General features: G+C 43.2%; 1 protein-coding gene across 1 annotated transcript; it reads right to left on the bottom strand.

Moving 5' to 3' along the window:
• Window positions 1–36,181: 36,181 nt before the first annotated feature.
• LOC124590025 (facilitated trehalose transporter Tret1-like) lies at window positions 36,182–67,786 on the bottom strand. Its single transcript, XM_047131620.1, has 3 exons — window positions 67,234–67,786; window positions 49,385–50,415; window positions 36,182–36,523 (listed from the first exon to the last, which is right to left on the bottom strand). The coding sequence occupies exons 1-3, from the start codon at window positions 67,784–67,786 to the stop codon at window positions 36,182–36,184; spliced, it is 1,926 nt and encodes a 641-aa protein (XP_046987576.1).
• Between the last annotated feature and the right edge of the window lie 4,303 nt (window positions 67,787–72,089).

Raw genomic sequence — 72,089 nt, 5'->3', positions numbered from 1 at the left:
CTGGCATTGTCTCCTCTTTCATCTAGTGTCACTGTCCTCCTGCTTAGCTGAGTGGTAATGTGCTAGCCTCCAATGCAGCGGGCCCGTGTTCTATTCCCGGCCTGGTTGGAGCTTTTCTTCGCTCGTGAGCTGGATGTTGTGTCGCCCTCATCATCATTTCATTCTCATCACGGGCACGCAAGTCGCCCAATTGTGGCGTCGACTGCACCAAGACTTCCACTCGGCGGCCGAACTTCCCCGGATGGGGCCTCCTGGCCAACAGTGCCATATGATCATTTCATTTCATTTCTACCGTCACTGTCTCTCTTGTACTTGTTATTCTCTTTCAGCACAAATATGTTCACACGACAAACATTTTTGTGAGGTATGCGGAATGATGCCTGAGGCACTGGTTCCCCAATTTCCTGTCAGTCTTTTTCCGCTGACTCTCTTCTTTTGCTTGCTATTGCAGCATATAAAGCTTATATAAAACGAATCCTAAAGAACAGTGAAATTTTGACAGTTTATGTAAATACTTCGACACATGTAAACAACAAATAAGTAGGCCTACGCGTAACAGAAGGTTATCATATAATAGTTTGTTGTTCTTATTCTCAATGGTTTGCTTATCGATTGGAATTCATTGAAAATGTTCGGCTTATACTTTGTGTCATAAAAGAGTAAAAATGTCGTTACAAATGTTTTACCGAATTTCCAGTCTTTCCTGTTTTACACAATTTTTAGCTGTCACGCTCTTTCCAGGTACATTAAGACTATGTTTAGCCTATTTTTTGTTATTGCCGTACCTCTTTGGGTATATTTGTGAAATGCCTATTACACAGAGAAAGTGCATCGTAAAGTTTTATTGGTGAAAAATGCTGACCAAAAACATAGTTTGGTGACCTCAGAACCCGTCAATGACCCTACAACTCTTACCACGGGTCCACAACATCTGTTAAAATTACATTTACACGTCAGTTCTGTTATTTTAGTGCACACATACAACAACTTTAAGCCTCTTGATTTTGGTAATGTATAATGTTACTGATAAGAATTTCGACATTCCCCTAAAGTATTATCTTAAGAACATCTGGTAACATTTTCGACGATCTGCCATGAATAGGAAAACGTCGTACTTTTCGTATCGTGGTTTTTGAGGTTTTCTCAGGAATCGCTCAACTCTAGACCACATCTAGTACGGAGGAACCAACCGATTTTCTCAACTTGCCTGGGTTGGAGACAGCGTGAAATGCTTAAATTTTGACACTGTACTGTATGACAGCTGCAGTCTGTCACCAGTTCTTCCGATAGGTGTACAAATGGTCGCTAGATAGAGGGCTATCCAAAACAGTTGACCCCTTATTTCTGTGATCAATATAACCCCAAATATGAACCCTTGAAAATTTGCATTTGCGCGCGTGTTATTTGAACATAGAAAGTGCACAAAGTGCATGGAGCGATTGCATTTGTGAAGATATGTTTTGTGTTTTATAAGAAACTATACTTATTCAATACTCTATCTCAGTGAGTATTTTTTGAGTGTCCCCAGTATTCCCCTGAACTGTGTTGGGTTTAAATCATGCCAAACTTCTTTAAAATAAAAATGAAGTTGGGTTGCTAGATTTGGAGATGGGGCTCAGTCGCACATTTTGTCCTGGGCCCAGATCTGGCTCTCAGCGGTACTGACTACAAAACTGTAAATGCCAGGACAGTGCAGTATAGATATTCCATTCCGCATTTGATGGGCTTGAGCAAAATTGCGAAAGCACAGGTATTTAGCGTCAATTATTGTGAGAGAGCTTACTCGCAAATACTGGTAGCTTAAGAAGATGTCAAAAAGACAGCCATCATTACCACATTTGCTGTGTTCGAATATACGAGGGCAGTTCAATAAGTAATGCAACACATTTTTTTTTTCTCGGCCAATTTTGGTTGAAAAAATTTCTTGTGGAATATTTTCAAACATTCCCGCTTCGTCTCGTATAGTTTCATTGACTTCCGACAGGTGGCAGCGCTATACGGAGCTGTTAAAATGGCGTCTGTAACAGACCTGCATTGCAAACAACGGGCAGTGATCGAGTTTCTTTTGGCGGAAAACCAGGGCATCTCAGATATTCATAGGCGCTTGCAGAATGTCTACAGTGATCTGGCAGTGGACAAAAGCATGGTGAGTCGTTGGGGAAAGCGTGTGTCATCATCGCCGCAAGGTCAAGCAAGACTGTCTGATCTCCCGCGTGCGGGCCGGCCGTGCACAGTTGTGACTCCTGCAATGGCGGAGCGTGCGAACACACTCGTTCAAGATGATCGACGGATCACCATCAAACAACTCAGTGCTCAACTTGACATCTCTGTTGGTAGTGCTGTCACAATTGTTCACCAGTTGGGATATTCAAAGGTTTGTTCCCGCTGGGTCCCTCGTTGTCTAACCGAACACCATAAAGAGCAAAGGAGAACCATCTGTGCGGAATTGCTTGCTCGTCATGTGACTGAGGGTGACAATTTCTTGTCAAAGATTGTTACAGGCGATGAAACATGGGTTCATCACTTCGAACCTGAAACAAAACGGCAATCAATGGAGTGGCGCCACACCCACTCCCCTACCAAGAAAAAGTTTAAAGCCATACCCTCAGCCGGTAAAGTCATGGTTACAGTCTTCTGGGGCGCTGAAGGGGTTATTCTGTTCGATGTCCTTCCCCATGGTCAAACGACCAACTCTGAACTGTATTGTGCTACTCTTCAGAAATTGAAGAAACGACTTCAGCGTGTTCATAGGCACAAAAATCAGAACGAACTTCTCCTTCTTCATGACAACGCAAGACCTCACACAAGTCTTCGCACCCGAGAGGAGCTCACAAAACTTCAGTGGACTGTGCTTCCTCATGCACCCTACAGCCCCGGTCTCGCACCGTCGGATTTCCATATGTTTAGCCCAATGAAGGGCGCAATCCGTGGGACGCACTACGCGGATGATGAAGAAGTTATTGATGCAGTACGACGTTGGCTCCGACATCGACCAGTGGAATGGTACCGTGCAGGCATACAGGCCCTCATTTCAAGGTGGCGTAAGGCCGTAGCATTGAATGAAGATTACGTTGAAAAATAGTGTTGTGTAGCTAAAAGATTGGGGAATAACCTGGTGTATTTCAATGCTGAATAAAACAACCCCTGTTTCAGAAAAAAATGTGTTGCATTACTTATTGAACTGCCCTCGTACTTACATGCTATACGAACTGAAGAACACAGCAAACTAGTCAATGATCATCCAACAAGTCCCCTGTGGCTCTTTTTTGTGTTCTGTTACATGGATGATATTTTGGTATTCTCTGCTTCGCCAGAACAACACGGAACTCATCTAAGGCAGCTTTTCCAATGCCTACGATTATATGGAGTTGTCACCAACAAGGAAAAATGCATCTTGGGTAGATACAATGTGAATTTTCTTGATTTGAACGTGTCTGCAGTGGGCATAGCTCCTATGTCAGAGGAAGCGTCAAACATACGAAACATGCCAGTGTCACAGACATAAAAGGACCTGAGGCCTTTTTTTTTTTTTAGGAATACTTAATTATTATAGACGACATACGCCTAAGTGCACAGAACTTCAAGCGCCGCTCACTGACATTTTAAAAGGCAAATATACAGGGTGTCCATTATTAAAGTTCCAGTTTCCAAACACTTAAAAAGACACCCATTGCTCACAATGGCGCCAAATTTGAACAGCATATTATTGATGCAGGGGGAAACATAACAGGGAAAAGAAAAGAAAATTATTGCAAATTTGACCAATAGATGGCACTGTAAGTGTCAGAATATGTACATCAACAGACGCGTTGCACCTGGATATTCCTCATTTTGCATCCGAGATGCCTAACGTGACTGTATCCATGAAGGATCACTCGTACCGCTGATAAAGCTTTTTGTTTTTACAAGAACAGTGACTGTGCGCCAGTAGCCCTGCAGAAGCACTGGACACTCAAGGGTATGAAAAACGGCGTCGGTCTGATGTCTGCTTATGACCTGAAGAAAAAGATTACAAAATTCGAAAAGACAGTGTAGTACGGCGGAGGGAAGAAAGCAGTTGACACGACGTCTGTTGAAGATGTGGCCAAGCAATGCAGGAGGGGTCGAGCAGCGTTGTGCAAAATTGCAGTGCGTGGGGAATTGCCAAAACGTTGGACATGCCTGCGAGCATGGTGCATTGCTATAGATACAAAATCATCCATCTTAGGAGTTATTTCCTGCTGATCTGCCAGCAAGACAAACGTTAACTCTGGGATTTCTTGCTCGCATGGAAGTAGACAACGAATGGCCATGAAACTTTCTGTGGACAGACGAAGCCCATTTCCATCTCCAAGGATATGTCAATGGGCAGAATTGCAGAATATGGGTAACGGAAAATCTGCAAAGGTGAATGTGTGGTGCGGGTTGACAGCATCATTTATAGTATAGCCATCACTGGTAAATACTAAGCACCAACGTCATTCCAACCTTCCAACAGTGTGGATGTATGGGTAGGTTCATTTTTATGCAAGATGGAGCACTTCCGCACATTGCACAGCTGGTGAAGCGGCTGCTGCAGAGACATTTCGTAAATGTCATAATTATCAGCCGTCATTTCCCTACAGCCTGGCCATCCAGATAACCGGATGTTAATCAGTGTGACTTCTTGCTGTGGGGTTATCTGAAAGATGTTGTGTTCAGTGCTCCAGTTACAAACGTAGCTGAACTGAAGGCACGCATTCTGAACGTGACCCCAAGACAGTCCGATCTGTTGTGGAACATGCCGTCTCTCTGTTCCGATTTATGGCAGAAAACAGTGGACAGCATATTCAACGTGTCTTGTGACAATTAGAAACGGATGCCATTTTGCTTTTTATGCAGTTTTTGGCCCAAGGACAGTTAAAAACCGATTTTTTCTATCTGATGTGGTACGACCTTGCCGTGGTGGATGGACTTACCTACTAACAGTGCATAACTTTTGACTGCCGAACTTGTGCAGTCATTTAGATTGAGCAGTACAGATAGTGAAAAGTGCAACTGAAACCATATCCTCTGTAATGCGATTCGTCTGTCAGTTGTAGCCGACAACATTAAGACGCTTGCAGTGCCTTCTATTGGTAAAATTTTCGTTTTTTTCCCATGATGTTTCCTTCTGCTTCAGTAATATGGTTGCCGAACCTGGGCTCAATCGTGCAAGAGATGTCGATGGTGCAAGATTGGCAGGCGCGTGTCGATGTCACAGGCACCATCAAAACATCAATAGCACATTTCGTGCATGTACATTTGTATCTCGTGGGACCATTTCCGAGTTCCAGGTAGTATAATTACTTTCTTTATTCACTCTCCAGAATCCATCCACATAGTAGCAGAAACAGTGGCCAGAGCCTTTTGCAATGGCTGGTTCACAAGATGATAACAACAGATCATAGAGGGAAGATCGTGTCACTGTTGTTCAGCGTGCTTGTACACCTGTGCGGCTGGCCACATATCGGAACCACCAGCTACCACACCGCAAATAATTGTGGAATTGCAGTTTATTCATCTCATGATGTACATTTCCAATTAATTTTGTTTGTGTAAGGGAGACATGTCAGAATTGAGTGGTAAAAAGTTTCCGAAGAACTTTAAAGGCAGCTATAATGTACATCAGAGAGCAGTGGATCGATTCTTTACCATTGGTACTATTTGAATTGTGAAAGGTGTTGTAGTCCATGGAGAACAGCTATGACTTCCGGCTGAGCTCATTTCTCACAAACAAAGGCATTTTCCTACTGATGACTCCACAACGGACTTCAGTAAACATCTTTAGAGAAGAATGGGTGAAATTTGGCCAACAGCACCAAAAATACGAGGAGATAGATCAGTCTTCGTCCACAAGGATCTGCTGACAATGACACGCATCTGACTGAGGGATGACACTATGTGGGCACTTTTACGACCTCCGTAGACAGGACCTTACAAAGTTCTCCAACGAGGCGTCAACACATTCAAAACTGAATTCTAAGGACGAGACTGTTTCTATTGAATACCTGAACCCGGCCCACTCAGAAGAAGACATGATAGCCCAGCGGCCACCGGTCGCGGCGTGTACACCCACGTGAATGAAAAAACAAGATTTCCTCTCCGCCTCACAAGCCACCAGCCGCAGATCTGGAGGCTCTTCGGCCTTTTCTCAGATCTACCAATGGACATAGACACCATCCATACCATGACTAGCCGTGGTTACAAGGACTGGAAGAACTGTGAAACGCCAGTTCCCTGATATCCCCTGACTGTGTAGTGACCTCAGCGATCGACCTACCATTTATGGATGGTGAAACATAGGTAGTATGTGATATTTTTTAGAGCATTTTCTTTTGTTCTAACTGCTGGATACGTGCTTCTTGGTTGTGACATGCTTTTCTAGATATTAAGTTACTGTGAAACAAATGTGGCTTGTTCAAGAAAGTCTTTGATTCAGTTAGAATAGGTGCCTACTTACATTAGAACTTAAAAATCCTACAATGGTTTCTACACTGGAAGAAGAACCTTAGAGTTTTCCGAACACATTCTCGATATGTGTATAGTGTAATGTTTTGAGGCCTGCAAATTACGATTTTTCAATATTTCGTTTACAATCTCTCGCCAGTCAAACAAGCGTGTGGCTATTCGCACCACCTTTTCATAGTATTTACAAACTGTACAACTATTCCTGACTCTCTGTGAAGCAAAAGTACTTACAAGAAAAAAATTAGCTTGGAAAATGAACGCTCAGCTTTTGCAACGTCTGTGGGTTTTGTTAGAAACATCAGGACAGCTTTAAACAAAGTTCTCACCAACATCAGCTGTGCTGAAAATGGAGAAGAAATGTCACTGAAAAACTTTAGTGCTTCATTTTTGAGACATCCGTTACAGACGGTAGATATGAAGAAAGATTAGTTATTTGGTACGCAGGTGTCTATAACAAACTTCGTTCTTTAAAACCAGGCAGCGGTACTTAGTAGCGAATGAGTGTTTTCAATCATCCGATAGAAAAAAAAAATGTTACTTTACGCCCCCTTATGGGGCTTTGTCCTCAAATATCTCGTCAAAATGATTCTGTACGTTGTAATTCATGTGTTAGGCACTTTAAATGAGCTACCTTTCACAGATGCTGAAAATATCCTCAAGTACTTTGTCGCATGATCCTTTGATGGCAATCATTTCTGAGTGCAATCGAAAGATATGCCGCAGCTGTAAGACACAACACTTGCACTCAGGAGGACAGGAATTCAAATTTCTGTCCGCCTATCCAGACAAATTTTCCTTGATTTCCGCCGGCCCCGCTCCCCTCATCCCCCCCCCCCCTCCCATCCTCCTTCGCTCTCAAACTGGATGAGGTAAATGCCAAGGTGGCTCGTTTGAAAGTGCCCTGCTGTTTTCCTTCGCAACCCTTCTTTAATCCGAGCTCGTGCTCTGTCTGTAATGACCCCGCTGTCGATGGGACATTAAACGCCAATTCTCCTCCCTTTTTCTTTTTCGCCGTCGATGGGCGTTAAACCCTAATCTTCCGTCTTCGTTTATGACGGCGTTCGTGAGAAGTCATTTGCAGCTGCAACATCCGTACTCTTACACTGCAATGTATTACGCGGTGTATTAATTTTTTGTAGTTGTAGTTAACCTGAAAAGGGTGAGTTTATGTTTTTGAGACCTTAGCTTAGTACATTTTTTACCTTTACGAATTATGTTTGTCAGAGCCTTAAGAACGTCAGTGAATCACTAAGTGTGTACATCGAGTTAGATTTGGTGTCTTTAACATTGCCTTGGAAGTAGTCACGGAAAAGTTTTTACATATATCGCCGTAGCATGCTGTGATCAGAAAATTTGTGTAAGGGACGATCAAAAAGATACCCATTCGAAGGCTGTTCAGTCTAGAATCGGTGTGCCATTCAGGAAAAGTCGCCTGAGCATTGAGGTAATTATCGTACTGACGCACCAGGTTGAAGATATCCGTTTGTTAAAAAACCTTGTGTTCTGCTGAGTGAGGAAGGTGAAACACTGAATCATGTAATCTTATTTATCTCTAACCGAAAAGACAAATACCAATTTGCGTTGATGTAGCTTTAAAAATGCTTCAACAGTCCTTTAATAATGATTTATTTCCAAAACAAATTTTCTCTCACTATTTCACCCCATTAGTGATTAATGACTATATTTCCAGAAATGTTGAAGCATGTATTTTAATTTCTGAGCGAGAAACAAAATACCAATTTTTGTAGTTCTAGCTTAAAAACTGCGTTAATAGAAACATATTTTGAGAAAAATCTTTCATCTCCTACTTTCCCTTAGGGATGGAATTTCAAAACAATTCCTACATCCTCTTCAAATTTCAAGCTTCTGTCCTTTGCGGTTCTGAGTGTACGGTGATGAGTCAGTCAGGACACTGCGCTTTTTATATACATTGGAGTCGCGCTATATTGCATATACGCTGCCGTAACGTCCTCAGATGGAAACTTTTTGATCGACCCTTAAGGACTAAATTTAAATTGTGACTTTATTCTTTTTTGTCCAGCTTTTTATACGCCACTCACGATGACAGATGCGCCCTCATAACATTGACCGAAATACTTGTTCATATATAATTCCTTTCGTTAATTATATGCAGTTAATTGACGTTCATGTCATATTGCAGACTGATCTATGAACTTGTTAAAGGACATAAATAATTTGTGTGTATTTACGTCAGAATGATTTTCAAAACAATCTTTTATCGATTTAAATTAGTGAAAGACTTCTTCTGACAGATGAATTTCACTAAATATTCTATTTTTCCATCATATTTTAATATTTCCTCATTTCTTTCCTTTTTTTCATAAATTCCAGAGGCACCTACTCATCAGGGACATTGCCACGGTCATCCCAATCTACTTACATCTGTACTATAATCATTTCATTCTGCAACTGGTGTTTCTTATCTTGATGCACTAGAACTATGGCTCTTTCCTCAATTGGAAGAAGGTGTGCAACAGAAATTTATAACTCAGCAAGATGGTGCGCCGCCTCACTAGCATAACTCAGTACACGACAGGTTAAATAGCCTTGTACCTGACCTCTTGGTTGGTTGCAAGTGGGTGGGTGACAGCTTTTTTCGCATAGTCTCCATGTTCATCCGATCTGACACCATGCGAATTTTGCATTTGGGGCTCCGAAAAGGATCGTGTATATATGCCTCCGCTACCAGCTGATCTACCCGACTTAAGGAACAGGACTGAGGCAGTTGTTGCAACAATTACTCCAGACACACGGATCAAGATTTGGGATGAACTTCACTGCAGACTTGATGTGTGTCCTTGAAATAAAAGGTGCTCGCATTGAACACTTGTAAGGAAAAGTGTTTGAGTTGCTCTTTCATTTGATGTATTATTTATAATTGTAAGTAATGTAATAAATGTTACGAAGCCTTAACACCCCGATATTCATTTTAAAATACACGGTATATCGTGAACTAAAGCAGTTTTCTGCAGCAGCCCATGCCGTTGCTTGGCATCAACTTAAAATGAGATAAATAGGGAGCAACATGAGTGTTCACATCCCAAGTCTCTAAAATCTTAAGAAAACAATGGTATGCAGTAAAAGCACGCAGCAACATCATCGGTCAGAACGTAAGCTATTAATCGACATCTGACTTCCAACAATCCGTGGCACTCAAAACACAGACGTCGTTTGTACCCTTTTGCTGACACAAAAAATATATTCTCACAGGCACGTATATTTAATGAATGTGACGACCTTCGACACTGCAATTATATTTGGAATGATTTTGTTTCACGAATTAGTCATCCAGACTGTTTATCGAGGTCTGGGTGAAAGTGTTCGTGTTGGAGGAACATCAATGTAATAAATCTTGCAATTACAGCAAAATTCCAATATTACAAATTATATATTATCCTATGAAGTTTCTGTGCTAAATGATCTCTGTATTTGCTCGAACAGACGTTGTTCGACAAGCTGAGTGTGTTAGTGCGGTGTCTTAAGACGCACATATTTCTTGCACATATAATAAGAAATAATTTATTTTTATAACGATTTCTAACGATTATAGATGAACTTCAAATATTTAGATGTAGTTTTGTCAGGAAAAAAAAATTGCCTTTTAAATTGTAGGTGTTTAACTCTGTGACACCGTGCAGTTCATATTCTCAATCATAGTTACAGCGCATCCGCATTTTCTTGGCTTCTCGTCTCCCTGGCACTGAATCGGTAAAGGACGCTGGAATTGGAAGTTCTAATGAGTTAATTGTTCTCACTGCCAACTTTGGCGATCGGTTGATAATTTGCGCAATAAGCCTGACGTTATAATCGTCATTATTTAATGTGTGTTTCGTTTCGGTGCTATGCAGTTTTTAGGGGTATCGTTTGTACATTACTTCTTAACGTCACTGTGTAGCCCCTGATCTGACACGAGTATTATTCGTTCACTCTGAAAACTTCTCGGAGCAGGGGTTGATGAGAGTCGTCGTTTCATACAAATCGGAAAAGAGCGTTAAGACTTCGGACTGATAGTCACTTGTTTCTTGCCTCTGTCAACTTGGCTTCCAATAGTATCTTATCAACTAACTTAAACCATTTCACATTCAATTACAATAACATTTCCGCCATCTTGAACACTTCATTTTTCGTTGGCTTTTATTTATGAGTACGTAGACCGAATGTATGCAGCGTCATCTCATAGTTAAAGTTAACTAAATGATTTGCATTTCCCTACATAAGAATAATTTTCAAAGCCAACTTTGATTATTTCATTACAAGATGAGATTTCACTTGACTTTACGATTTAATTATTTTTTCCACTTTAATTTTTACTTGTATGTTTTTTCTGTTTCTTTCTTTCGGGCATAAGGGCCACTCATCTTCGTGGGCAATGCCCCGGCAGCTGAAATGAGAATATATTAGCTGTAATGGCAACGAAGAGACCTGTCCTCTTTGAGGACGTTCACATTTAAACTGGTGTCAGTGATCACGAGGCAGTTGTAGTAAGAACGATAACGAAAGTAAAAAGGGCACGTAAATTAGGTGTAAACAACACTATTGTTTGGAACAAGTGAACTGCCAAGACCGAGAGATGTGATCACACCGAAATTTGCCGGCCGGAGTGGCCGTGCGGTTCTAGGTGCTACAGTCTGGAGCCGAGCGACCGCTACGGTCGCAGGTTCGAATCCTGCCTCGGGCATGGATGTGTGTGATGTCCTTCGGTTAATTAGGTTTAATTAGTTCTAAGTTCTAGGCGACTGATGACCTCAGAAGTTAAGTCGCATAGTGCTCAGAGCCATTTGAACCACAACGAAATTTGTTCCACCGGTTAGGGACATGACATTATGCAAATCATTAGCATTACAGACATGTACAAGCACTGTGACTGTGGAAATTCAGTGCGGAGTAGCGCCAGCACACTCTGTAATCAGAGCCGCTAGGCGTCAAGGTGTGGAATCAAAGAGCTTCTGAATATGCTGAATATGCTCTGCCACACGGTTTGAGGTGCGTCCACAAAGCATCAATTATGGTTGCAGGAGGCCCTGAGCGAAGAAGTTGCCGACTGACCACATTCCAGACATGTTCGATGGGCGACATGTTAGTCAAATGGGCAGGCAAAGTGAGCAGTGGTACCCGTCGTTCTTGGAGAAGGCTTGTTAGATGCTGCTGGGTGTACTTCTGCTGAAATACGGCACGTGGAACGACCTGCAGGAGGAGCAGTGAGAAACAGCTGAAGTTTCTTTAAACCTCTTGATGTGGTGGTAGCTGTTCAGATTGCCCTCTAGCCACAGAATGCGAGATCGCGTGTTACAGGTAATGGTACCCAAAACCTTCACACTTGGCATTTGTCTGCTATGCTGCTCAACAATACAGTCTGTCGGACTGAGTTCACCACGACGGCGTCGAACGTATTTGTGGGGAACACTGTAGGACAGGTTGCAGTGGGACTCGTCCGAAAACACTACATTTGGCCACTCAGCACATCATGCCGGCATTGACGTGCCCATTTCGGTCTGCAGCGTTGGTGGTTGTCAGTGGAACCAGACACAATGCCGTGCGTGCCAGCAGTCCAGCCCGCAGAAGAGTCGAACCATCGATGCAGACATGTCCACACACGTTGCAGTGCTCCAGCGTCGTGCCAACTTTGTGGACGAAGCTGTTATGTCCGTTACGGATGAACGCACAAGATGGCGGTCATCTCACATTGCGTTGTCCAGTACGCTGTCGACGCTGTGTTCTACCCTTATCTTTTCGTTGGTTACACATACGTCTCACTGTTGAAGCGACGTGCCCTGTACGAGCCGCAGTGTCACAGAACGACAGACCAATCTCCTGGAGACCAATCATTTACTCACGATCAAACGCACTCGCATGCCGACATTCCATCCTGTCATGTCGGCGAGCCATAGTACCACTTGGTTACACGTTTCCACTTCACATGGCGGCTCCGCACTGACTGAGTGTTGCGTAATAATTATCTAACTGGTCACACAAAAGAGGACGCTGTTGGACCCATGTGCACGCCACCTCTCTGCCATTTACATCACTTATTATGGTTCCACTGTTTTACATATTCTCTTATTGTGGCGTGTTGCAGACCATCGCATCTGAGTGTTTCACTATTTGCAAATAATAGTGTATATCCAGTAAACTATGCACAGGGACAATAATTTCATATCACAATGAAAAACTTGCAACCCTTAGTTCACGACAAGAGCAAGTAGAGGAACTACGGCTCAAGTTTAGAGGAATAGTTGATCATGCACTGGGTACATATGAACCAAGTAGAGAAGTTCGTGATGAAAGGGATCCTTGGTGGTACTTTATCACTGTAAATAAAATTCTAAAGGAACGGAGACCAGACTACAACATAACAACAATAAAACAAAACACAGGGCTATGGGTAGATAGGTGCTGCATGAAACTCTGAGTATTGGCTGCCAAGAGGGCAATGTTGAAGCCTCCAATGACTACCATAGCAGAATATTATCGAAAGATTTCTCACAAAATCCAAAGAAATTCTTGTGTAAAGTCTGTTAATAGCACCCAAGTTAGTGGCCAGACACTCATGAATGAGGCAGGAACTGAAATTGAGGGTAGGAAAGGAAAAACATAACTATTTAACTCTAATTTGAAGTGTTCCTATAAAAAATAAAACCCAAAAATATAACCACAGTGTAGTTCTTGTACCACTGCAAAGATGAGTGAAATAGATGTTAGTACCAGTAGCACTGAAAAACAGTTGAAGTCTATTAAAATTGATCAAAGGTCCAGGGCCTGATGGGGCCCGTATCCGATTCTATACAAGATCTGCAGTTGAATTAGCTCTCATTTTGACCGTAACATACCAAAGATCCTTCAAAACAAGAACTGTGCCCCGTTATTGGAAGAAACAACAGGTCACATCCCTCCACAAGAAGAGCACCACAAATGATCCACAAAACTATTGTCCAATAGAACTATCTTTGACATCCATTTGTTGTAGAATCTCAGAACATATTCTAAACTCAAATGTAGTGAGACATCTTCAACAAATTGAGTAGACTCTATGTGATTGCCGTAAGCTTAGTGACAACAGTGCATCCCAATTTAAGTTATACAATATAGCACTGAAGATGGTCACTCAGTGACAGAAAATCGATTTTGCAATAGTAAAAAATATACGACCAATGCTGTCTCTTTTTTCAAGTATACTAATGGTTAAAGTCGGTCAAAGGTTTTTTACCCACTGGAGAACGTCCCAAATATGCTGAAAGAATTGAACTGGGACACACTTACAGAAAGACGTATACTACCCCATGAAAGACTACCTAAACAGTTTCTAGAAACAACTTTAAGTGATGAAACTAGGAATAATACAACCCTTCATAATTCAACTCGTCATAATACAACCCTTCATGTATTGCACCTATAAGAACCATGAGGGCAAGAGTAGACTAGGCACAGCATGCACAGAAATGTTTCAGCAATCATTCATTTTGCGCTCCATACATGAATGGAGTGGGAAAAAGCCCTGAAACTGGTATAATGGAAAGTACCCTCTGCCAGGCGCTTCACATGGGTTTGCAGAGTATAAACGTAGATGTAGAAATTATAAACATACCTATCGCTACTGCCAGTATACTTAAGCTATGTATACATAATTTAAAATCACATCCTTACAAAACAATTTATGAATAGAATAATACAATGAAAATTTTTAACAATAATTCAAGTCAAAAATATCTTGGTCATAATTCACACTTAACACTCAAAATAATAAACAATTATGGGAGAGCATTCATACAATGAGGCCCAGGATTGTATGGTAAGGTCCAAGTATATTCTGCTAATAAAACACAAGAAATTGGGCTGCATTGTCCACAGATGATTTGTTCATAGAATCGATGCAATTATTATTGATACTTCAATCATACAATGTGTTTGGACTACAATGAAGTCTACTATCGTGCTGTTTAGTTACTCTGTTCAGTTACTAGCATCACCACCATACAAAATTCACTATTCCAAATTTTACTCTAGTTTCAATGCATGACATAATTCTTACAATTGGCATTAATTCATCCCAGTGGTGCTACCAACAGTTTTTATGAGTGCACATTCGTGATACAGCTGGCTGTTGATCTCATGACACGATATGCGAACGTAAGTATCTCCACTTGGGAATTTTAATCACACAGATTACAGGTCTCTCTTAGAATAACCACTCGATTACGATAAAGTCCGTGCCTGATGGTCCTGCAACTGTTGTTGTGTGACTGAGTGTTGGTCTCACGACACGATATGCAAATTCGGAAATGTCACTTCCCATAAAAACTCAGTGATACTGAACTGTTGACACTAATGTAAAATGCATAACTTTGGTGTTGAAAACCTTAATCGTTTTTCTCAAATACGGCATTTTGCGATTTTGCAAGCCACAATGGGAGCTTACCCACGACTCCCTAACAGCTGTGCTACACCATGGCGGGGTAGGCAACGATACAACAGTACACTTACAGCTAGCCGCTTTAATCTGTGCATTTGCAACTTTGAGGAGAACCTGCTTCTTATTCCCCACATCCTGCCTAAGCCCTCTCCAGGCTTAGTGACCAATGCATCTCTATTGCACTCGCCGCAGCATCTATTCCCTGGCTCTGAGCACTATGGCTCTGAGCACTATGGGACTCAACATCTTAGGTCATAAGTCCCCTAGAACTTAGAACTACTTAAACCTAACTAACCTAAGGACATCAATCACGCCCATGCCCGAGGCAGGATTCGAACCTGCGACCGTAGCAGTCCCGCGGTTCCGGACTGCAGCGCCAGAACCGCTAGACCACCGCGGCGGCCTATTCCCTGGCATCCGACGCATAATGGAAAATGAGGACGTCACGAAATGGCAAGAGACATCAAAATGAATGCAGAGATCAGGCTCAGAATCAGAAAACTGAATAGAATATAGACTGACATTCCTCCAGAAGGTAAATTCAGAATTCTCTATAAAAACAGTATGCGAATCACTGAGGGTAATACATAAAGCTCTCCTGAAAGGAGTCACCTGAGAATGGACACTGAAAGGTCTCAGTTTTTTGAACCACCTCCGAATGCACCAGACACTGAGTGATCAGAGTGCGAAATCCAAATGATCTCTAAATGAATTAGAATTATCCAAGATTGTCACTGCTCAGTTACTTTGTTCTTCTTCCCCTACTCTGTTCTTCAGGCTGCTGAGTTTCCCATTGTGTCATCTTGTCATTTATGGGCTCAGTTTGCAATGTCACCCAGTAAACGATGAGTAACTCCCCTGTCAATCTTCGTTAAAGGGGTCCAATGTTTCAGAGCTTGCTTCAAAAAGTCACTGGGTGGTAGTCAGCGCGTATCGCGTGAATTATGGTGGCATTCTCTTGCTGTCTAAAATTGCAGCACCTGCCACTGTCCATGACTAGTTCACTAGTGACTGTCAGATTATCTTGATATAATAGCTGAGAATGTCTCCAAGAGTCTCTAGGTGTACCTGGGCCACCAAAAAGGCCCATTTGCTGATAACAGCAAAGTCTTTGAGCCCCTCTCTCACATGTCTCAAGTCCTCAGGACTTAGCAGCGTCCCAAAGCTGTCAGTACAGTCATTAAACGGGACACGCTTTACAGAGCAAAACACAACACTTGAAAACTGTACCTATCTGTCTCCTGCAGCTTTCAAGAGATTGGGAAAATAGCAAAGCTTGGCTTAACTGGAACCTTTTCCTCCAAAGCATCAGGCTGCAAAGTATTTCAGTGGACGGCTGCTCACCACAAAGAGGACACATTAAGTGACAGAGAGGATACAAACACACACACATTCATACATGTGTAACTGGTACATACAAATGACCACTGTCGTCTCCTGGTGAGGAGGCCCAATTGCAGTGGCCGGCCGCGGTGACCGAGCGGTTCTAGGCGCTTCAGTCTGGAACCGCGCGACTGATGCGGTCGCAGGTTCGAATCCTGTCTCGGGCATGGATGTTTGTGATGTCCTTAGGTTAATTACGTTTAAGTAGTTCTAAGTTCTAGGGGACTGATGAACTCAGATGTTGAGTCCCATAGTGCTCAGAACCATTTTTGAACAAATTGCAGTGAACAGTAATCACAGCTGGGATATATAATGGCGGTACAGGAGAGGTGCAGGTTGGGAACGTGAAGGATACCAGGTTAGGAGTGATGGAAGATGCTATATTACTGCCATTTGCAGTATATGGGTAGGGGTGGGGCAGGATAGTGGGCTACTAGGTGCAGGATTGAAAGGCTATACTGAGGAGAGGGGGAAGGGTAGAGGAGAGAAGCATACGAGTAAGGCGTACATAGGTGCAATGGAAAAAGAGCATGTATGATGCTGGAGTGGGAGCAGAGAAGAGGTTACAGGCAGATGGCAGAAAGGGACTAACAATGTTTGAGGCTTGGGTGGTTATGGGAAAGAAGGATATGTTACAGGGTGAGTCCCACGTATGAACTCTGGAAACTCCAGTGTTATTGGGAAGAATCCAGTTGGACCAGGCAGCGAAACATTTGTTGAAGTCAGGCACATCATACTGGGTCGCCTGCCCAGGAACTTGGTGATCCACCTACCGCCTGGCCGCAGTTTGGTACTGGCCACTCATGTGGACAGACACCTTTTTAGTAAACATGGCTATGTGGGACGCCACATAGTAATTGAAGCTAAGTCTATAGACCACACTGCTGCATTCATAGGTGTTCTGGCTTTGACATGATTGAAAAACCGTGTGGCAACATTGAAGTAGTTAGTAGTGGGAAGATGTGGGGAACAGGTCTTACAATTTGCTCATTTACAAGAATGTGGGGTAAGGGGCTGCAAACTGCAGTGGAATAGGGAAGGACAAGGATATTGTGTATGTTGGTGGGCAGTATCGTACCACTGTGAGAGGGATGGAAAGTGTAGTGGAGAGAATATTCTCATTTCAGGACATGCCGAGAGGAAGTCAAAATCCTGACATTGACAGTGACTCAGTTGATCCAGCTCTAAGTAGTACTAGATCATGAGGTTGGCACGTTTTCGTGGCTCGTCAGTGGGTACGTGGGAGGTGGTAGGTGCTTGGGGAGAAACGACATGAGAGAACTATTTCTGGACGTTGTTATCACATCTGCAGTAACAAGTAGTTACTCTCCAAATATAGTGAGGGTCTTCCTGAGGCCTCCATAGACCAAAATTATACTCTCAACCTTCTCCACAAACACACTTCCTATGCCTTGTCTCAGCAGTCACTTACCATCTCTGACATACTCACTGACTGATCGTGAAGGAACACCTCCCCCCCCCCCCCCCCCCCACCACCACCACCCAATTTTGGCTCAGTATAGCTGATGGCTGGAGCAAGTGACTCAAGTTCTGTGCGTGGGTTTATCCTCACAACCCCACTCACATTGGTATTCTTCTGCCCACCAAATCTATGTAATGTCCCTATTCCATTGCTGCTCAAAACTTCTTGCAGCATGGCTAATACCCCTGTAAAAAACCTACATGCAACACATGTCGTATACATCTTCCCACTATCAGCTACTCCATTTTTGCATAGGCATTTCCTGCGTCATCAAAGTAAGGATACCTGTCAAAGCAGCCACGTGATATACCAACTAATATGCAACCACTTTGGGATATTCTATGTGGGGATGACCACTATAGCGCAGTCTGTCCAGTCTAATAGCCACAGCCAAACTGTGTTCAGGAGGTGGGTTAAAGGCGCAGTTTTTTGGGTCCTTTATCGTCCCAAGTCCAAATATTTGCTGTTCCTTGTGATATTTGTCGTAAATTTATCGACCAGTTTCATCGTCGATGATGTACTGAGTTACTGTAGCTATCACTGGCCTAGCCAAGTGCAGAATTTCAGAGTTAACGTTCCTCGCTGGCAGTGATCTCTGATATAGTGATAACTGCTTGGTGTGTGTGCTTGGCGTGGCACAGCAACAGTAGCATTGAAGACTAACAGTTAAGTACAGAAAAAGTGTGTGTCAGGCGGTGTTGATCAGTCACACTTACTAATTTTACTCCATACTAATAATCCACGTCGCGTTCAGACGCACTTAAAGATCCAGTGTGAAGTGGTTAATGTCGTATGGTGGTATGCTGGATGTTGCTAAAACTGAGAGTCTTTAAAGTGTTTGAAATGAGTAATGATTTCGCCAACAAGTCGCACAGTCTGTGATTCGTTAACAATTGTTCTGTCGAACCCACCATTGTCTGCTTCTTGAAAAGTACGCCTACTAGTCAAAGAAAATATGTCGTTAGCTCCTTGGAATGGAGAGAGGCAGCAGCATAGTTTAATATAGCATACCAGCAGGTCGAGTTGTAAGTTGCTAAGCATGCCATGCAACGCAATGTCCTTTACTTCAGCAACTGCTTCACAGTCTGTCATGCGGATTCTTCTCATTAACAGCAGTTTTTCTGGATTGTGTCTCCCTGCAACGTATCCTTCATTACTGTAACGTTCCTAGTCTGAACTTTCCCTAGTCCCTACACAATTGTGACATATGAAAATCTGTGCCGGACCGGGACTCGAACCTGCATTCCCCGTTTATCGTGAGCTGCTGCCTTAACGTCATCGGCTATCCGAGCACGCCTCCCGGATTGACCCAAACTACTATATGTCACGCTGACTACGTCTTTATATCACAGACCACTGATTCTTGCATTCACGTAACAGAGAGAATGAGACAACAAGGAACCGGGACCAATGTTGCTGCCATCGTGTGCCTCACAAGGCTTGTAATACATGCATCTCTGAAAGAACAGAGACAGTTGACGATCTACAGCTGTACGAAATATTTTCGAATTTAATTCATTGGCTACGAATTCCTGAAGCTCACTGTGCAATTCGTGAAAAGTATGTATTAAGCGTGAGTCTTTTATGACGCTGCTGCTGTGACGTTACTGTCACGTATCACTTTTTTCTTTTTTTTTTTTTTTTTGAGGAATCAGTCTTCTGACGGTTTGACACAGCCCGTCACGATTTCCTCTTCTGTGCCAATCTTTTCATTTCAGAGTAGCATTTGTAACCTACGTTCTCAATTATTTGCTGGATGTATTCCAATCTCTGTCTTTCTCTTTAGTTTTTACTTTCTACAGCTCGCTCTAGTACCATGGAAGTTATCCCCTGACGACTTAACAGGTGCCCTATCATTCTGTCTCTTCTTCTTGTCAATGTGTTCCATATGTTCCTTTCCTCGCCGATTCTGTGGAGAACCTCCGTATTCGTTACCTTTTCACGACATCTAATTTTCAACATTCTTCTGTAGCACCACATCTCAAATGCTTCGATTATCTTCTGTTCCGGTTTTCCTAGAGTCCATATTTGACTATCATACAATGCTGTACTCCAAACGTGCATTCTAAGAAATTTCTTTGTCATATTAAGGCCTATGTTTCATACTAGTAGACTTATCTTGCTGAGGATTTCTCTTTTTGCCACTGCTAGTCTGCTTTTTTATGTCCGCCTTGCTCCCTCTGCCATGGTTTATTTTGCTGCCTAGATAGCAGAATTCCTTGACTTTGTCTGCTTCGTGAGCCTCAGTCGTGATGTTAAGTTTACCGCTGTACTCATTTCTGCTACTTCTCATTACTTTCGTCTTTCTGTAATTTACTCTTCGTTCATATTCTACATCCATTAGACTGATCATTCGATTCAACAGGTCCTGTAATTCTTCTTCGATTTCATTGAGGTTTGCAATGTCATCAGCGAATCTTATCATTGATATTGTTTCACCTTGAGTTTTAATCTGGCACTTGAATCTTTTCTTTTTATTTCTGTGATTGTTTCTTCGATGTATGGATTGAACAGGAGGGATGAAAGACTACATCCCTGCCTTACACCCTTTTTAATTGAAGCACTTCGTTCTTGGTCTCTCCCTCTTATTGTTCCGTCTTGGTTCTTGTAGATATTGTATATTACCAATCTTTCCCTATAGCTTACCCCAACTTTTCTCAGAATGTCGAACATCCTGCACCAGTTTACATTATCGAATGGTTTTTTCCAGGCCGACAAATCCTATGAACGTCTTGCTTCCATTCTCAACTGCAAAGTCAGAACTGCATCTCTGTCGCCTTTACCTTTCCTCAAACCAAAATGATCGTTATGCTAACAGATCTTTAATTTTCTTTTCCATTCTTCTGCATATTATTCTTGTCAGCATCTTGATGCACGAGCCGTTAATGTGAATGTGCGATAACCCTCGTGTTTTTCCGAAAGTCTGTCTACCACCAGTCTCATACATTCTACACACCAACCTGTGTAGTCGTTTTGTTGCCACTTCCCCCTATAATTTTAGAAATTCTGATGGAATGTTATCAGTTACTTCTGCGTTATTTGATCTTAAGTCCTCCAAAGCGCTTTTAAATTCCGACTTTAATACCGGATCCCCTATCTCTTCCGTATAGACTCACGTTTTTTCCTATGTCACGTCAGCAGACAAGGCCTCCCCCTCAAGAGACCTTCAGTGGACTCTTTTCACCCATCCGCTCACTCCTCTGCATTGGAATTCCCACTGCATTCTTAACGTTACCACGCCTGCTTTTGATTTCACTGTCGACTGTTTTTACCATTCTTCATTTTTCATGCAGCCATTTCACCTTAGCTTCGCTGCACTTCCTATTTGTTTCATTCCTAAGTGACTTGTATTTCTGTATTCCTGAATTTGTCTGAACATTTTTGTACTTCCGTCTTTAGCCGATCAGCTGAAGTATTTCTTCCGTTAGCCATGGCTTCTTCGCTGTTACCTCCCTTGTACCTATATTTTTCATTCCAACTTTTGTGATTGTCTTTTTTAGAGATGTCCATTCCTCTTCAACTGAACTGTCTACTGAGCTATTCCTTATCGCAGTGTCTATAGCCTCAAGAACTTCAAGCGCATCACTTCATTTCCGCATGACACATCTTTGCACTCTGTTTCTTCTTATCTAGTCTCTTGAATTTCATCCTACTTTTCATCACTTATAATTTGTGATCTGAGTCTATATCTGCTCCTGGGTATGCCTTACAACCCAGTATCTGATTTCGGAATCTTTTCCTGACCCTGATGTAATCTAACAGAAATCTTTCCGTATCTCCGGGCCTTTTCCAACTATACCTTATCCTCTTGTGATTGTTGAACGGGTATTCGCTATTATTAAGAGATATTATTTCATTTTTCTGCTGCTGCTTTATAGTTAATCTAATGAGTATACTGGAGCAGTATGTCTGAGACGGCAGCGTTGTGCACACCACGGTAGGCAGTGTGCCGCTGGAACCGTCTCTATAGCGTCATCGTTGGCAGAAGACAGTCACTGAATCTCAGGTCAAGCGGGACTACTTTAGGGGGAAAGGGTGGTTCGCAGGACTGTATCTCTGGGGTCATTGTACACAACAGCCGTCCCATAGCCCCCAGAGGGTCACTGAGCGAGACATTCTTCTCTTTCTGCGCAACTTCAAAGGTTCAAATGCTGGGACATCATCTCACCAGCGCAGAAAGGTCTGTTGTGTCCACTCTGAAAATTTGGTTCACCCAATAGTATTGCCTCGCTCTGGACAGAGTTCTTAGCGCGTAAAGTTAACCAGTCATGAAGACACTGCTTCAGCTGAATGCCAACTTCGTGTTCAAAAATGTGCATCTTGTACGCAAGAGGACTGAAGCTGTGTGCGCTTTCCCCAGTTTTTCATGATTTAGCAACAATTCTCGCCTGTCACATCGGCAACAGCATCTCTCCGATTTACAGCTTTTTTGGAGAGTTCAGACTTGTGTAGCAAAAGCATCCCCTCGATTAATAGCTTTTTTGGAGATCATCGACGGCCGCCATTTGGTGTTAGTCGGCACACCATATTCTGTGCAGCTCATTACTTGCTTACTTTGCCGTGGCACTTTTGTTGTTTATTTTGGTTATATCAGTGGTTGTTGTTGTTGTTGTAGTCTTCAGTCCTGAGACTGGTTTGATGCAGCTCTCCATGCTACTCTATGCTGTGCAAGCTTTTTCATCTCCCAGTACCTACTGAAGCCTACATCCTTCTGAATCTGCTTAGTGTATTCATCTCTTGGTCTCCCTCTACGATTTTTACCCTCCACGCTGCCCTCCAGAGCTAAATTGGTGATCCCTTGATGCCTCAGAACATGTCCTAACAACCGATCCCTTCTTCTGGTCAAGTTGTGCCACAAACTCCTCCCCAATTCTATTCAATACCTCCTCATTAGTTATGTGATCTACCCATCTAATCTTCAGCATTCTTCTGTAGCACCACATTTCGAAAGCTTCTATTCTCTTCTTGTCTAAACTATTTATCGTCCATGTTTCACTTGCATACATGGCTACACTAAATACAAATACTTTCAGAAACGATTTCCTGACACTTAAATTTATACTCGATGTTAACAAATTTCTCTTCTTCAGAAAGGCTTTCTTTGCCATTGCCAGTCTACATTTTATATCCTCTCTACTTCGACCATCATCAGTTATTTTGCTCCCAAATTGCTAAACTCCTTTACTACTTTAACTGTCTCATTTCCTAATCTAATTCCCTCAGCACCACCCGACTTAATTCGACTACATTCCATTATCCTTGTTTTGCTTTTGTTGATGTTCATCTTATACCCTCCTTTCAAGACACTGTCCGTTCCATTCAACTGCTCTTCCAAGTCCTTTGCTGTCTCTGACAGAATTACAATGTCATCGGCGAACCTCAAAGTTATCATTTCTTCTCCATGGATTTTAATACCTACTCCGAACTTTTCTTTTGTTTCCTTTACTGCTGGCTCAATATAGAGATTGAATAACATCGGGGACAGGCTACAACCCTGTCTCACTCCCTTCCCAACCGCTGCTTCCCTTTCATGCCCATCGACTCTTATAACTGCCATCTGGTTTCTGTACAAATTGTAAATAGCCTTTCGCTCCCTGTATTTTACCCCTACCACCTTCAGAATTTGAAAGAGAGTATTCCAATCAACATTGTCAAAAGCTTTCTCTAAGTCTATAAATGCTAGAAACGTAGGTTTGCCTTTCCTTAATCTTTCTTCTAAGATAAATCGTAGGGTCAGTATTGCCTCCCGTGGTCACACATTTCTGCGGAATCCAAACTGATCTTCCCCGAGGTCGGCTTCTACCAGTTTTTCCATTCGTCTGCAAAGAATTCGCGTTAGGATTTTGCAGCTGTGACATATTAAACTGATAGTTCGGTAATTTTCACATCTGTCAACCCCCCTTTTTTTGGGGGGGGGGGGGAATTGGAATTATTATATTCTTCAGTAAGTCTGAGGGACTGCCGCCTGTCTCATACATCTTGCTCAGCAGATGGTATAGTTTTGTCACGACTGGCTCTCCCAAGGCCGTCAGTAGTTCTAATGGAATGTTGTCTACTCCCGGGGCCTTGTTTCGACTTAAGTCTTTCAGTGCTATGTCAAACTCTTCACGCAGTATCATATCTCCCATTTCACCTTCATCTACATCCTCTTCTATTTCCATAATATTGCCCTCAAGTACGTCGTTCTTGTATAGACCCTCTATATACTCCTTCCACCTTTCTGCTTTCCCTTCTTTGCTTAGAACTGGGTTTCCATCTAAGCTCTTGATATTCATCCAAGTGGTTCTCTTTTCTCCAAAGGTCTCTTTAATTTTCCTGTAGGCGGTATCTATCTTACCCCTCGTGAGATAAGCCTCTACATCCTTACATTTGTCCTCTAGCCATGCCTGCTTAGCCATTTTACACTTCCTGTCGATCTGATTTTTGAGACGTTTGTATTCCTTTTTGCCTGCTTCACTTACTGCATTTTTGTATTTTCTCCTTTCATCAATTAAATTCAGTATCTCTTCTGTTACCCAAGGATTTCTACTAGCCCTCGTCTTTTTATCTACTTGATCCTTTGCTGCCTTCACTGTTTCATTCCTCAAAGCTACCCATTCTTCTTCTACTGTTTTTCTTTCTCCCATTCCTGTCAATTGTTCCCTTATGCTCTCCCTGAAACTCTGTACAACCTCTGGTTTAGTCAGTTTATCCAGGTCCCATCTCCTTAAATTCCCACCTTTTTGTAGTTTCTTCAGTTTTAATCTGCAGTTCATAACCAATAGATTGTGGTCAGAGTCCACATCTGCCCCTGGAAATGTCTTCCTATTTAAAATCTGGTTCCTAACTCTCTGTCGTACCATTATATAATCTATCTGAAACCTTCTAGTATCTCCAGGGTTCTTCCATGTATACAACCTTCTTTCATGATTCTTGAACGAAGGGTTAGCTATGATTAAGTTATGCTCTGTGCTAAATTCTACCAGGCGGCTTCATCTTGCATTTCTTAGCCCTAATCCATATTCACCTACTACGTTTCCTTCTCTTCCTTTTCCTACTGTCGAATTCCAGTCACCCAGGACTATTAAATTTTCGTCTCCCTTCACTACCTGAATAATTTCTTTTATCTAATCATACATTTCATCAATTTCTTCATCATCTGCAGAGCTAGTTGGCATATAAACGTGTACTACTGTGGTAGGCGTGGGCTTCGTGTCTATCTTGGCCACAATAATGCGTTCACTACGCTGTTTGTAGTAGCTTACCCGCACTCTTATTGTTTTATTCATTATTAAACCTACTCCTGCATTACCCCCATTTGATTTTGTATTTATAACCCTGTATTCACCTGACCAAAAGTCTTGTTCCTCCTGCCACCGAACTTCACTAATTCGCACTATATCTAACTTTAACCTATCCATTTCCCTTTTTAAATTTTCTAACCTACCGCCCGATTAAGGGATCTGACATTCGACACTCCGACCCGTAGAACGCCAGTTTTCTTTCTCCTGATAACGACGTCCTCTTGAGATCGGAATGGGGGACTATTTTACCTCCGGAATATTTTATCCAAGAGGACGCCATCATCATTTAATCATACAGTAAAGCTGCATGCCCTCGGGAAAAATTACGGCTGTAGTTTCCCCGTTGCTTTCAGCCGTTCGCAGTACCAGCACAGCAAGGCCGTTTTGGTTAGTGTTACAAGGCCAGATCAGTCAATCATCCAGACTGTTGCCCCTGCAACTACAGAAAAGGCTGCTGCCCCTCTTCAGGAACCACACGTTTGTCTGGCCTCTCAACAGATACCCCTCCGTTGTGGTTGCACCTACGGTACGGCTATCTGTATCGTTGAGGCACGCAAGCCTCCCCACCAACGGCAAGGTCCATGGTTCATGGGGGGGGGGGGGGGGGGGGGATTTCAGTGGTTTCCTGCTGTAAAGCTGACTTCGATTATGTCAGCTGTCCACATAAGTAAACGTTGTTGCGCTAGCTCCATAGTCTTCCACAGTTTTTTGATACATCCCTCTGTATTAGCGTCATTTTGTAATCTACTTTGTATTATACAGAACTTTACTATTAATCTCATTGTGATATATAACTGTAATTAGAGCAGATAAATATATGTTAGTCTCAGTTTTGACTTTGGTTTCAAGACCCTTTTACTTGTCTTATAGTTTGTCCTTTGTTTGGTGACCCATTAAATACAAATATAACCGGTTATATTCTCAGTTGATTTACTTCACTCCACTACAAGGACAGCTTACTTATTATATTCTGAAAGCAATGACCAGTGCATTTGTTCATCTTATATCACTACGACATAGTTTCTCTAGATATTATTTTGTCAGAACAATGAGAATTGCACCCGCTCATCTTATATTAGAACCACTTAGTTTCTCCTGATATTCGGTGTCCAAGCAAAGAGAATTGCACTCGATCTTCCTGCATCGGTACACCACTCATTTAATTCTTATTGTGGAAAGACACGGGCATAGGACACGCTTGACTTGTATCACCGACACACAGCAATATCGGTTCATGGTGACTCTGGTCCACGAACTTACTTTTAGTGTCTGTGAGCTTCCTGCGGTCAGGATGGCACAGTGAAACACGTCTTGAAGTACAAAAAGTTGTAACGAGCTTTTTGTGCCATTTTGCACTGATGTATGCTTGATTTAGCAACTGCAGCGTAGGGTACCTTGGTGCATGTTGATCATTTGTTGTGTATTGATGTTTTGTTTGTATCTGCATTTTGGAGGATTTTATTAAAATATTGTGTGGCGTGTGAAGTGGTTTTTTGTTTACCGGGTCAAGTTTTCGTATTTTTGTGTGAATATATTCTTGTGTGCAGGCTTATTTGTTGATGTTAAATTCTGTGGACAGTTTTAAATTTAACTGCTCCTTACATGACTAGGGCAGGTCGAGGGCTGTCTCGAGAAACAGTGAAAATTACTGGGCGACGGGATTCGATAAATCGAGAAAATTCGTGTCAGAATTTTTGACGGAGAGGCATCAGCAACGGTTGCGTTGCCTGAAACAAAGGAAACTGTACCTGCAAGTCAACAGAGTGAAACTAGCGACGTTTGAGGAACGGAAAGGGCAGCAGCACTGTGCATTTCTAACTGTGGAAACATGGGGGTAAGGCAGGTGATAGAAAAAGCAGAGGAAAGTGATAGAAAAGTCGAAGCGGACAGGAAACAAGCCGAGGAAGAAGAAGCCAGGGAAGAAGAAAGAAAAGCGGAGGAAAGAGATATAAAAGCTGAGAAAGATAGGAAACAAGCTGCAGAAAGAGATAGACAAACAGCGGAAAGAGACAGAAAGGCCGAGGAAAGCGACAGACGGCCAAGGAAGACAGGAAACAAGTCGAGGAAGACAGGAAACAATTTAGAAAAGAGATGGCAGGGTCACGGGGGGAGGGGGATTCGATGATCGTGTTAAATCGGTTGAGGGAGAAGTGGTCGAGGTCTCTAAAACAGTGGGATGCAACGTGCTCAGGGTGGTCCAGGCTGGGACAAATCTGAAGATAGTGGAGGAGGCAAGCAACTCATTTCACAAAGAGTACAGCTGGTGAGGTAGAGAACAGACTCTGAGATCACAAGACGAGTGCGATTCTCTGAAACTGAGGTGTCTGATTCACTTACGCAAATTTTGAGGAAAGAGGCTGTTCAGCCGCGAGTTACGAAGCCATTACTGCCCCTGTCAAATAGTAGGATACGAGGTAACAATGAGCGGCATATGTGAGATAATTCGATGTTTGGTGGCGTACCGCCAGCAACATAAAATGGGGTTACTGTAAGAGAAAAAATGAAATGAAATGATCGTATGGCATTGATGGCCGGGAGCCCCACTTGGGGAAGTTCGACCGCCGAGTTCCCAAGTCTTTTCAGTTGACGCCACATTGGACGACTTGCGTATCGATGATGAAGAGAGCAACACGACAGCCAGTCCCCGAGCAGAGAAAATGTCTATCCAGAAGGGAATCAAACTTAGTCATGGCAGTCATATGCGCTGACCTCTCAGCTAAAGGGGCGGACTATCTAAGAGGGAGGACTATTCCGATGTAAATGTGTCTGTCATCGATGTCCGCGTCTGTCAACGAACAGGTCTTTGGCGATAAACATTTATTTCCATCAAGGAAATTTCTCACCTACACCTGCATTTTAAGATTTGGATAGAGCAATTTAAGGACAGTCTGCCTATTCTTGGCCAGTCCAAACAAAACTAGAGTTTATGAGTAGTCATATGAGTGATTGGTTAGTTATCGTGAAACTTTTCGCAGTCACCAGACACAGCACAACATTTGCGGAATTCGAATCCGAAATCAGAAATTATACTGGTCGACTGTCGAATGAACTAGGTATGACTATCATAAAGGCCCCTCCACTAGAGCCACACGCTTCCGGTATCTGCAGTATCCTTAGGAGATTTTAATACGGAATCAGCATCTCGATCATCCGTGCAGTAATGGCGAGCTGATTCGACTCATAATTAATACTATGCCAAGTGAACACAAAATATCGCTCCTCTATGTTGAGAAGAGCGACCTGGAAGCCTATAAGCTAGTTTTAACAGATCTCGATGACTATGTACGAGAAGACAAGATAATGAGTTCTGCATCCTGGCGAAATCCATATAGTAACTCGCGAGACATTCAATGGATGTATGGCAATTTCGAGGAAAATACCAACATCGGCCGGCCTGAAAATCAAAGAAACAATTGGTGAAACCAAAGATCCAGACATTATGGGGCGAGACCACGTTCAAGAGATGTCATGCAAGGTCCACAGAGAGATCTGCAAAACGGAGGACTGTAAATGACTAAGATGAGAAGGGCTTCTGATAGCAGTCAACAAGCTTGACTACGTATTCAGCAGAAAGTACTTTTCAAACTTAAAAGTTTTTCTACAGTAGGGTTATCGCGGATTTTTCTTTATTGTGTGTAATTTGCATTTGTATGTAAGTAAAGTAGTTAGATGCTCCGTACCCATAAATTTTATTAGTGATTAGCATTGAATTCAATTTGTGTAAAATGTGTAAGAACTTTTTTTCTTGTGATTACGGTGTTGTGTGCATATGTATGTCGTTATCTTTTGAGACGAGCTATGAATGACTAAATGCATATGGCGTCGTAGATTGAAGCACCTTGCGAAGATGCTTTTGTTTTTAAATTTGTGTGCAGGTCCAAGCCTGCTGGTCACAAAATCGTATGGCGCGACAATTCTTTACTGCAGAAGCATAACGCGTATTTCGCAAATGTTTCACATTTTAGTTCTGTCACCGTCAGCGAGAACTATCGTCGAATACTGACGTCACTGTTGTACTTTTCTTTCACAAGTATGAAGAAGATAAGGTAACAAAGTAGGCCTCGTTCCTCTAAAACTGATTCTCTTAGGCGCTCCACTTGACTGTCTTGTTTCTTAATGCAGACTCCATGTGTTGTATGACATAAATTTTCTAGTAAGATAGTGAATATTTGTTTGTGAGAATTCATTAGTTTCTGTCTCGTGTTGTAATATTCTGAAGGGTGCAGTGAATCACAGAGTGTCACAAAAGGTGATTTTTGTATATGTGGTGTGAGGAGGATTAAAGGATTTCGTGTTCTGAATGGGCAATAGAACGTACTGCAGATGTTACTGTGAGTTTTTCGGTCTACCGGCAGCTGCAAGAATGCACTCTGATACTTACCGAACTGATTTTAATGGTTCAAATGGCTCTGAGCACTATGGGGATTAACATCTATGGTCATCAGTCCCCTAGAACTTAGAACTACTTAAACCTAATTAACCTAAGGACATCACACAACACCCAGTCATCACGAGGCAGAGAAAATCCCTGACCCAGCCGGGAATCGAACCCGGGAAGAACTGATTTTAAGATTTGCCTGTACAGCACTGAGTCATCACGACTATGTTCTTCTGTTAGGTATTGTGTACTTCTGGACGTCATTTCTTTAGTATGTTCACTGGCCTGTGCGAATATAAAATGTTAATGCGAATTTACGCCACCCTATCGAAACTTAATGCATAACACGTCTCGCTATGATCACCATATGGACAAACCTAGTGTATACTTGGCCACCAGTATTAATTAGTTAAACGTAAAACTTTTGGAAGCAACTAAATTTTGAGAGTTCTATGAGTAACTTCTTCTGTCAGGGTTCAAAACTAACTTTGGTGCAGTAACCTTGACTCGATTTGCATTACATTTGATAGAATAATTAGACTAAAAAAAGAAGTTGCGACAGGATTATAATGTGCTGTTTTCAGACTGCATGAATTGGCCATTAAACATTGCTGGACATTGTTTTAAAACGTTGTGCCGGCTGCGTACTTGGTGGACTGTGAGTAGTTGCGACACCCATCTCACATACAGCTTCTTCATAGTCAAGTCTCTGTGCAGGGTATTATGCACTCAGATGAGATGCCTACAGCCTAAAGGCGCGTTTACATTGAGCTCAGAACATGTTTTTGTTCGGAACATTGTGTGCAACTTGTTCCCTCAACATGTTGGCAACATTGTTCGTTGTTCGCATTCCCATTTACACTAGCGACCAACATCTCTACGTATTCGCATAGTCTGCTGCGGCGAACTGATAGGTTACATTGTGTATTCACATCAAGAGATACGCTATGTAAAGTGAAGAGGAAGAATTAATGACATTTGGTGCTGCATTAATAATACTTAACGAAACGAACAGGCGAAGAAAACGACGTAGTTGTCGTTGGTGGACCAAAACATACTATAGAAGACGTGGCGGGAACGACATGCTTTGTGAGCTGAATTTGGAAGACTGTTCTGGCCTTCGTAACTTCATTAGGATGTCGCCGTCAGATTTTGAAATGTTGTTGAATATTATAGGACCAGTTGTTTCAAAGAAAGACACAAATTTCAGAAAAGCAATCCCTGTGAACCAAAGACTTGCTGTTACTCTTCGTTTTCTGGCATTAGGAGACTCCTATCAAATCCAGCCATATATCAAATAGTTCCATATCATCCAGGAAACGTAGATATTTAAATCCAAACCACTTCTTTCGTAAAGTGTGTCAGTAACGCATCAGAATTTTTACTTTCCTCTATTTTTCTTTTCTCTCGTCGTTACTGAGACAAGAGAGATTTAATTTTTTTGTCCACGTCACTGCTGCTGGTGCCAAGCGCCGCAGCAACCTTTTGTAATGAATCATGTTTGCTTTTAGCATTTTTGTAACCTGCGCAACGTACATTCCACAAGCAACCCTCTGCCTCATAGAGCGATATCAATTGGAAAATTTTGTCTCGTGACCACTCCATTTCAAATAAAAATTAAGGGACATAAAATAAACGCACCACTAGACTCACAGCAAAACAACCACCAAAACACTCACTCAGAGCAAACGAACACTAGCGCTGCGTAGCGGAATTTAGTGGTAGCAGGCCACGAACAATGTTTCTTTGACCTCTACCGACGTAGCCTTGGAACATTGATTTTGTGTTGCAAACATGTTGCCAACATGTTGCGAACATCGGTAGTCCATTATTAGCCACGAAGAATGTTGTGAACAATATTGTGAACAATGTTGCGAACTCAGTGTAAACGCGCCTTAAGCAATCTCACGAATTTTTATTTGACGGTCTTGCGTTCCATGTCAGGGATTATTTCAATGGTTTCCTTTGCGCTGACCTCAATTGGAGGACCGGGGCGCGCTTCGTCTTCGGTGCTTGTCCGACCACGTATAAATTCATTGATCCAAAGTACATCCAAAGTAAATGGTCTTGAATGATGGTGCAGAGTGCGCGTGAACTTCATCCAGTTGTGTTTTGATTTGTGTGGCAGTCCAACCCTTCAGATGAATATGTTTAATAACAGGACGAAACTCGATTTTCTCCATTTTCAATCGCAATCGAAACACTGACGAATTCTGACGGCTGTCAACAATGAACCACATGGTGTACGTTGTTGAAATTTTATCATACAATCTTCGGAATAATCAAGTTTACCAACCATGAAGGAACAACAAAAGTATTCAATTCTTCCACGGACATGTACCGAACTTGCTTCCGAAGGAATAGAAAGTATTTTGGAAGATGTTTCACTGTATTGTCCTTTAGGTGGATCATAAATATATTTTAATTTTATTTACAGACTAATTATAGTAATTACGTATAACATGGGTATTATAGGAAAGTGTGTGGGGACAAAAATTGTTGACAGAGAACAAGAGATGAATACAATAAGCAGATTCAGAAGGACGTAAGTTGCTGTAGTTATTCAGAGATGGAGAGGCTGGCGTAGGACAGAGTAGCATGGAAAGGTGCATTAAATCAATCTTCGGACTGAAGATTATAACAACAGCAACGACAACATGACATGCGTACAATTTTTATAGGTTCCAGGGATACGGCAGGTTACAGACATAAGTTTTCATTTCAGGTGTTGGTACTCCAGTCGCTATGGGTTTATTACTCGATGGCATTTCTGTTTTGAAGTTAAAGCTATAAAGTTTGCTTGTGTTTACATAACTGAATTCTTGATTGTGATTTGTTGTGCCATTCTGCTATATCGCTTAAACTTGCCGCACGTATTAACAAATGCGAAAGTGCCGACATGGTGTAAAGGAAACGCTGTTGCTGCTCCCTGTAGAGAATACAGTAGACGATCTCCTAAGTACAGACTACAGGATTCAAGAGAGTTTATTTGCGTTTTCACTAAACTGCGTGATACTGGTGTAATGTTCAGACGTCATATCTCATCTGAAAGTGTAGTGAGTGGATGACGTAAAGGACATTATTTAGTTGGTTGACCTTAGTCATTCAATATGCACACACAGCATTTCTACACGTATCAGTGTCCTGCATACAAGAATATGACTGTCTGACACCTCTTGACTTCTCCTCCTTGAACAATTCGGATATTTACTTATGTTACTGCCATAATTAATTCCTATGTTCAGTCGAGACACATAATTTGCAAAATATTTAAACTCTAAAAAGGAAAACAGTATTTTCGTGATTCCCAAACGTATTTTGTGTACAGATTTTCTCTATAGTGTAGAGCAGGGGTGGCAAGAATTGCGCTCACGGGCTGTGCCCTGGCACAAGTGTTATAGAGCTTAGCCCGGCTGACACGTTTCGCCCACCGCCATGGCACGCTGTCTGGACGTGAATAGGGGCCACCTGCGAATGCGCCGCACTTAAATATCAATGCAGTCGCAATGTGTAAGCCTTGGTTTTATATTTCACATTTCTCAATAACTTAGATAAAAAACGAAACAAATCTGCACTATTATTTAATTATTTTTGGCACACTGAGGGCCTGCAATTTTTATCTACAACAAATTGTCAGCATGATGACAGACGTAAATAATTTCACAGATTTTCGCATTCAGGTTGCCACGTAATCTTGACTGATTTAGCTTCAGAACCGAAAAAATGTCTGTCAAACACATTGTTGGGAAGAAAGAAATGTAGACGTTGTCGACATTGTTACCGTTAATAGGATTTGTCTATAAAATGGGAACTACCTTGCAGATGAGTCAGTTAGATATGCGCATGCACAGGGACGGTTTAAGTTGATGTGGAAAATGGTCTCGAAAATAGCTCGAAAACAGATGTAAAATTGGCAGTGTCCTCAAAAAGTGTAGGAAACTAAACTTGTAATTCTTTCAAGGCCATAGAATTCTTCAAACTTTGCGTTTTGTTTAATGCCAGTGAGCTTATGAAACTGGTCGTGTTAGTCAGAATATGTCCCTTCTACAACGCGATTTCCTCTTTAAATTCATCCCCAAAAAATCAGAAACAAGTTATTTGTCTCCTTGCAATATCCTACAGAGACCAGTGTGCTGTCAAGTCCACTTAAAATCCATTCTGGATGTTCGTTCCTGTACCCTTTTTTCCTTCATAGATTGAACAACAGCGAGTTTTAAATCGAAGAATCGTTCCAAGCATGCCCCTTCGCTTGAGCAACTTACTTTTCTGAAATATGTTGTCTGCAACTTTTTGTTCAGTTGTTGCAACTGACAGTGGAATAAACACACTGACAGTGTGGCTTCAAAAATTTTGCCATTCGTACTAGCCAACGAATTCTTCACAGGTTCCAAGTGTGCAAATTCAGCACAAATTTCTTTGTGACGTAGAGAACAATGAATCCGGTCTGTTGATCGTTGTAATGTTTGGCTCTTTCAGTGCCAGCTAAATCTTTAAATTCTTTCTGCATGGTATTGTTTCGTAGCAAATTTGCGGTACCTGCTGATTATGGAATGCATGATATACATCCAGAATCCTCGTCCCTCTCTTGTATCATTCCTGTTCACCTTTAAAGACCTCTGACGACAGATCGCTAGCTGCCTTTTCTGCGCAAATAGCCACTGGAACTGCGAACGTCCTCAGTACCACGAATAAATAGCGAAGTGCAAATGGCGCTGACACTACGATTCTTCCGCACTTAACAGAATTGTGCCAACCGCAAAATGCCGCAGCGCGATGTTAAAGCGATGTGTCGCTCTATACCGAGTACTTCCGAGAAGGGCCGAGCAAAGCCGAGGTCCGCACACGCTCTCCGCGTGGATCTTGGCACGCCGTGGCGGGTCCTGCAGTAGAATGTTTTGGTGTTACGGAGGGACTCTGCGCATAAAAAACAAATTCTACGTCTGGCGTGAGCGAATGCACGTAGGAATATCGCACATCTCTGCGGAGAGCAATTGTTGAAATAAAAAAAGAGATGACATCACCCAACAACATTTAAATGTTCAAGCTAAAGTCAATGACGAAACAAAATGTTCTCGAATTTAACTGACGAATAAAAGGCTATCATTTCTTGCGTATATTTAAGGATGTACTTTCATAGATATTCAAATACAAATTACACTAGTAACAAGTACTTTTTTTCCTCATATATTTGACGTAAATATACACTGAAAGGAAAAAAAATCGAATGAACGAAAATCGGTAGATATGATGTATGTGTGCAGACAATCAAATGATATCAATTTCAAGAAAATTGGATGAATTATTCAAGAGAAAGAGCTTTACAAACTGAGCAAGTCAAGAATGCATCCGTCCTCCTTTGGCCCTTATTCAAGCAGTTATTCGGATTGGCATTGATTGAGCGAGTTGTTGGATGTCCTCCTGAGGGAGAACGTGCCAAATTCTGTCCAATTGATGCGCTAAAACATCAAAATACCGAGCTGGTTGGAGGGCCCTGTCCATTATGTTCCAAACGTTCTCACTTAGGGAGAGATCCGGTGCCATTGCTGGTCAAGATGGGGTCTGACAACCACCAGACACCCAGTAGAAGCTCTAGCTGTGTGGGGTGTACATTGTCTTGTTGAAATGGAAGCCCAGGAAGGCCTGCCATGAAGGGCCAACAAAACAGGGCATAAAATATCGTGGCGTACCACGGTGCTACAAGGTTGCCGCAGATGACAGCCAAATGAGTCTTTCTGTGAAATGAATTGTCACATCAGACTTTCACTCTTGATTATCAGGCAGTATGGTCGGAGACAGACAGGATGGTATCTCTCCTCTGTCCATGGCCTCACTAGACGCATCTTCAGCCGGGAATCTCACTCGCTGGAGTAGAAGTATCTTCAGTGATGAGCGAAGATGTGTCCGGAGACGCCCTTACAGTGGTGGGATACCAACCTGACTGCCTCTCATCACACAGCTCAACAGCCAGGAATGATGTTCTAGAACGGTATTTCATTACATATCAGGACCCTTTGGTCGTCATTTGCAACACCCTTACGCCTTTCATGGCCTTCATGGCAACCCGTCCTGGGCTTACATTTCAGCAAGATAATGCACGTTCCCACACTGCGAGAGTTTCTTCTGCGTGTCTTCGTGTTTTCTAAACCGTATCTTGGCTCAAAGTGAGAACGTTTGGAGCATAGTGGGCAGGGCCCTCCAGACAGCTCGAGATTTTGACAAGGGCCAGAGGTGGAAGAACGAGTTATTGTCTTGTTCAATTTGCGAAGCCCTTTCTGTTGAATAAATCACCCAGTTTTTCTGAAATATTATTCATTTCATTGTTTTTACATATACATCATATCTATCTTCTTCCGTCCAATCCTGATGAGGTGAGGGATTGTTTTTTTTTTTTCTTAAAGTATAGGTAGGAACCATGGAACTAAAAGTTAAGCAATTGCATCACGGAGATAGGATCTCGTTTTCAAACAAATAAATTAACTGCAAATAGCTCTTAACGAGACAGACGTGTTGACTTAACGAATACTTCTGAAGATGAATGCCTGCGACAACAGAAAGTGTGGAAGGAAAAAGCTACAAAAAGATCTGGTGTCGAAGCACAGAATTCAAAATAAATATACGACTGATAGACTAACTTTTAATCAGCCTTTAGTTTCTTGTGAACGACGTACCAGACCTGTAAACAACTTTACGCTAATCTCTCTAATGTAGGGAGCATATTGTCAACAATGTGGGTTTTCACAGGTGACACGGATTCACTCTCATCCGAGAGCTGACTTCTCAGTACGAGTGGGAACTCTGGCAGTTCGCCTGTTGACACGAGCGTCCATTTCTTCATTAATCTGTGCGAAAGTTTTGCCCTTGGTCTCAGGCATCAGAAAATACGTGTACAGTGTAGCGCACAGGTTGAGCACGGCGAAGCCCCAGAAGGACCAATAGGCGCCCACGCTGTCCGACACCACCTGGAACATCTTCTTCAGGAAGAAGCCGTACAGTGACACGATGGTGGTGTTGATGGATGTGGCCACTGCTTTGACGGACAAATGGTATATCTCGCCGATTAACGGATATAGCACCGCTCCCGCGCCAATATCGTAGGAAAACTGGAACAACATACACATCTTTTAGATTAGAAACTTTTTTCAGTTGTGACAACAATAAACTCTACTAGGAATAATGAAATGCGACTATTGAATCATCACTGTAGGTTTAAAGGTTTCACAATATTCTAAGTTTTTTAGTGGTACAGTCGAAATTCTCCAGCTAGGATGAAAAACCATGTTATCCCATATCTGGGGTTTCATCCATCCCAAATTCGCAAAAATGTTCCCATCGTTTGATATACGCAATCCATCTAGGGCAGTGACTCCCAGCATTGTTGATAACATTACCATCGAAGGCAATCAGTTGTTAGCTGTCCCTTTCCCCCCCTTTCTCGACTTCCTTCTACCATCTTCAACGTCAGCGCCTAGCTAAATTAAAAGAAAAACCAACAAAGATTTTCCTTGAAGATTTTTGTTTTTAAGATGATCAATGATAAACAGTATTTAGTTTTCGCTTGTGTTTTATTAAATCACAAACTGAAGGCCCATTGAGACAACTGATGCTGCTTATTTCTAACAACTTGTTGTTATACAATGATGAAGCAGTTCTCAGTGTATCGCGAGTGCACCTGAAATTTGTCATCAGAAAAGATAGCTAACTGTCCATACTGAGGGTAGACTACCTCTGTATCACTCAGACAACTAGCAACAGTAACTTACTGTTTGTAAATCACTTAATTGCCTGACTCGTTCCTGCTGATCTGTCAGAAACTTGTATTTCTTCAGGTTGCCAATGCTTTGTTTCTGACTATTATCACTTACAACAATAATTATAATAATTCTGTTTAGACCCTGTAGCAGCATAATATCATTACTTAGTTACTGCTGTATTGTGTTGTCAGTAGTTCTTTATCATTGCAACGTGGGTTATGAAGAAATGTCTCGTCCATTGCAAGAACTACCTACAACTCAGAGAAAGAATTTTAATGAGATATTTCAGCACATTTGATATCTATTTCTCAATGGTTCAAATGGTATGATTAGTGGAGCGAATAAGTGAATAAGATGTTCTTCCATTCATTTCACAAGCTGTAATCCCCGCCACTCTGTCTTACGGCACAAAAAACATTGCTAGAATTTGAAGTAAAAAATTAATTACTAATAACTTATGTAATTAGTATTAGAGTGTTACAAAGTAGTAATAATATTAATGATCTTAAAAGTGAACCCATTTGTTTTTACCACTAATAAAATTTAATTTTACGCCTTAGAGGGTTATTATCAATAGGCTGGGAGCCATTGACCTAGAGGAGCAGTAAAACATCGTTGATTTTAATGTAATTTAACATTTTCTTCGTGTTTTATTCTTCTTGAAATTATCCTCTGTGTTGGCAAGATTTTTTCTTTCATAACGGTTAACAGGGTTGCTTTACATGCTTTCAATGATTCCTGGCGTAATGGTTTGTTCTCTAGAAGGCTTAAATTATGTCAGACTTCGAACTGGCGTTATTTTACTAATATCTTCGAAAACTTGCTGGCGTCGCAGGCTTATAAACAAAGAAATATGTTCGGTCTTTGGTGGAGTTTAGTCGTCACTGTTTTGTGTGAGCTAGTATCTCAAACATTACAACAAGTAAGAAGCAAATATTTGATGAATACTATTGCATGAAATGACTCCATATCCGCCTATAAGTGTCAGGTTATTAGTTTACTTTTGGTGCAGTTACAGAATTTTGGCCTTTAGTCATTTTTAAATAACGATAAATTATCTTTCCGGCTATTTACATCTAAATCTACATGTATTCTCTGCGAACCATAGTGAGGTCTATAGCAACGTAATCTTTCAATTGGGCCAGTTATTAGTGCTTCTTTTCGTTCTATTCACGTATGGAGAATGGGAAGAATAATTACTTAAACGTGTATAACTACGTTCAGTACAGGCAAACACAGCTAGAATGTGTATGAGAAATGTTGGCAATGTACAGTTAAGAAGATGCGAAATGCCTTAACAATATTATTATACTGGAAAATACAAGGCAAAGCTAAAATTCCCAAGTTCTCTCGGCTCCTTTCACCAGATGTGGCTTTTTCTTACATCCTGGTAGGTATAGAGATGCAGCTTGTGCTGGCCTCTTGCAAGGTGTAGCTCACACAATGCTCCTGTAATATGCAGCCTGTGCTGACCTCGCACTGCTGTTCGATATGTATGAGGTGCATTCAAGTTCTAAGGCCTCCGATTTTTTTTCTCCGGACTGGAAAGAGATAGAAACATGCGCATTGTTTTAAAATGAGGCCGCTTTAATTGGCAATACGTCCCAGAGATGGCAGCACCGTACGGCAGATGGAATTTTACCGACAGCGGCGAGAATGATAACTGTTTTAAATACTTAAAATGGCGACGTTTTCCTTACTTGAACAGCGTACAATCATTCGTTTTCTGAATTTGTGTGGTGTAAAACCAATTGAAATTCATCAACAGTTGAAGGAGACATGTGGTGATGGAGTTATGGATGTGTCGAAAGTGCGTTCATGGGTGCGACAGTTTAATGAAGGCAGAACATCGTGTGACAACAAACCGAAACAACCTCAGGCTTGCATAAGCCGGTCTGACGACATGATCGAGAAAATGGAGAGATTTGTTTTGGGGGATCGCCGAATGACTGTTGAACAGATCGCCTCCAGAGTTGGCATTTCTGTGGGTTCTGTGCACACAATCCTGCATGACGACCTGAAAATGCGAAAAGTGTCATCCAGGTGGGTGCTACGAATGCTGATGGACGACCACATGGCTGCCTGTGTGGCATGCTGCCAAGCAATGTTGACGTGCAACGACAGCATGAATGGGACTTTCTTTTCGTCGGTTGTGACAATGGATGAGACGTGGATGCCATTTTTCAATCCAGAAACAAAGCGCCAGTCAGCTCAATGGAAGCACACAGATTCACCGCCACCAAAAAAATTTCGGGTATCCGCCAGTGCTGAAAAAATGATGGTGTCCATGTTCTGGGACAGCGAGGGCGTAATCCTTACCCAGTGCGTTCCAAAGGGCACTACGGTAACAGGTGCATCCCACGAAAATGTTTTGAAGAACAAATTCCTTCCTGCACTGCAAAAAAAACGTCCGGGAAGGGCTGCACGTGTGCTGTTTCACCAAGACAACACACCCGCACATCGAGCTAACGTTACGCAACAGTTTCTTTGTGATAACAACTTTGAAGTGATTCCTCATGCTCCCTACTCACCTGACCCGTCTCCTAGTGACTTTTGGCTTTTTCCGACAATGAAAGACACTCTCTGTGGCCGCACATTCACCAGCTGTGCTGCTATTGCCTCAGTGATTTTCCAGAGGTCAAAACAGACACCTAAAGAAGCCTTCGCCGCTGCCATGGAACCATGGCGTCAGCGTTGTGAAAAAAGTGTGCGTCTGCAGGGCGATTACGTCGAGAAGTAACGCCAGTTTCATCGATTTCGGGTGAGTAGTTAATTAGAAAAAAAATCGGAGGCCTTAGAACTTGAATGCACCTCGTAGGTCTTGCTTCTCTAGTGCTGTAGTTAGGTGGCCTCCCAGCTTTCTCCTAGCACTCTGCCAGTGTTGGAAATGTTTCCTTGTCGAAATGCAATGCACAACTAGGCTGTCAACCACTCGTAACATATCTTTCTTTTTTGTGAAGTTTCTGAGAGTCAAAATTCGTCTTGTCACTTCATATCACCATTTTAGCTTAGGGCAAAGTGTGCTCATGCATTATTGAATTTCTCCCCATTTTCACTTAGCACAAGTTGGCCATCTTGGATTTCACACCATTTTAACCTAAGATAAGTGTACTCAGTATTAAGAAAACAGTCTTAATCGCGATTTTTTATTTATTTACTGCCGACCGGTTTCAGCCCATCGCAGGGGCCATCTTCAGGGCGAACATATGTTCGACTGCTGGTGGCGTCACCTCTACCGATAAAAAATCACGATTAAGACTGTTTTCTTAATACTGAGTCAATTTTTAGCAATCCCTGTTTCTCCACAACCATGTTGTCCAAACATTTAGGATAAGTGTGTTGTGATTTCAGAGGGGTAGGGAAAAACCTATGAACAGTAAGTCAGAAGGTGACTGCAGTGTCACTATAAATAACATACCAGTAGCGGTACTGAAACTATCAGCTACATGGCCTTTTTTGAATTTAGGGTCATTTTAAACCTCTGTTCGCTAGAAATGCTTCCCAAACATTTAAATATGTCTATTCTTTTAAAAGTGAATTCGTCAATGGGATAACATCATTTGGTGCATTGGACACGACCGTGTACTCAGTTCTCTCCACGTTAATTTTCATTAATTTGTCGTCTTGCAATATTTCTGCAAGGACGTATCATGAGCTGCAAATTCTCTTTGCTATCACTTATTAGAACAACTTCGTCAGCATGTGCAAGCTGATATCTTGTGTTATTACTATCTCATTCCAGCTGAGTTTAATTTTTGGTGTCTCTGACTATCCTTTTTAAAATTAATTTAAACAGTATTGGGGATAATGTGTCTCCTTGTTGAAGGTCAGTTCCGTTTTCAGAATACTCTGACATTACTGAAATGATCTTGACTCTGCAATATCTTTCCTCTAAACACATCTGTACTAGACGCTTTAACTTTTGTGGAAACTGAAAGTCTTTCAGGCTATAGCAATTACTTTTGAAGTCACCACATATTTTCCATTTGTTGTCTTTGTATTGCAATAAATTTGGCACATTTTCTAAGCTCTCGTTACTCTTTTAGGTGAAACTGGTGTACGAAACTGGGACGCGACACATTTTACTTCCATAGTGGAGCAAGAATGGTTTCGACGTAACTGCAGATAGTCCAACTTCTGTTAAGCGCATTTTGAATCACTCTGACAACGAAATTCTGTTTTTAGATTTTAATATCTCGTGTCTGGAATCAGCCCCTTTCATACCAGACATAGATCCCATGTAAAACTATGTAATTTTCTTTTCCCCTCAGTGTTATCGTGTGATTTCAGGAACTCTCGTTTCTGTACGTTGCTGCCCATGTTTGTAATCTACAGTTAATGAGGCTGAGACAGAAGGTAATCTTTTGGATAAGTTTTGATGGAGCAGTTCTTTGAGGTCTGTTAATTTTCTTTTTCTTTTATCAATTAGATTTTAATTAATTATTGACTGTGATGTACCAGTCTGACATGGATACTTAACGGTGTCATTCAGAAGTGAATCTTACGAGAAATTTTAATATCTAATAAAAGCTGAGTGGCCAAAATTCACCGGAGGGGCAGTCCCATTTGTAGATGAGCCTTGTTTGACGCATGAATGTTATATGCGGGATATGGTGCGAGTGCAGACATGATAAATGGGCTGTAGTAACGGACAAGTTTGTAATTAACAAACCAGCACGTCTAGTACTAATCAACTCTGAACGTAAGATGATAACCGGTTCCGCATGGATCATAGCATACGGTAGATTCTATAAAAATTCGGTTTTCCGAGGTGAACAGTGTCTAGGATGGATACTCAAAGTCGCAGACAATGTTTGTAAAATACACCTTTCAAGGCCGGAAATGACACAGTTAATAAAATATTCCCGGTTGTTATACCGTGGTCGGATGTATTTCACGTTAAAACTGTACACTTCGTCTCCAACTGCAGAGAACATTTTCAACGGAGGTCGTAGCTTCTTTGAGAGCCCGATCCACACCCTGATCTCTACCGGTTGCAGCGAAATTCCATTTACGCGAGCATCCGCGCAGTGATGTGTCGTCACACGTTTTGAATATCTGGGCAACTAACCGTTATCGGTTGCCGTCGTCCGCTGATGCTACCACCCTATGTCGGAGGCCTGAAAAAGATCTTCTTCATCATTGGGATCCAGACGTCGTTCAATTTCAGGCTATCTCCCTCCCTATTGAAATTCCTGGGGTGTTTAACAATCTCTATCGCCTCGCTATGTAACTTTTCATGGTATGCGCTTGTGGTTGCCTGTACTTGAGTCCTATCAAAATGAACGTACTGGTCTCCTGCCTGCAAAGTATGTCCCAAAACAGTTGACCTGTCAATCTCTCCCCTTCCACAAGTTGTAGTTGTGCGCTTCTAGCCGTCTTTGACCGTCCTTTTTGTACTATCGAAGTACACCTCCCCACAGCTACACGGAATCATATAAATTCCTGCTTTTTCAAGTGTTTACACTCTCTTAAACCGCCGCACGGGACGAACTCAAGTATCCGACGAACAGACGGCAGGTCAGCTCCGCAAAGCCATTCTGAGTGCAGGCAGTCTACTGTGATTCAAATCGTCGCTGACTTGAACGTGGAGCGCCACCAGTCCATTTCTACCAAGTCTGTTAGGAGGTAAATGCATCACGCGCGATTCCGCATCAGACAACCAACGTCATATCCAGTCTCATCTCATAACTTTTCATCATTGGGTGCAAATGTGTCAGGGGGTCTTCTCTGAAAGTGCACCGACGGAAAAAAAATTGCAACGCCAAGGAGTTGTGCTATATAAATGAAAGTTGGCGGGCGTGTTCCTACATCTGAAGGATGATGTCTATTCAGATTTCGCGCCAGTCACATAGAAGTGGAACTTTTAGCGCCACAATGAGGATGCAAATCAGATTTGGTATAAATACACGCTCTAACGCTCGTGGATGTTAGTAACCTTTGAGGTTGGACGTTATGAGTTGAGGTTAGTCAAGAATGCTTTTAAGGCTACAAAGACGCCAGTATCAACACCTCACCGAGTTTTAACGAGGTCCTGTAATAGGGCTACGAGAAGCTGGGTATACATTCTGCGATATTGCAAACAGACTCGGCAGGACTGTAGTCATTGTACATGACTGCAGGCAGCGGTGGTCACGAGAATGAATGGTTGCAAGAAGACAGGGTCCCGGACGGCCACGTGGCACTACCAAGAGTTGGGAATATGGTTCTGGCGCAACGTACTACATCTACAGCAGCAATCTGATCAGCAGTTGGAGCCACAGTGACACAACAAATTGTCACGAACTGGTTACTTAAAGGCCAGCTCCTAGTCAGACACCTTGTAGCGTGCATTCTACTGACCCCAAACCACCCCAATTTACGACTTCAGTGGTGTCAAGCGAGAGCTCATTGGAGGGCAGGTTGGAGGACTGTTGTGTTTTCTGATGAAAGCTGGTTCTGGCTCTGTGCCACTGATGGCCGTGTGTGAGTTACAAGGAGGCCAGCTGAGGACCTACACCTGGAGTTATAGTTGTAGCGCGATTTCGTATGACAGCAGGAGCACCCTCATGACTGTTCCACACACCTTGACTGTAAATTTATACGTCAGTCTGATGATTCGAGCTGTTGTCCTGCCATTCATGAACAGCAGTCCAGGGGGTGTTTTCCAATAGGATATAGCTCACCCACATGACATTGCTGTAACCCAGGATCCTCTACAGATCGTTGACATGTTGTCATGTGCCTCCAGTCGAACACATACATCGGAAAAGCAGATAATCTGATTCGATCTGACCATCGTTTGAGTATTAGATTGTTTACTGAAACTGTAGAAATTGACGGAGAATGTTTAAGGCAAATATTACATAACAAATTTCACGTGAGGAAAGTGAGTTCTCAACATCGAACAAAATGGAGCTTATGAAAACGTTTGTACTTACACTTTGAATAAAGTTGAAAATGATCGTAATTTCTTGGAAAGAGTAATAACTTGTGACCAATCTTAGTTTTTCCATTATGATCAAAAATTAAGAGCCAATCCATGCTCTGGAAGCACCCAACTTCAGCGAGAGCGAGAAGAGCTCGAATGAGCAAATAAAGAATCGAAGCGATGATAACCATTCTTTCTTGCAAATTCAGGAACTACGTATCTTCACTGGACTCCTAAAGTATTAATCAGCATTACCACCTTGACGTTCTTGTTCAACTCTACTAGGCAATAAGAAAAAAATACCCGAACTGTTGAATAAGAAATTGTTGAATAATAAATTTTGGGTTCTGCTTCAAGAAACGCATCGCCTCATACTTCTTGCTCTGTTAAGCGGTTTCTATCGAAAAACAGCATCCCAGTGTTAGACCACCCAAATGCAGCGCCAGCGTTATGTCAAATTACAATGCAATGTTCCTTTGGACATGCATATAAGATGCGCCGACTACAGCCGTTGTGAAGGACATGAAATGTATTTGCAATTGCGAATATGGACAACCATCAGCTGTATAATGGAATGACGGCAATGAAAATTTGTGCCAGACCGGGACTCTAAGCTGGATTTCCCGCTTATCCCGAGCGGTCGTCTCACCATTTTTTTCTATATTGCTTTTTTCTATTTTATTATCAGAGTGACTTGGTACTATCACGAAATTTCAGTAGACCATAGTGAAATCATCACGTAATATAAGCTGCAATGTTATAATAACAAAACAATAGTAAACGTAGGAAGGAAAAAATCCGAGAACATAGCCGAAAAACCACCACCAACCTCTCACGATACGTATAAACAATTTTTTATAATTTTTATATTTATTTAGTTTATATAAGGAAGGCCAATTGCCTCCTAATGCAAGTTGCCATATATATATATATATATATATATATATATATATATATATATATATATATATATATATATATATATAGTGGAAGTCGAAAGACAACGAATCAGTTTATACTCTAAATAGCACACTAAGAAAAATTCCAATATAATTTCAATTATTGTATACTCTCATGTGTGTGTACTTCAAATGGGTCTGAGCGCTATGCGACTTAACTTCTGAGGTCATCAGTCGCCGAGAACTTAGAACTAATTAAACCTAACTAACCTAAGGACATCACACACATCCATGCCCGATGCAGGATTCGAACCTGCGACCGTAGCGGTCGCTCGGTTCCAGACTATAGCGTCTAGAACCGCACTGCCACACCGGCCGGCTGTACTTCATTTACACACATTTTACAATAGAACTGGAGTGAAACTGAGTCAAAACACTAAACAAAGAAAGCAGGTTAACTAGGAGAGAACAAACCGAAGCAAATCAGATGGGAAACACGCATAACAAGGAAAGCACCTATCATCAGAAAAATGAAATTGATCAACACCTCGGCGACGGAAAACAAGATTCAACATGTTGGCGAAGAGGTCTCGATATCGAGGCATTCGTAAGTACGTCCAGTAGGCCGTGATCATGTACTACATGAAGTTCATGTAATCTTTCCCCTCGCCTTCTACAACATAATGAACGAAGTGTCCCATTAACCACATAACGGTATGGGTTTTCGGCAGTGGAAAGAGAGAAGAATCTGGTCGCAATATGATGTCCGTAGTGTAGAACGTCTCAAAAGATCGAGTAAGGAAGGCCATTTGCCTCCTAATCCAAGACCAAGTTGCCATATGACCCCCAAAAGTAAAGCGATGTCGTATCGTATCTGTAGACGTACAACGACTACATAAATCCGAAATTAGAATTATATTAATACCTTCAGCTGCTAACGGGCGTTGATATATATCAACGGAGACGGGTGAAAAGCTGTGCCCCGACCGGAACTCGAACCCGGGATTTCCTGCTTACATGGCAGACGCTCTGTCCAGCTGAGCCACCGCGGGCACAGACGATAGCGCCACTGCAGGGACTATCTCGCGCACGCCTCCCGCGAGACCCACATTCTCACCTTGTATATCCACACACTACATTCGTAGTGTCCCACCCCAACACACTCATTACTCGTGGAAGACATTCTTACCAATCCCGTAAGAATTCGGGGAATATGTGTGCATCTGCACAGAAGAAGAAGGTCATGGCCGATATTGCCAGAACGATATACTTACATAGATATGGTGACTGTTCTTTCGGAAGAACAGACACCATACGGGAATGTCCCAAAGAACAGACACTATATCCATATAAGTACTTAAATCGGTGTCGCTAAGCCCAATAGGGAAAAGTCGTTCGTTCGTTGCATCAAGTTACTTACCTTATACCAAGAGGACGTTACGCGCCGCGAAAGACTGATATTGCACCAAACTGACGCCCAGTTTGTTTGAGGCGGTCCTCTTTCAACGAGGTTCGGGCAAGGGACTGCTTTCCAACGAGTCTATAGGAATTTCATGGTGAGGACGGGTCTCCATAAAATGTCAGCCCCTAAATAGCTCACCGCGAGATAGAAGTCACGAAACTGTTTCAACTTCTTATTTATGCGACCAACATCAGTAGGGGGTTCAAGACTAGCAGGACGGGCACAGAGAAATAAACGAGACTTGAATGTGTGAGTTTATTGAGTTATCATCAAAACAGTACGTCGCACATATAGCATCTGCGTCTTCCTTCGTATTTCAGCCGGGCCCAACCCCCCAAAGGAACGAGGCTTCGTGACCACCTCATAGCGAAAGATATATCGTTTCCATAAGAAACGACCAGACAGTTGCTGTAGTTTCTTCGCCATCATCGAGGGAAGCGGATAATCTTGGGCCACGTAATAAGCTTTGCGTAAAATGTAAGTATCCAGTATTCGGACTTTCTGGAGCAGAGTAAGAGAACGCCTTTCATCCTCTAGTATCGCTCCCTGAATATTTTCCGTAACATACTTCCAGTTGAGCGTCGCCATTTTGAGTGGACAACGATCAATGATGATACCGAGAGACGTATGCTGATCCACCACAGTAACCCGTGGGACAACGGCGTCACCAAAACCTCGCAAAGTGAGAAGCCTGAATTTGCCTTCATTAAGTAGTACACTTGAACTCTGACAATAATCATCGATTACAGCCTTCAGTCGAGATACCTCCACAGAATTTCGGAGTAGAACCATCACGTCATCCGAGTATGCTGCGAACAGCTAGCATCCAACCTCTCAGCTGGGATGCTAGCATCCGAAGTAGGGGTTACAGAGACAACACAAACAAAGTCATTAACAGCGGGCTTCCTTGAGGCAATCCCCGACGGATATTTATCGGGGGCGTCAGTTGGCCATTAACAACCATCGAAGCTGAAATACCCGTGAACAGATTTGAGAGCACTAACCGTGTGTCAACAGTAAAACCAACAGCTTCCAGAATCCGAAGCAAAAAGTCGTGATTAACACGATCAAACACCTTATCAAAGTCCAGGAAAGTAAGGGCACAAGGGACGGACGTTACAGCAGCAACCGCAACCACGTCACTACACTCGATTACAGGAGTAAGAAATGTACGACCAGGTACGCAGCTTTGATGTTTGGCAACAATCATCTCCATCAGAGTCGACACCCTACTATTAACTACCCTCGCCACAGTCTTATAATCAAAGTTTAACTAAGTAATTGGGCGAAAGCTATCCTAGGGAGCCGGTCCAGGGCGTTTTGGGATTTTTCCCACACTGAATGAGGTCGGACTTACTCCACCCTGTAACACTTCATTCAAAAGAGACGTAAAGGTAGCACCCTACAGCGGCCAAAAGCGCACATAAAATTCTTTGGGAAGTCCATCAAGGCTGGGAGACTTTTGAGAAGGCGACCCCCAATAAGTCTGTAAACTTCCTCAGGCTGAAATTCAGCTAAGAGCGTTTCATTATGTCCAAGTGTAATAGTAGTATCCAAGATGCTGACTAGTGGGTCGCAAGGCGTTGTACTAGACTCATCGATGTCGTAGATGTCTGCATAGGAAAGAGATAGTACACCACTGGCCATTAAAATTGCTACACCACGAAGATGTCGTGCTACAGATGCGAAATTTAACCGACAGGAAGAAGATGCTGTGATATGCAAATGATTATACCATTACGTTTCCGACTTTGATAAAGGTCGGATTGTAGCCCATCGCGATTGCCGTTTATCGTATCGCGACATTGCTTTTCGCGTTGGTCGAGATCCAATGACTGTTAGCAGAATATGGAATCGGTGGGTTCAGGAGGGTAATACGGAAAGCCGTGCTGGATCCCAACGGCCTCGTATCACTAGCAGTCGAGATGACAGGCATCTTATTCGCATGGCTGTAACGGATCGTGCAGCCACGTCTCGATCCCCGAGTTCATAGATGGGGACGTTTGCAAGACAACAACCATCTGCACGAACAGCTCGACGACGTTTGCAGCAGCATGGACTATCAGCTCGGAGACCATGGCTGCGGTTATCCTTGACGCTGCATCACAGGCAGGAGCGCCTGCAATGGTGTACTCAACGACGAACCTGGGTGCACGAATGGCAAAACATCATTTTTTCGGATGAATCCAGGTTCTGTTTACAGCATCATGATGGTCGCATCCGTGTTTGGCGACATCGCGGTGAGCGCACATTGGAAGCGTGTATTCGTCATCGCCATACTGGCGTATCACCCGGCGTGATGGTATGGGGTGCCATTGGTTCCACGTCTCGGTCACCTCTTGTTCGCATTGACGGCACGTTGAACAGTGGTCGTTACATTTCAGATGTGTTACGACCCATGGCTCTACCCTTCATTCGATCCCTGCGAAACTCTACATTTCAGCAAGATAATGCACGACCGCATGTTGCAGGTCCTGTACGGGCCTTTCTCGATACAGAAAATATTCGACTGGTGCCCTGGCCAGCACATTCTCCAGATCCCTCACCAACTGAAAACGTCTGGCCAATGGTGGCCGAGCAACTGGCTCGTCACAATACGCCAGTCACTATTCTTGATGAACTGTGGTATGGTGTTGAAGCTGCATGGGCAGCTGTACCTGCACACGCCACCCAAGCTCTGTTTGACTCAATGCCCAGGCGTATCGAGGCCGTTATTACGGCCAGAGGTGGTTATTCTGGGTAGTGATTTCTCAGCATCTATGCACCCAAATTGCATGAAAATGTAGATGTCAGTTCTAGTATAATATATTTGTCCAAAGAACACCCGTTTATCATCTGCATTTCTTCTTGGTGTAGCAATTTTAATGGCCAGTAGTGTATAACACACACTCTTGAGCAAGAAATGCACGTGCGACGTGAATGAGAAGGTTTTTAATTACGTGGTAGCCAATCATCGCGGCGAGCGGCGCCCAGTCCAGCGCGGCGTCCACGTCGCCGTGCAGCTCGTCCAGGTAGAAGTAGGCCCCCTCGGCCGCCAGGCAAACGGCGCACAGCACGAACGAGACAATGCAGAGCGTCCGGCGACCAATGCGGTCGATTATGAGCGACGCCCCGAGGCTCGCCAGCAACTGGACGGACACGAGAATGATGGACGATATGTCGGCGTCGAGGCCGCTTCCGCTTCGCTCAAATATTTGCGTCGTATAGGCCGAAAACGCCACCGATCCACTGGACATGCGCAAGACAATGAAACCTATCATTAAAAGTAACGTTCTGCGATGCACAGGTACTACCAACACGTCTTTCAGCTTCCCTTTAGTTTCTTGCTTGCGACGTAGGGTCTTGCGCATTTCCACCAGTTCTGAGTCCATCTCCTGTGGATCTAGTTGTCCCTTCAGTCTTGTGAGGGACTTTACCGCTTCTTGTTCCCTGTTGCGAATCAGGAAGAAATACGGAGATTCTGGCATCCAGATGAAGGTGATGACGAAAAAGATGGGAAGAGAACAGCAGATAATTGCTGCGGTCGTAACAGACACGTAGGGCCCTATGCAGTAACTGAAGAGACTACCGCCCTGCAGCAGCACTGAGTGGATTGCTACCGACGTGCCCCGTATGTCAGTGTCGGCGATCTCGCCGAGGTACATGGGTATCACCGTGAGGACGATACCACTGCCCAGGCTCCCGACGATTCTGCCGGCGAGCAGCATCCCGAAGGAGTCTGCGAAGGCGACTATCACCCACCAGGCGAGGAGCGGGACAGCGCTGAGTAGCAGCAGTTTCTTCCGCCCCAGCACGTCGACGAGGTAGGCGGTGGCGAATATGGACACCGGCATGGTCAGCGAGTTGACGGACGCGAGCCACGAGCCCTCGTCTGCGGTGAGTGGAATTGGCGAATCCTCGGACTGAAGGGTTGGAACAGTCGTACCGGACCAGCCCGAGAAGGACCCGTGGGAAGCGTATGCCAGCGACGCTGAAGGAAAGAAGAAAACACCGTCGTCGTTTAACATCCTCGATCACCTGACGTGATCTTTAAAGCAAAGCAATAGTCGATGAGGAACGACAGTACTTGAAGACGGGCCAACAAAACTTTGGCAATCATAATCACGTATTGTTCAAAAGAAGACAAAACTTTCCAGTCCTTATGTTTCACAGCGAGTCACTAATCTTTTTTAATTTGCGATAAAATTCCAATATAGAAGCGGTCTTCCAAAGTGGTCATACACTATGAAGGAATACTCTCAGTTTTCTTTGACAACACCGTTGGTATTGCACTAGGAAAACAGACCATATGACAATATCGGATTCTTCTGACTTTGCACTTTAAATTTAGGAGACGTAAAGATTACACACTGATTTATAAAACTTGCACATGATGTGATAGCGTCACTAACCATAGCTCGCTGAAACTTAGATCGTAGATAAAACAACAGCTGGAGTACAGAAGAAAAGGTACGTGAAAGTGACACGAACATAAAAATTTTTTCAAAGACTATAATTACACTGAAATCCACTGGACATTGCAAAAGGCATGACATCGTTCTTAATAGCGCTTGTTACCACCACGGACGTGAGTCTACGCTCTCCAAATTGCTTCCATGCTGGCCACAAGGTTGGTAAGCAGTTCTTGGAGGGGCGTTCCATTTCCCTAATTCCCTAACAGCGCGGTTGCCAGCGGTTGGGATGGTCGTTGGTGCATGTGGACGTGCTGCGGTTGGCTCTCCAACGCGCCCCTCGCGTGCTTGATGCCGTTTAACTAGGGTATAGGGACAGGCCATTCCTTTGGCCCAATATCGTCTTACTCCAAGAGCTGCTCCAACTGCAGTGTTTGATGCGGTCGCGCCTAGTCATTCATAAATGTGAAGTCAGGGCCGAATGCACCCCTGAAAGAACGCTCGTAGGAAGGAGTACAATGTCACAATAACATTGACTAGTGAGTGTACGGTTTCCAAGGATTTTAAGGTACCCACCTCATCCTATGTGAACGTTTCCCACTCAGACATATGATTACGAAAAAGGAATGCATTCACAGGTTACCAACACTCACAATGTACGTAGAAAACAAATGAATAAGCATACAGACTCTTTTGAGTGCTGAACACGTGAAACTATAGAACTGTTAGTCCTGTGAAGTCTTATATAGGCGTGATGAAGCGGAAATTAGACCAAGCTGCGAAAGACAATGTGGGATCAAAAAAGGTGAAAAACTGACAATAGTGAACATGCAGCCAAGTTTATTTCGACCTCACCGTCCGCTAACAACGAAGAAAAAACAGTAGCTTGCAAAGACGCAAAAACACAGTAAGAAAATAGTTTGCCAATCTTATAAGGAAACACTGGTTTTAAGCTACAAATATCAAAATGTAGGGACGTATTATGTATCCATTTTTCTAGAATGACTGCAGAAGGTGCTTCATAAATAAAAGCGAAACCACGTGTGGTGCGAAATACTATTTGATTGCAGTAAGCTTAAGGAAGAGAAACCAATAATAATTGATTATGTATTAATTAATTATTCATCAATGAAATACCTGGCTGAATGGTTCCTCCCCAAGTTGCTAGTTAATAAACAATAAAAAAAATCATACATGAAAAGACGTAACGCACTGATGCGTAACACAATCCGAAAGATCTCTGACGGTATCATTCTTATACTTGAACGTCTCACAGCTCCGGATCATGTACTTCCTGGCAAGGATTCCAGACTGCCGGTGTTATCTTGACACACCATATATTACTGAACTGTTTATCTGTTTAACATTTTAATTTACATTTTTTTGTTTGAACATCATGTACGAGTGTTCCAAGCCCTTTGGCTCAACACAATACAGAATGCTAAAATGAGTTACTGAGTTGTTACCTCACCAGTAGTCAGAAAGTTTTATAAGACGCAACTCACAACCGTTAACATTTTCATGAATAGTTAATCGATGTCGAAGAATTACTCTTTACAGGAGTTTGCAGCCTTGCATGTAATGTATGGCGAAGCGAAATCCAGGGCCATGGAAGTCGAAAGAATATTCAGAGAAAAGTTTCACAATAAGTATTATTCTAAATGGAACAAATTTGTCGCCCTGGATAGAAACTTACTATGAAGTCGTCCATTAAATCCACTGAAGCTGACCAAGGCTCTTGACGAAGACTGTTATCACAGTGGACTGTAAGGAGATGATGGCGGATCCATTGCGGGAAAAAACGGGATGTATCCTAAAGAATCATCCGATTTGTCGTGTTTATATTTCTGAAACTAATAAACATATACAATGAATTTGGATTTTTAATGAATGGGAAACTCAAAAAGTTTTTTTATTTTTTACTTTTATATACAGCATTTGATCAAAAGTATCCGGACAGCACCAAAAACATACGTTTTTCATATTAGGTGCATTGTGCTGCCACCTACTGTCAGGTACTCCGCCACACACCGTTGGGTGGCTTGCGGAGTATAAATGTAGATGTAGATGTAGATCAGCGACCTCACTAGTCATTGGACTTCGTGAGAGAACAGAATGGAGCTCTCCACAGAACTCACGGACTTCGAGCGTCGTCAGGTGATTGGGTGTCACTTGTGCCATACGTCTGTGCGTGAGAAATTCCACACTCCTGAAATCCCTACGTCCACTGTTTCAGATGTGATAGTGAAATGGAAACGTGATGGGACACGTACAGCACAAAAGCGTTCACGCCGTCCTCGTCCGTTGACTGACAGAGACCGCCGACATTGAAGAGAGTCGTAATGTGTAATAGGCAGATATCTATCCAGACCATCACACAGGAATTCCAAAATTAGGGGAGAGGTGAGGAAACTCGTATTTCATGGTCGAGCGTCTGCTCATAAGCCACACACCACGCCGGTAAATGCCAAACGACGCCCCGCTTGGTGTAAGGAGCGTAAACATTGGACGATTGAACAGTGGAAAAACGTTGTATGGAGTGATAAATCACGGTACACAATGTGGCGATCCGATGGCAGGGTGTGGGTATGGCGAATGCCCGGTGAACGTCATCTGTCAGCGTGTGTAGTGCCAACAGTAAAATTCGGAGGCGGTGGTGTTATGATGTGGTCGTGTTTCTCATGGAGGGGGCTTGCCCCCTTTGTTGTTTTGCGTGGCACTATCACAGCACAGGCCTACATTGATGTTTTAAGCACCTTCTTGCTTCCCACTGTTGAAGAGCAATTCAGGGATGGCGACTGCATCTTTCAACACGATCGAGTAGCTATTCATAATGCACGGCCTGTGGCTGAATGGTTACACGACGATAACATCCCTGTGATGGACTAGCCTGCACAGAGTCCTGACCTGAATCCTACAGAACAGCTTTGGGATGTTTTGGAAAGCCGACTTCGTGCCAGGCCTCACCGACCGACATCGATACCTCTCCTCAGTGAGGTAGTCAGTGAAGAATGGGCTGCCGTTCCACAAGAAACCTTCCAGCACCTGATTGAACGTATGCCTGCGAGAGTGGAAGCTCTCATCAAGGATAACGGTGGGCCAACAGCATATTGAATTCCAGCGTTACCGATGGAGGGCGCCACGAACTTGAAAGTCATTTTCAGTCAGATGTCCGGATACTCTTGATCACATAGTGTAGGTGTTGAATAAGAGCCGACCGGTTCGGCCGAGCGGTTCTAGGCGCTTCAGTCTGGAACTGCGTGGTCGCTACGGTCGTAGGTTCGAATCCTGCCTCGGGCATGGATGTGTGTGATGTCCTTAGGTTAGTTAGGTTTAAGTAGTTTAGATGTTAAGTCCCATAGCGCTCAGAGCCATTTGAATCATTTTGTTCAATAAGCCTCCCTATAGATGCACTGCATATGCCAATGCTGTATTCATATTGTTCCCACACTGCAGCGAGCATGTCTTGAGTTACAGTTCCACAAGATCTGTTACGCGATGTCTCGGTTCATTCATTGTTGTTGGTAATGAAGACACATAAAAATAGTCTTTTATAAACCCCACAAGAAATAAACACCCCCTACTGTCAGGTCCAGTGACCTTGGAGGCCAGTAATGCAATGATGAATAATTTGGTCCAGCGCGACCGTTTCAATGTTCAGTAATTCTTTGACTTAAAAAAATTCCCGTTCATCCAAATGCCAGTGTGGTGGTTCTCCATCCTTTTGCTAAATGAAGTCGTTCGGATCATCAGTCTCCAACTGTGGGAAAAGAAAGTTCTTAAGCGTATCGAGATGTGTGCTTCTTGTAAACAGTGTTCCCGGCAAAGAAAAATGGACCATGCACCTTTTGTCGTGAAACTGTTCAAAACACATTAAGTCCCTCTCATATTGTACAACTTCATGTAAGACCTGAGTTTCTCCTGGCGTATACAACTTTCAAATAACTTCCGGGAATTCAGCCAGGTAACACTTTCAGCGACCGCCGATATTTCGGTGGGAGAACACCCCGCCATTTTCAAGGCAAACTGCAACGGACAGGCGGCGTTCATGCAAATTTAATACCTCGGTTCTCCGACAGAAGCAGGAAAGATAACACACACACACACACACTGAACACTAGTGCCACCAAAGATGACCAAAGTCAGAGCTATCGATAGTGAGACTATGAATTCGCAGGTGAGGCAGCATTGACTCTGTTACTCTGTTTTTTGACAAGGGAGAGAGCCGGATTCCAAACAGAGTTTAAACAGAAACCTCCATCCCTCTTAACGAGGTTGCTCGCTAGTTTAATCTCAATTGCCTCCCTAATGACACTGTCCCAATAGCTGGACGTGCATGCCAATATCTCGGTGTTATTATATAACATGGGGTGACCAGTATCCAAGCAATGTTCGGCAATAGCAGATCTACTTGGCTGCTGTAATCGTGTGTGCCGTTTATGCTCAGTACATCTGTCCTCCACGGTCCTGATAGTTTGACCAATATATGCCATGCCGCAGCTACAAGGAATACGATATACACCCGCCTTACGCAGTCCAAGATCATCCTTAACGGAACTCAAAAGTGCTCTAATTTTAGATGGAGGTTGGTGTTTAGAGAAAGACCAACAGCCTCCTGAAGAAAAGTGGTTTGTAGCAGGACACAATCAAGAGGCTTAACACCTATAGTGCCGTTCCCCCTAGGTTATATGGCCTTCCAAAGGTTCATAAGGAAGGGGTTCCTTTCCGTCCTATAGTGAGTAACATCGGCGCTCCGACATATCGTGTATCCAAGCATCTTGCTTCTCTGTTGAGTCCACAAGTAGGACGGTGTGATCATCATATCAGGAACTCAGCTGATTTTTTACGTCGTTTGGAGGGACTGAGGCTGAATGACTCTGATATTTTAGTGAGTTTCGATGTGGTCTCTCTCTTCACTCGTGTTCCTCTGTCTGATTCGTTGCGGTTAATTGAAGCCAGGTTTGGTGCTGATTTAACTAATCTCTTTAGGCATGTGTTGACATCCACTTACTTTTTATTTAATGACCAGTATTACGAGCAGATAGATGGAGTTGCGATGGGTAGTCCGTTGTCTCCTGTGATCGCAAATTTATTTATGGAAGACTTCGAGGAACGTGCATTGGAGTCGGCGCCTTTAAAACCCGCCTGTTTCTTTAGATACATTGACGATACCTTCGTTGTTTGGCCTCACGGTAGGGAGAATTTGAATGTCTTTCTAGAACATCTGAACTCGATCCACCCGAACATTCGTTTTACGATGGAGGTGGAAGAGGATGGTTGCCTTCCTTTTCTCGGCGTGTTGGTTAGGAGGAAGGATGATGGATCATTGGGACATGCAGTCTACAGGAAACGTACTCACACCGACTTGTACTTACAAGCTAATAGTTGTCACCATTCGGCTCAGCGTGAAGGGGTACTTCGTACCTTGGCACACAGGGCACATGTCGTTTCTGACGCTGAGACTCTGCCAGCTGAGCTGTCCCATCTTGAAGTTACATTCCGTCAAAATGGTTATAGTGATAGACAGATTGAACGTGCGTTGCGCTATCGACCAACTGTACATCGGGTGATTGATGATAATTCTGAGTCAACACCTAAGTCTACTGCCTTTTTGCCTTACGTAGGGAACACGTCCAATAAGATCGGTCGTATTTTGCGGAAATACGATGTGAAATGTGTTTTCCGACCTCCATCTAAAATTAGAGCACTTTTGAGTTCCGTTAAGGATGATCTTGGACTGCGTAAGGCGGGTGTATATCGTATTCCTTGTAGCTGCGGCATGGCATATATTGGTCAAACTATCAGAACCGTGGAGGACAGATGTACTGAGCATAAACGGCACACACGATTACAGCAGCCAAGTAGATCTGCTATTGCCGAACATTGCTTGGATACTGGTCACCCCATGTTATATAATAACACCGAGATATTGGCATGCACATCCAGCTATTGGGACAGTGTCATTAGGGAGGCAATTGAGATTAAACTAGCGAGCAACCTCGTTAAGAGGGATGGAGGTTTCTGTTTAAACTCTGTTTGGAATCCGGCTCTCTCCCTTGTCAAAAAACAGAGTAACAGAGTCAATGCTGCCTCACCTGCGAATTCATAGTCTCACTATCGATAGCTCTGACTTTGGTCATCTTTGGTGGCACTAGTGTTCAGTGTGTGTGTGCGTGTTATCTTTCCTGCTTCTGTCGGAGAACCGAGGTATTAAATTTGCATGAATGCCGCCTGTCCGTTGCAGTTTGCCTTGAAAATGGCGGGGTGTTCTCCCACCGAAATATCGGCGGTCGCTGAAAGTGTTACCTGGCTGAATTCCCGGAAGTTATTTGAAACTTCATGTAGTATTTCCGTACCCCATATTCTAATATTAGACGTTTCACCTTTCGATTTAAATGGAATGTAACCTCGTCACCAAACACTAAGCGTGGAAGAAAACTGTCATCTTCCACCTTGCCAAGAACGAAATTACAGAACTCCACACATTCTTGTTTGTCACCTTCACGAAGAGCTTGAAGCAGTTGAATTTTATATGGTTTCATATGTAAACATAGATGCAAACACGCCAGACGAACATAGGGGGCATGTTGATCTGTCGAGCTGCACGGCGAACTGTTTTCTGCAGAGTCCTTGTGAAACGATAGCAGACGCGTTCGATGTCTGTATGAGACACTTGGGAACGGCTCGGCGATATGCCTTTACACAAACAACCTGTTCCTCGCAACTGTTCACGCCAGCGTTTAATTCTGCGTGCTGTAGGAGGGTCCACATCATATCTAGTACGAAAGTCACATTGAACAGTTGTTTCTGAACAGCACTGCTCAAGATGTAGAACACACAACGCTTTCTTTTGTCCCGATACACTTTTTAATAGAACTGAGGTGAGCGCGCACTACTGCTACCTAGCGAGAACCATGCAAACCTCGAGTGTTTGCTATTTCCAACAGTATGTTGTTCACGCACATACCTCAAATAACATAACCAGTTATGCTTTCATAATGAGATTTTCACTCTGCAGCAGAGTGTGCGCTGATATGAAACTTCCTGGCAGATTAAAACTGTGTGCCGGACCGAGACTCGAACTCGGGACCTTTGCCTTTCGTGGACAAGTACTCCACCATCTGAGCTACCCAAGCACGACTCACGCCGCGTTCTTTCTCTACTTTCCCGTTCCAGATGAGCAATACATTCATTCCTTTATATTCTTAAGATACAAATGTGTGTATCTCATAGTTCATACTAATGAAAGTACTTTCCTATGTGTTTTTTTCACGATTCTTGTTAAAACGAAATTTCTACAGCTACATCTACATTTACACTCCGCAAGCCTCCCAACGGTGTGTGGCGGAGGGCACTTTACGTGCCACTGTCATTACCTCCTTTTCCTGTTCCAGTCGCGTATGGTTCGCGGGAAGAACGACTGCCCGAGAGCCTCCGTGCGCGCTCGAATGTCTCTAATTTTACATTCGTGATCTCCTCGGGAGGTATAAGTAGGGGGAAGCAATATATTCGATACCTCTTCCATAAACGCACCCTCTCTAAACATGGGCAGGAAGCTACGCCACGATGCAGAGCGCCTCTCTTGCAGAGTCTGCCACTTGAGTTTGCTAAACATCTCCGTAACGCTGTCACGGTTACCAAATAACCCTGTGACGAAACGCGCCGCTCTTCTTTGGATCTTCTCTATCTCCTCTGTCAACCCGACCTGGTACGGATCCCACACTGACGAGCAATACTCAAGTATAGTGTTTTATAAGCCACCTCCTATGTTGATGGACTACATTTTCTAAGGACTCTCCCAATGAATCTCAACCTGGTTCGCGCCTTACCAACAATTAATTTTATATCATCATTCCACTTCAAATCGTTCCACACGCATACTCCCAGATATTTTACAGAATTAACTGCTACCAGTGCTTGTTCCGCTGTCATATAATCATACAATAAAGGATCCTTCTTTCTATGTATTCGCAATACATTACATTTGTCTTTGTTAAGGGTCAGTTGCCACTCCCTGCACCAAGTGCCTATCCGCTGCAGATCTTCCTGCATTTCGCTGCAATTTTCTAATGCTGCAACTTCTCTGTATACTACAGCATCATCCGCGAAAAGCCGCATGGAACTTCCGACACTACCTACTAGGTCATTTATATATATTGTGAAGAGCAATGGTCCCATAACACTCCCCTGTGGCACACCAGAGGCTACTTTAACGTCTGTAGACGTCTCTCCATTGATAACAACATGCTGTGTTCTGTTTGCTAAAAACTCTTCAATCCAGCCACACAACTGGTCTGATATTCCGTAGGCTCTCACTTTGTTTATCAGGCGACAGTGCGGAACTGTATCGAACACCTTCCGGAAGTCAAGGAAAGTGGCATCTACCTGGGAGCCTGTATCTAATATTTTCTGGGTCTCATGAACAAATAAAACGAGTTGGGTCTCACACGATCGCTGTTTCTGGAATCCATCTTGATTCCTACAGAGTAGATTCTGGGTTTCGAGAAATGACATGATACTCGAGCAAAAAACATGTTCTAAAATTCTACAACAGATCGACGTCAGAGATATAGGTCTATAGTTTTGCGCATCTGCTCGATGACCCTTCTTGAAGACTGGGACTACCTGTGCTCTTTTCCAATCATTTGGAACCTTCCGTTCCTCTAGAGACTTGCGGTACACGGCTGCTAGAAGGGGGCAAGTTCTTTCGCGTACTCTGTGTAGAATCGAATTGGTATCCCGTCAGGTCCAGTGGACTTTCCTCTGTTGAGTGATTTCAGTTGCTTTTCTATTCCTTGGACACTTATTTCGATGTCAGCCATTTTTTCATTTGTGCGAGGATTTAGAGAAGGAATTGCAGTGCAGTCTTCCTCTGTGAAACAGCTTTGGAAAAAGGTGTTTAGTATTTCAGCTTTACGCGTGTCATCCTCTGTTTCAATGCCATCATCATCCCAGAGTGTCTGGATATGCTGTTTCGTGCCACTTACTGATTTAACGTAAGACCAGAACTTCCTAGGATTTTCTGTCAAGTCGGTACATAGAATTTTACTTTCGAATTCACTGAACGCTTCACGCATAGCCCTCCTTACGCCAACTTTGACATCGTTTAGCTTCTGATTGTCTGAGAGGTTTTGGCTGCGTTTAAACTTGCAGTGAAGCTCTCTTTGCTTTCGCAGTAGTTTCTAACTTTGTTGTTGAACCACGGCGGGTTTTTCCCGTCCCTCACAGTTTTACTCGGCACGTACCTGTCTAAAACGCATTTTACAATTGCCTTGAACTTTTTCTATAAACACTCAACATTGTCAGTGTCGGAACAGAAATTTTCGTTTTGATATGTTAGTTAGTCTGAAATCTGCCTTCTATTACTTTTGCCGAACAGGTAAACCTTCCTCGTTTTTTTATATTCCTATTTACTTCCATACTCAGGGATGCTGCAACGGCCTTATGATCACTGATTCCCTGTTCTGTGCTTACAGAGTCGAAAAGTTTGGGTCTGTTTGTTATCAGTAGGTCCAAGATGTTATCTCCACGAGTCGGCTCTCTGTTTAATTGCTCGAGGTAATTTTCGGAGAGTGCACTCAGTATAATGTCACTAGATGCTGTGTCCCTACCACCCGTCCTAAACATCTGAGTGTCCCAGTCTATATCTGGTAAATTGATATCTCCACCTAAGACTATAACATGCTGAGGAAATTTATGTGAAATGTATTCCAGATTTTCTCTCAGTTCTTCTGCCACTAATGGTCCTGAGTCGGGAGGTCGGTAAAAGGAGCCAATTGTTAACCTAGCTTGGTTGTTGAGTACAACCTCCACCCATAATAATTCACAGGAACTATCCACTTCCACTTCACTACAGGACAAACTACTACTAACAGCGGCACCACCGGTTGCATGCAATCTATCCTTTCTAAACACCGTCTGTGCCTTTGTAAAAATTTCGGCAGAATTTATCTCTGGCTTCAGCCAGCTTTCTGTACCTATAACGATTTCAGCTTCGATGCTTTCGATTAGCGCTTGAAGTTCCGGTACTTTACCAACGCAGCTTCGACAGTTTACAATTACAATACCGATTGGTCCCCGCATGTCCTGACTTTGCCCCGCACCCTTTGAGGCTGTTGCCCTTTCTGTACTTGCCCGAGGCCATTTAACCCAAAAAACCGCCCAGTCCACGCCACACAACCCCTGCTACCCCTGTAGCCGCCTGCTGTGTGTAGTGGACTCCTGATCTATCCAGCGGAACCCGAAACCCCACCACCCTATGGCGCAAGTCGAGGAATCTGCAGCCCACACACTCGCAGAACCGTCGCCTCTGATTCAGACCCTCCACTCGGCTCTGTACCAAAGGTCCGCAGTCAGTCCTGTCGACGATGCTGCAGATGGTGAGCTCTGCTTTCATCCCGCTAGCGAGACTGGCAGTCTTCACCAAATCAGATAGCCGCTGGAAGCCAGAGAGGATTTCCTCCGATCCATAGCGACACACATCATTGGTGCCGACATGAGCGACCAGCTGCAGATGGGTGCACCCCATCCCCCTCATGGCATCCGGAAGGACCCTTTCCACATCTGGAATGACTCCCCCCGGTATGCACACGGAGTGCACATTAGTTTTTCTTCCCCTCTCTTGCTGCCATATCCCTAAGGGGCCCCATTACGCGCCTGACATTGGAGCTTCCAACGTTGTTGTCACAATGTTGGTTTAACTTCCACCTAGGTTTTAGGTAACAAGTATTGCTATGTATTTTAATGCGAACATTTTAGGTTAGGCTTTACCGTGACTGTTATTGACATTAAATGAAACAACAAGTTTACTGTTACCAGTCGATAGAGAGTGCCACAAGTTCCTCCAAAAAATCGTAACACAACACACCCTGAAATGCCGTATTAACAAATGTAAATCCACCTGATGATGGAGGGTTAAACCTTTCAAACGCGTGTGGAGATAAATAAACAGTGACAGGTAACAGGTAACTTGGTGTGTATTTTAAAGAGTAAGATATACTGTAGTCCCAGATACATACAGAATACTTCACCATGAAGTGGGTAAAAAACAGACAGCTGCAGATTTACGTGCAAATTTACGACAACATCAATACACTAAGGTATAACCGCAGCAATTGTAAAACAACAGAAAACCCAACTGCTTTCACATCAGTTGTTATAGTGTACGAAATTTCTATTGGTGCCATTCAAATGAAAAAAGTTGAATGGTTCAACTGATGTCACACAAAACTTCTGTCTCTGGAAAACCAGCTTCAGAGCACCACTGTCTGTGCTTACAGCCAAAACTTAATACGTCTGAGCTTCTTTAAAAGGAATAGTTCCATACGTGCGAACTACCATATAATAAGCGGATAACTAGTAACAAAGTAAAACTCAGCATTGAGGGACAAACTAGACCTGCATATACATCTACATTCCGCCAACCACCTAAGAGTATTTGGCGGGGGGTACCTCTGGTACCGGTATCGCTTATCCCCTTTGTTGTCCCCTTCGTGGGTGAAAAGCTGGAAGAACGCCTACCGGTAAACTGCCGTACGGGCTCCAGTTTCCCTGTTTTCATCCTCTTGGGCATTCGTGAGAGGTGGATGTGTGTATTTAACAGTGATGCACAACCATTGTCTTCTAACGTCCGACTCTAGAGTTTGTTGTGCATCTCCGTAACGTTATCGCGTACACTAAACGAACCCAGGCAGCTACGAGCCACTCCTCGTTGCATCTCCTTTATCTTTGCTGTCAATCCAATCTGTTAAGGATCCCAGAAGACGAACAGTACTCAAGAATCTGCAAAGCAGGCGTTATGCAAGCCGCTTCTTTACTGGAGCAATAATGTTTCCTTCCACTGGATCTCAGCCTGGTATCTGCTATTCCCACAGCAAGTTTGATGTGATCATTCCATTCTAGGTTTCAACGATCGGTCAGTCCTAAATATTTTACAGGTCTAATTCTTTCCAGTGATTTATTGCCAACATCATAACCAAAGAGTGACGGGTTTCTTCGCTTATTTAACTACAGCGCGTTATTTTTATTGGCTCAGGGTCAACAGCCGGTCCCTGCACCTGTCATCGATCCTCTTCAGGTCTTCCTCCAAATGCTACAGTCTTTGGCGATGCACCTGCTGTAGGCAACGGAATCGTCCACAAACAGTCTCACATATCTAACAGTCCGCCGGTGTACTGCCGAACCACAGTGTCCATCGGGTACAATACTTTGGCGATCAGACATGTCGCCATCGCCAGGTGCGCTGAGGAACTGAGCTCATTAGCGCTGCAGAATATACTGGGGCATCAAGGATTGACCAGTCTGAAAATAGAAGTTCAAGCCATGCGGCTACACCTTCAATAATAAAAACTGACATTAAAACAATAGCTTTTCGGTTGTCATATTTTTTTCTGCTTTTAAATGATTTAAAATACGTTAGCTGTGTGGTATTTTTTGTTTTTTTGTTTTTATATTTTTTCTTTTTTTTCTTTTTTTAATTTTTTAATTTTAATATTTTTTTTCTCCACTCGCTCATTTATTCACACAATATATACATTGTACTCACACATACATATACAGTTAACACATTCTCACACTCATTCATTCACCTTTGATAAAATAATATTAATAAATACATAAATGATAAATACAATAAAATAAGATTTAAAAAAATAATTAAAATAAAATAAATTGAGTTAAAATAAAATAAAATAAAAATTTAAATTAAAGTAAAATTATTAAATTGTTAAAAAATTAAAATTATTGAAATTGTATAAAAAGTATATACACAAGATGTGGCATCTCATTATTCACGTAGGTCATCGGGCCATCTAGTGGAAGCCAGGTAGTGCACCCTGTGTCCAAGTTGTCGTACAAGTTCGTTATCTGACTGTTGCGTGTTTTAATAGAAGGTTTTTGCACTGGTTCTAAATCGGTATTTCAAATAGGGTACCCCTGTGGGTTGGTGAAGTTCATTCGTTGGGAACCGGTATGGAAGATGGAGTGCTCTTTTCAGAGCACGATTCTGAATTCTTTGTAGCCGTTGTATGTGGGTTGGAGCAGCATTGCTCCACACGACAGCAGCGTAGTCTAAGATTGGTCGCACCAGTGTGAGGTACAATATCACCCCCAGTCTTGATGGTAGTGTTGACGCTGGATTTAATAATGGGTAGAGCTGTACCATTCTTCTTCTGGCTTTCTCTCGAATATCTTCTATATGAGGTTGCCATGTCAATCGCCTATCAAGGGTCACACCCAAGTATTTTGCTGTTTTTGACCACGTAACTGGGGTGCCCCTTATCTCAATGGGCTGGATGTTAGGTGGAAGTGGTCTTCTACAGATTGCTATTGCCTGCGTCTTTGTGGCGTTGAGAGACAGTCGCCATTTCGTTGCCCATTCACTCAGCTTATTACATGCTTGTTGCAGTCTTGCCTGGAGGTGTGCAGCATTCATACTTCGGGAGTAAATGGCTGTATCATCGGCGTAAAAGGATAGGTGTGCTCTGGCCGTCGATGGTAGGTCGGATGTATACAAGATGTACAACAGTGGTCCCACAACACTGCCCTGAGGTAGTCCTGCTTTGATTGGTCTGGTGGACGATATGCCATCTTGAGTGCGGACATGAAAAGTCCGGTTTTCTAGATAACTCTTCAGGAGTGTTGCGTGACACAGGGACCCCTATATCTAGGAGTTTATAGAGGAGTCCCTCGTGCCACACGCAATCAAAGGCACGAGAAACATCCAGAAATACAGCCCCGAAGAATTCTTTCCTTTCCATGGCGCTGAATGCTTCCTCAACTAGGCGTAGTAGCTGCTGGGTGGTGGAAAGGCCTTGGCGAAAGCCGAACTGGACGTCTGGTATCAGATGCTCTGCTTCCACATGCTGTTGAAGTCTCTTTATGTGTAAACGTTCAAAAAGTTTCGATATGGCAGGTAAAAGACTGATTGGTCTGTAACTAGCAGGTGATCGAGGGTCCTTTCCTGCCTTCGGTATGGCGACGACCTCAGCATGTTTCCATGGCCAGGATCTCATTGAACGCGGCCGCTATTATTGGTACTGCAGTAGGTGGTAATTGCTTCAACAGCTCATTAGTTAGAAGGTCTGGTTCTCCAGCCTTCTTTCCGTTTAATTCTTCGAGCTGTTTTGTAACTTCTGCTGTCGTGATCGGTTGAATGTGGTCATCTTCGGCTCGACTGGCGAGTAATCTTGGAAGTCTCTCGTTGACTAGGCCGATGTGGTCAGCGTCGGCAGGGTCATTCATCAGTGTGAAGTTTTTTGCGAATACATCTGCCAAAGCATTTGCTTTGGCATCTTGTTCGCTGATTATATGGTTGCCCACATGTAGTGGGGGTAACTTCTGTCCGCTTCTTAGTAGAGACTTCGTCATCTTCCAGGCCGATTGGTCTTGTAATTGTAGCAGTGCAACCTTATCTGCCCAGACTTGATTCCTGTTTTTTTCTACTTCTGCCTTAATTTCTCGCTGTAGTCGATTTACTAGGCGCTTTGTGGCTGGATTGCGCGTTGCCTGCCATTCTCTGACTGCTCGGTTTTTTTCCCTGATGGCTGCTATGATAGGTGGGGGCAGTTGGTGAGTTTTTGGTGGTATAGGCCGTCTCGGAGGTGTAGCTTCTGTTGCAGCGTCTAGTGCTTTAGATGTTAGGTATAATAGAGTGGCTTCTGCTCCTGCTGTCCCTGGGTCTGGTGCATCCAGGAGGTCTCTTCCAAGCAGTTGACGATGCATTTCCCAGCTGATTCCTCGAATATCAAGATAGTGTCTAGGCGGTTTATTGATGCCGACGAGGTCGACATAAAAAATGACAGGTTCGTGGTCAGATGTAAGGGCCCTTCTGGTAGTGGCAGTAACACCATTGGGAAATCCCTTAATGATGGCTATATCCAGCACGTCACTCTGGCCTCTATTCGGAAAGCAAGTGGGGTCGTATGGTCCCACGATGATGGCGTGGTTTCTTTCAGCAACTCGCAGGAGACGACGTCCGCTGATGTTAGTGATGCGGCTATTCCAGTTGGTATTTTTGGCATTAAGGTCACCAGCAAGAAAAAGATTTCCTTGTTGTGACAGTAGCACCTCAAAGTCTGCTTCTTCTAGATGGCCACGGGGGGGCCTGTACACTGCAATGAATTGTATGGGGCCTCTTGATGTCTGGACTGCAACTGATGTGGCTGCTACTGTGGTAATGCTGGAAGTGGCAGTTGGTGATGCATCAAGGAGTTTCTTACATATACTGCTGTTCCTCCACCAGCAGTCGGCCGGTCCGTCCGGAAACAGCTGTACTTGGCGATTCGTACTTGGATGCCGGGTTTCAAGTGTGTCTCGGTGACCAGGCACACGTCGATTCTTTCATATTGGAGGAATTGACGGAACTCTCCTACTTGATTGCGAATTCCATTGGCGTTCCATGTGCACACAGTTAGCCCAAATCTAGCTGCCATATTAGGTGGTGGAGGTTGGCTGTGGAATGGCCTGTAGGGCAACTTGAACTACAGCAGAAATCTGTTGCGGAATAGTAGCCATGATAGCCTGGAGGGCATCAGTGATAGCTTTCGTCATGACTTGCATGACTGAGGTCAGATTAAACTCTTGGCAGGAAGTGTTGTGTTGTGCCTGAGTTGTTGGCGGTCCGCCACTGATTATGTGCTGCTGAGGTGCAGCAATGGAGCTGGGCGATGGGGAGTAAACTGAGTACGCCTACGGTGGCGTAGGTTGATTCTCTGTATGCCTGCAGTGGAGGCATTGGCCTTAGAGGATGAAGCATTATTGGTGTTGGTTGTTGCTACATTTGTATATCTCCTAGCAACTGCAATAGCAGCATAAGTGAGACCCTGGTGAGTGGTTGCCTTTTGTCTAGTCCTATGGGCTTTAATGACTTCACAGCCAAGGTAGCTAGCAGGATGAGCTTTGTTGCAACGGACACACGTGGGAGGAGTGTCTTTGTCCTTAGGGCAATCTTTGGAAGTGTGTTCTTGGCCGCACTTCAGACACTCGAAGGGCATTGCACAGTGTCTGGCTACATGGCCAATGCCTTGGCATCGACAGCAGCTGGTGGGGCCAAGTTTGCCCCGAGGTTCCTCGACTGTGACGTCTGTGTTGGCTATGATCTTCATTGTCAGTAATTTTCGGTTATCTGGTGTGTTGGTGAGCACTACCATAAAGATGGGGGGTGTCTTCATGAGTTCTAGGCGGTTGCACTCTGGAAATTGACCTGGGGACAATTCCGATGGCTTCCAGTTCTTCCCTCAGATCATCACACGAGAAACTGAAGGGAAACCCTCGAATGACTTTTTTGATGGGCTTGTCAGGCGAGTAGGTATAAAATCCCCATTGCCTTTTTGAGATTTCTTCTGTGACTTTCATAAAATCCGTAGTATTTGCGGTTTGAAGCTTATAGAGGTCTTTACCAGCTGTTCTGAATTGAAAAGGGTTGCAAAGAAGGCCCTTAATAGTTTGCAATAGTATCGTATACGGCTCCTTGAATTCAATGATGATGGAAGGAGGTTTCTGTGCTTTTGTAGAAGTCTGGGCCGTGGTAGCCAAGGTGTCACTTTGGTCGGTTGGTTCGGCGTCCATAGCGGCGAAAGAGTTGTTTGTTGATATGGGAGCAGCACTCGTGATCTTTCGGGCAGGAGCCGTCCGAGTGGCTGGAATGAATCCCTCCTCATCGGCGATGGGGCGGGACTTCTTGTGTCGGTTTTCGCTAGCTGACGAGTTCGGGGTTGTCTCGTCCGCCTTTTTCCTCTTGGCAGGTCCAGGAAGTTCTTCTGTTGGTGTAGAACACATGATAGTCGTTGGCATCAAGTCGGTAAGAAGCTTCAAGCTTTCATTTGGATCTTGCTCGGCTTGGTTGGACGTTGCATTTCCAGTGTGATGCAAGTCAGTGTCTCTCTTGGCGTCGAGTTCTTGCTTCTTCTTCGAAGCCTCGGACGAGCGGGGCGCCTTACGCGTGTCAGTCATAGTGCCAATAAAGGCGAAGAGATTTGCACACAGAGGAAGGAAAGCTAGCCTTGGCCTCTGCGAGCGCGGGCTTGTCCCATGCGAAGAGGGCCCAGACTCGCAAAATCCCTCACTAACGGTCCCTAGGTGTGCAGTGTTTTATTCCTGAAGAAAGCACTGCACAACCAACAGGTACAGGAACACGACGCGTGTGCACGACGACGTCCGGTACTGCCTTGACAACGAGAACGGTGAGAGCTCATTAGGGTGCGCTGTCCACTTATATTCCTTCCCGCCGCAAGCAGTTCCATCCATGGTCCGCACCCGAGGACGCGCTTCTGCAGCCTCGGAGGCGTTTCCGTCGGTGTGCGTGGTAGCGTCTAAGTAGTTGCTCTATCCGCCCTGGTCGCCAAATCGTGTCGAATTCTGTTCGCTGGAAAGCCCTGAATCCAGATAGAAATCTAATCTGATACTCGATAAACTCGTATATTGTTAATGAATTAAGAAGGATGGGTCCACCGTTTTGCCAGTAAACAAAATTATTGTCATTTTAGAGTGTTGAATAGTGTTTTGTTACATAGTACCCGATACCTTTCTACCAGATCGATAGCTTTTTGGACATGGTAATTTTTTTCTGTTATCGGAAATCAGTACACATGATCACTGTGTTATAGGATTTGGAGGTCTCTTTCTATGTCATAGGAGCAGAAACACACTGAAAAGCGACAGCAAGAATTCTATGCTTGTAAAGCACCTCATCAAAAACAACCAGAAACAGACCTTCACATCCCAAAACGCTATAATCATCTACCAGTAAAAGAAAATTACCGCATCCAAAAGACACTCACACAGGGCAAAAAGTTGTCTATGACAAAACAGTACTATGTAACGAACACTATTCAACACTGTAAACGAACTATTGGACACCACAAAATGAAACACACATACTCATTTGTGAGGAGAACGAAAACACACGAAACAGATTCAAAGTTCGCGATCGTCAAACCAGAACGAAACGGCCAATAAACGACAGACGTAAGCACATCAGAAACGTAAATTTGTACAGTGGAACATGTGTCCCAGCCACAGCAACACAGCAAGATGGAGTATTCACAAAAGAGGCGAAGACTACGTGAGTAAACACTACCCAAATACGAAACATAATCCATGAGTAACGAACTACACGAAATACTTCTCCATGTTTAAGCTTAACCAAATGTTTAGCGATGTCCACATGTCATCTCGTCTACACAAAAACACGTTTGACGCACATAAACAAACATGTCACAGTTCAGAGCTAGACAAACACTACATGGTAACGCCGCAAACGGCCATATGCCACGATTTCTTTACCTGAACATGCATTTTAAAGATTGAATTGTAAGCAAAAAATTCAATGCAGACCTACCTCATGTTTTCAGATGACATGGTGTGGTAATTTAGAGCTGTGGCTCATTTCGGTTGGCAGCCACAGGATACGCACAATGTAAAATAAAAGGTAAAGTGCATACATAGTTTATACAACAACAAAATCCGATGTAATCGTAACATAAACATAATCTGTCTGCGTGTATTTTAGAAAAATAAAAGAAAAATCCCACTGCGGAGGCCACAACAGCGGTGTAACATGTTTGGATGTCCAAGTAAAACAATAACATACAAAATAATAACACACAAGAAGAAACGCAAAAGGTTGCAAATTTGCCATATGTTGGGCCGATATCTGCCAAAATCAGCAGAATTCTCCGCAAACATAACATTAAAAGCGTGTTTCATGCATCCACCCACCAAGATTAAGGCTCTGCTAGGGAGTATGAAGGATGACCTGCGTCTACAGAAACCGGGCGTTTACCACGTACCATGTGAGTGTGGTATGGCATACATCGGCCAGATGACCGGGGCTGTTGACATCAGGTGCAAAGAGCACCAAAGGAACACAAGATCGAGACAGGCAACCAAGTCAGATATTGCTGAACATTGTTTAGAACTCAATCATTCTATGAAGTACAATGATGCCAAGATTTTAACACAAACATCGAGATACTGGGACAGCGTCATCAAAGAATCTATTGAGATTAAGGTTGCGGAGAATCTCATTAACCGGGACACCGGTTTCCAGCTAAGCTCGGCCTGGAACCCAGCACTTGATCTTCTGAAGTCGCAACGTAGACAACACCCAGACTCCAAGGGATACAAGTATAAGGATGGAATTAGAGATGACAGACCAGTACAAGTAACTAAGCACGTACGTGAAATGACACCTCAGACAACACACAAAGTATCTGAGGACGCTCTTTCGAGTCTCGAGCGATGATTTGGACACAATCGGCCTGAAAATGACGCTGCAGCCACTCCTGGGGGACAAGAAATTCGGACGGAAAGCCTAGCACGACACAACACGGTAACAAAACGTCCTAATTCACAGAACGACTCAAATGACGACAGTCGGAAGATAAAACTTCTAGCATAGCTTGGACGCCATTCAGAACTTAATTCAGCTATACTAACAACGGATAATAACCACAAGTACGCGCACAGCGTTCGGAACAGCCGCAGCTAGAAAAAAATGCTACAGCCGTTGCTATTGGTCAGCGCACACCACGGACAGAGCGCCAGACGCGGCGCGGACCGCAGAGGGAACGCCTAACACAACGTAGGCATAAATACCGGACTCGTTCCACACTGGACGCAGTATCAGACAGCACCTGAAGAAAACTGCGAGTCACGCAGTTGAAATATCATGCAGGAAAGACGCGAATAACCGGCAGAAACCCGATTAATCAACATCACAAGGCCTCGCCGGGAAAGGTTGAATTACAACAATAATTCTGTTTACTTGCAACAATGTGGAACCATTCTTAATTCATTATTATTTTCTGTAAGCACGGAAACTGAGCACAGAACTCCAACATTGTCGTACAGTGTGATGCGGGAGTCAACGAACACAGCAACGATGTGGGTGCCGTCGTCCGCCGCACTTGCCATTGTCTTCGGCACTGTGGATTCCGTGGACGACCAAAGCGAGCTCAGATTCACAAAGTCACTCCTTGCGGAATCGATGTTGACTTTTATAGACTTTTTATCAATTTTATTTTCTCCAACGATATCATAATGAGTGGCTACCAAACGTATCCATCTTCTGTATAACAGAGTGATATAGACGATATAGGCCAACAGGCCTAACTATTTTCTTCTGGCCCGACGAAAGAAAACGGGAACGTTCTGCACTTTTTCTACAATCACTTGGTAGTATTCCTTGCTACGACAAACTGGTGGTAGAAGGGGAGCAAATTTTTGTGAATAATGTATGCTGAATGTCACAGGCTTCACGACAGGTTCCGACGCCTCAACATGAAGTATTCGCGCGCAACTCGACGCTCTTTACTTCCACAGATAGTCCCCATTCTGTTCCACTGGTACACTAGTGGTTGGTACTGAGCACTGTTACGACATTTATCAGATACCTAAGGAACGGTTTCCATATTCACAGTGAATTACAGTCTCTGTTCCATTCAAGAAATGTGGAGAATGGTAAAAAAACTATTTTACATTTTTATTCCGCTAACACCGAAGAAGTAGCAGTTCTGCTACTTTGGACCTCTAGGAGTATTTGAAACACTTTCTATATGGGCTGCCAGCAGTGTTAACGCGCCAATGTAATTCGTCAGTTATTTTACACTGTTACTGTTTACTCATACCCTTCCTACATGAGAGCCCACTTCTGTTTTGGTTTCAGTTCCAGCAAGAAATTTTCTGGCAAGAACAATTTTTTCTGCAGTTATTATACCTGAAAACTCGAAACCCAAAATTGCGACACAAAAAAGAAATTTGTGCTTTTACCTATGACCGCCGTCACATACTGCTTCCAGCGGCTGCGCTGCTCCATCTTCCTCAGGTTGCTGCTTTACGCTTGGTGCTGCAGCGTCTCGCACTGGTGGAGAACAGTTTTAGCGCTGTATATAAATGAAGAGGTAGGTAATCAGCAATAATCTGAAGGGGATAATTACATGAGACCAAACATTCACTTGTATCTCTATTGTAAGTAGCAGCAGTAGGCTAATTTATCTCTTCAGACACTTAATCCCTATCAGGAGGAAATTCCTCCAGAATATCTCGAGACAAATACGAGTGCCTTACGACACTACCAATATCGTCTCTATCATGACAGAATTTCTATTTAAATACCGCAAGTATATTGCTCATATTATAGTCGAAATACTCATTAACGAGCTATATTATTCTCAAGACAACTCAGATATTAAATTAGAAGAACAAAGTAATGGAATTGAAGATTTGTGGAATATATTGTTGCATCATAACAAGA

Source organism: Schistocerca americana, chromosome 1 (assembly GCF_021461395.2).
Source record: "Schistocerca americana isolate TAMUIC-IGC-003095 chromosome 1, iqSchAmer2.1, whole genome shotgun sequence".
NCBI classification, from domain to species: Eukaryota; Metazoa; Arthropoda; class Insecta; order Orthoptera; family Acrididae; genus Schistocerca; species Schistocerca americana.
The sequence above is the reverse complement of the archived record's forward strand: the minus strand, read 5'-3'. Positions and strand labels throughout refer to the sequence as shown.

Excerpts from the sequence above, each read along its gene's own strand:
- LOC124590025 (XM_047131620.1), bottom strand. The coding sequence starts at position 67,786 with ATGACTGACACGCGTAAGGCGCCCCGCTCGTCCGAGGCTTCGAAGAAG. Across the intron at positions 50,416-67,233 it reads TTTTCAATTCAGAACAGCTG|CGTCGCTGGCATACGCTTCC; the intron begins GTAAAGACCTCT and ends TCTTTCCTTCAG. Across the intron at positions 36,524-49,384 it reads CCGCGATGATTGGCTACCAC|TTTTCCTACGATATTGGCGC; the intron begins GTAATTAAAAAC and ends ATGTTGTTCCAG.